The following is a 71,225-nucleotide window of genomic DNA, read 5'->3' as shown; positions in this document are numbered from 1 at the left end:
GAGGGGGATTAAATGGGAGTCTCTGGATCGCTTCTCTCCCTGGGAAGGGGCTTGGTTTGGGGATTGTCTTTGGCAGGGGTCCTCAAACTTTTTAAACAGGGGGCCAGTTCACTATCCCTCAGACCGTTGGAGGGCCGGACTATAGTTAAAAAAAACTATGAACAAATTCCTATGCACACTGCACATATCTTATTTTGAAGTAAAAAAACAAACAGGCAAAAACACCCGCATGTGGCCCGCTGGCCATAGTTTGAGGATGCCTGGTCTTTGGCCTCTAGTGAGGATATTCAGAGCTGTGGTGGAGAGCAGTTTGCAGCGCCTGGAGCTGGGTTCTCCAAGCCTGCCCCCACCCCCAGCCCATTCAACAGGTTGCATCAACTCTGATCCTGGGCTAGGGGGTGCCCCCCCAGGGCAGGACAGGGGTGGGGTGGGGTGGGTGAGGGGCATTAGAAGAGGTGGAGAAGCCGGGATCCACACGTGTCCTTGCCAGGAGTGAGCCACGCAGTGAGGGTGGAGGGAAAGCGGGGGTGCAGGCGACGGGGGAATGAAAGTGACAGCCGGCAAGAGAGATAGAGTGAGTGAGTCCGGAATTTGAGAGGCTATCCCAGCTCCAAATGGCCATTTCATCTGCCGTTGGTGTCTTTCTGTATCATCCTGTCTTTCTCTTCCTCTGTTTATCTGTCAGTACCATCTTTTCTCTGTGTCTTTCTGAGTAGCTTGGCAGCCTCTCTCCTCTGAGTCTTTTCTCTCTCCCCTCTCTTTATCTGTTGGCCTCTCTCCACTTATATCCTTGTCTCTTATCCCTCTCTGTTCCTGTTCTCCTCCTTCATCTTTTTCCCTGTCCCTGTGTGACCCCCTCCTCCTTCGGGAAGCTCTCCTCACTTTGTAGCACTCCCCACCTCTGACTCTCCCCTCCACAGTTCTCTGCCTACAGGATGGAACTGCAGGATCCAAAGATGAACGGAGTCCTTCCTGTGAATGCTGTGGGGTGAGTTGGGGGCCCAAGGAGGTGGGGTCCGGGGTCAGGGTTACCCTCTCATCAGTCCCCATGTCCCTGCCCTATCCAGCTACAGGCAGGAACGTGAGGGCTTCCTGCCCAGCCGTGGTCCTGCTCCTGGGAGGAAGCCGGTCCAGTTCATGGATGTGAGTGACCCCATAGGCTCTGTCCTAGAAGCACCTGCCCCAGCTAATCTCCTCCCCTACTGCTCTCTCTTCCCAGCTACTCCTCCTTCCCAGCTTTCCCCATACCTAGCTAGCTCCCCACTCCAGCTAGTTACTCCTCAGTTGCTTTCCCTTCCAGATAGTCCCCTTCCCTAGGTATGCCCTCCCCAGCTGCTCCCTTCCCTGCCTGCTTTGTTCCCCTACCTCTTTTCCCCTCGCCTCCGGTGCTCCCCATCCTCAGCTGATCCCCAGCCCCAGCTACTCCCTTCCCCAGCTGTTTTGCCTCTGGTAGCTGCTCCACCTTCCCCAGGTCCTCTCCACTTTTAGCTGCTCCCTCCAAAGTTTCTCCTAGTTTTCTTTTTCCCAGGTCTTCTTTCCCAGCTTCCTCCCATCTTCAACTCTTTTTCTCTTCTAGCCTCTTCCTTCCTCCGATGGCCCCCTCCTAGGCGTCTCCCCCACTCCACTCACTTCTTTCCCTGGCTCCGGCACTCCTCTCCTTACCTGGTCCTCCCTCCCCATGCATGCCTGGGCTTTACCCCTTGCCTGCAGTTCGAGGGGAAGATATCGTTCGGAATGTCAGTGTTCAACCTCAGCAACGCCATCATGGGCAGTGGCATCCTGGGGCTGGCTTATGCCATGGCCCACACAGGGGTCCTCTTCTTCCTGTGAGTCCATGGGTGGCATGGGAGGCCAGGGGTGTGGGGGGGGGCAGGCGGGAGGCCCGGGACGAAGTCTAAGCTGTGCCATACACCACAGAGCCCTGCTGCTGTGCATCGCACTTCTGTCTTCGTACTCCATCCACCTCCTGCTGACATGTGCTGGTGTCATAGGTGAGACCCACAGCCTGGATCCCAGCCCTAGACTCTTGATCCACATCTGGAGCTCACCCAAGACCTTGGACCCCAGACCCCGAACCCAACCCCCTGACCCCAGACCTCAACCCAATACCCAGACTCTGGACGTACTACCCTGACCCTAGATCTCAGGCCCAGCACCCCAGACCCCTCACTCAACTCCAGAACCCTGACCCTCAGACTTTATCTGGGCTCCCAAATCCCCATCTCCCAATTCCCAACTCCTACCCCTCAGTCCGGCCATCAGACTCCATTGCTCAGACCAGTGCACTCTACCTCTGACCCCACCCTCAGTGTCAGATTGCCCCCTTAACCTGGAAGCCAGCCCCATAACCCTGAGGCCCCCACTCATCAGCCTCTGGCTTCCCAGCTCCTGGGCTTCACTCCCACTGTGGTCTCAGTCCATATTCTGGCTCTAAGCCCCCCACTCCCTACCTCTAGTCCCCAGTCTTCTCCCTGGCCTCAGATCCCACCTTCCAGACTCTACCCCCAAACTCAGCCCTAACTGCTTAGCCCGAACCTCCAGCCTCCATCATTCAAACCCAGTTCCCCCAAGCCCCGACTCCCCAGCTCCCCAAACCTCTGGCCTGCACCTCTGGCCTGGCCTCCTGGACCTACAACCTGTTCCTGCCTATACCCTCCCCTCACTAGGCATCCGGGCCTATGAGCAGCTGGGACAGAAAGCATTCGGGCCTGTGGGGAAGGTAGCAGTGGTTGTGGTCATCTGTCTGCACAATGTTGGGGGTGAGGAGTCTGTGAGGTGGGGTTCAGCTTGGGGGGGAAGAGGGTGGGATGAGGTGGGCTGGGCTGGGGAAGACGAGGTGGGGGCATGAAGGGAATCCTTCTGCTTATACCTCCCCCTACCCGCACCAGCCATGTCCAGTTACCTGTTCATCATCAAATCTGAGCTCCCCCTGGTTATTCATGCCTTCCTGGACAGGGCCTCTGAGGGGTGAGTGAGCAATACCCTTCGGCTGGCCTGCAGTCGCTTGACTCTGCCTGTGAGGTCAGTCCAGCTGTTATCTTCCACTGTCTGTGTCCAGCTAACTCCCAGGTGTTATATTTTGTGACTGTTGGGCAGGCCATTTGGGTCCAACTGTGATTCCTCCTGTGTATTGTGATGCCAACAGTATGTGTGACTGTTCCTCTGACTATAGAAGTCCAGTAGACCATGTGCTGATTTTGTGACTGTTATTCTGGCTGCTTCTGGCTGGTGCCTAACTCTGTATGACCAGTGTCTTCTGACGCTAACCCTGTGTGTATGACTGTACATAGCCAGTAGACTTTGACTCTGTCTGTGGGTTTGATTCAGTGACTGTTGTGCTGGCCAATTCTTTCTGGCTGGCTGTATGCTTGACTCCAGCTATGTCCTGTATATTGTGATTCTGACTATATGTGTCTGACGCTTGGTTACTCTGACTTTCCCTGTCCAGCTGTTTCTTTGAGTTTGATTTTGGGTTCATCTGGCTGAATCTGTCTAGCTGTAAGTGTGTGACTGCTGATTCCAATGTTGTGTGTATGTGTGTGTGTGATACTGTGGTATCAGTTCTGTCTGTGTGACTTGCTCTGACTGTATGTATCCAGTCAACTCCATCTCTGGGTTTGATTTGGTGACTTCTGTTCTGGCAAATTCTCTCTGGCTGTGTGTGTGTGTGTGTGTGTGTGTATGTGGCCCCTGTTTGCAACCATGTATGTTTGACTGTTGTTCTGACTGTGCCTCCAGCTAACTGCGTGTTTGAATCCAGACCCAGCATGTGCTCAGTCTGTCTGTCTGTCTGTGACAGGGCCCCAGCAGTGTACATGTGTGTGCAGTGTGCGGTGATGCTTCTGCTCGAGCTGAATGTGTCTAGCTGCCTTAGTATGTTTAACGCACAGCTCTACATGACCAGTGGCTGACTTTAACTCTGGTCCCATGGACTTTGCATGGTGTGTGTGCACGTGTCTGGTTTTGTGAGTCTGACTGTGGGTTAGTTGGTCTGTGTGTCTGATAGTTTGAACTGAGTGCTTGCTTTTTATTGCCTGTGTATATATCCTGTTAGGTATTTGGTTTGATTCTGAAAACATCCAGTCAGCTTATAGTGTGACTAGGTATGTCTAATTATTATAATTAGCTGTCCTTGTATATATGGCCAATGGCACTTTGTTGGTTTATTTCCGGGTAACTTTGTGTATGAGATAGAGAACGTGTGAATGCCTAGAACATAGTAGACATTCAGTCAAGTTATTTGGACCACATGAGCATTGCTCAGCTGATTCTGAGTTAACCGATCTTGCCTGGGCCCCTCCCTCCAATATCTGTACAGGTCTTACTTTTTCTCGGAGCTTAGTTCCAACACTGGCCAGCTGGCTGATTCTGTTTCTATTTCAGTCTTTCTTTGGTTGTGTGGCCACATCATCCCACGGGCATACTTTCAGGCATCCAGCAAACCTTGAGCTGTTCAAACAAGCATGTAGTGTGTTTCTGACTTTTTGACGGACTCTGTGTCAGGGCTTGTATATCAGTTCATCAGACTGTTGTTCTACCTATCAGACATACCAGGACCGCGAGTCACTCTATCTTTGTGTTCTGGCACCTTGTGTTGGACTGATTTGCCCATTGAGCCTGACTGATTTGGCGTGTTTGACCATCTGATTGTATGTCCACTTCTGAATCTGACAGCAAGTTTTGTCCAACTGTGCATGTGTTGTCAGCTGTGTCTCACCAACGGTGTCTGACTGTCTTCATAATCCGTCTGTTTTTTGCAATCTTGTTGTGCCATTTGTCACTTTAACCACCTGAATGACTTATCACAGCTGAGGTGTCAGCTTATCTTTCCTGACTGCGGGCGGATATGTCTGTCTGGCTGTCTTCTGTGAGTGTCTACCTGATGGCCTCCTATGGCTGGCAGCGAGGCACTGTGTTTCCTTGTCTCCCTAGGAACTGGTTCTTGAAGGGAAACTTCCTTATCATCCTTGTCAGTTTGTTAATCATCCTGCCCCTGGCCCTTATGAAACACCTGGGTAAGAGGCTTACTGGGTTGGTCATTGGATAGTGGGTTTGAGAGGGGGAGCCATTGAGAAACTTCCCATTTTCAAGGGCTGCGGGACACCAGGAGAGAGCTTGTTTGATGTGGGTTTTAGCAGATTAGTAAGAGTTTATATGGAGGGGCGGCTGGTCTGGGTGGAAGTAAAACCTTTTGCAAAGGTAATTGGGGTGAGGGGACCTTGAAGGCCAGACTAGGGGTTTGCGGTTTGGCATGCGGGATGTCCCTTGATTTCTGAGGCTTTGCATATTGCCCTTTGTAGGCTACCTGGGGTATACCAGTGGTCTCTCTCTGACCTGCATGCTGTTTTTCCTCATTTCAGTGAGTCAGAGAGAAGAACATGAAAAGGTAGGGAGGGAGTTTGGGACTTTGGAACACAGCCGCCACCATGACCTCTCTTCCCTGCTCCCCCTACCCCTAGGTCATCTATAAGAAGTTCCAACTTGGCTGTGCTGTAGGCCGCAATGAGACAGCAATGGAGAGTGAAGGCCCCCTGGGGCTCAACAGCAGCTGTGAGGCCAAGATGTTCACAGTTGACTCACAGGTGGGTATGCAAGCATATAGAGCCTGCGCCACACTCAGACCCTCTGATCCCATCACCCAGAGTATCCTTCTCAGAGGGAAGCCAGGTATTGGGCATTGGGGGCTCCCACGTGTCTGATACCGAGGGCGATGGTAGGGCCAGGGGGAAGGGAGGGACCCCTGTGGACTCCAATCCTGTGTACTTGGGTCATTTCCCCAGATGTCCTACACAGTGCCCATCATGGCTTTCGCCTTTGTCTGCCACCCTGAGGTGCTGCCCATCTACACGGAGCTCTGCCGGTGAGTGGGCGGGCAGGTGGGCACGTGAGATGGGCCAGCAGTGGGGCGGTAGTCATATGCCTGACGATCCCTGCAGCGGTCCTGGAACTGTAGCTTGATAGTGGCTGGGTTGTGCCAAGGGAGGGGTTTGGGGTGGCCAGGATGCCTCAGGGGACTCAGGGCGGTGACTATTTACTGATTGGGGCTCAAGTATTCCCCTGTTTTAACATCCAGCACAAATGTGAATGGGCAGAGTTGGGAGGCTGAGATCAGATGATCACATGGAGGGTGGTATGCATGGACAGGGATGGGGAGGTAGGGGTGTTATGTTGGGGGATGTGTGGATGATCAGATGGAAGGGAGAGGCAGTGGTGGTAAAACGGAGGGGAGAGGCGGAGATGGGGTTTGCCATGGTGGGGGGGGTCCCTTGGTTTCTGAGGCTCTGTGTATTGCCCCTTGTAGGCTACCTGGGGTATCCCAGTGGTCTCATGGGGTGAGATATGGATGGACAGAGAGGGGAGGCTTGGCTAGTCACACAGGGGAGGTGGAGATGGGTTCAGTGTATACCAGCTGAACGTCAGTCTGGGAGAATGGGACGCTGGAGGGTAGGGACTTGCTTTGAGGGGACTGGGCCAAATCCAGAGTTCTGGGCATGACAGTTCTATGGCCTCTGCACCTCAGGCCCTCTCAGCGCAGGATGCAGGCCGTGGCCAACGTGTCCATTGGGGCCATGTTCTGCATGTACGGGCTCACAGCCACCTTCGGCTACCTCACCTTCTACAGTGAGTGGGGCTGGGGCCAGGCCTGGGGGACAGGTGTGGGGACTGGGCAGAGGGCTGGGGCAGGAGCCTCTGAGCTCTTTCCCTCTGTGACCTTGGACCTATCAGTTTCTAAAGGGAAGGGGTGTGCAATATGCATGTAGATTTTGTCACCATGTATGTGTGTGGGTTCCTGGTGCTCCTGCCACATCCTGCATCGTGTGTTCCCTGTCCTATGGTCTAGGCAGCGTGGAGGCAGAAATGCTGCACATGTACAGCAAAGAGGACATGCTCATCCTCTGCGTGCGCCTGGCCGTGCTGCTCGCGGTGACCCTCACTGTGCCAGTTGTGCTGTTCCCTGTGTGTTGGGGCGAGGGTGGACCCATGGGGAGGAGGGACGTGGATGGATGTGTAGAGGACGTAAGCATGGATGTTCAGGTGGAAGGTGGAGATGGGAGTGGATGGATGGATGGAGGAGGCAAGGATGGACAGACAGGGAAGACAGTTGGCAAATGGACAGAGAAGGCAAAAATAGATGGTCAGACAGAAGGGGAGGGGATGCAGATGGCAGGACAGAGAGGGTCAGGGATGGGGGAGGGGCAGGCGGGAATGATTGGATAGGGGAGGTAGAGGTAGTCAGTTAGAGAGAGGCAGGGATCTTAGGGTGGAAGGGCACGTATATGATCAGACGGGGGAGGCAGAGATGGTGAGATGGGGGGGCGAGGATTTCAGACAGTGGGTGGAGGCACAGATGGATGTTCAGACAGAAGGGGATGTGGATTGTCAGAGGGTAGAGGCAAGAAGCTCCCTGAGCAGGTGGAGGCACAGATGGAAGGTTCTGGCAGGGCAGAGCATAGAAGTAGGGGAAATCAGGGATCTGGGATGGGGGTGGAGCTAGAGCAGATTATCACATGGAAGGGGGCAGCACTTGGGTCCTGACTTCTGCCGCACCCTTCTCTGGCCACAGATACGCCGGGCTCTGCAGCAGCTGCTTTTCCCAGGCAAGGCCTTCAGCTGGCTGCGGCACGTGGCCATAGCCCTGATCCTGCTTGTTTTGGTCAATGTTCTCGTCATCTGTGTGCCGACCATACGGGATATCTTTGGGGTTATCGGTCAGTATCCCCAACGCCAGTCCCCATACCCTGCCTAATATGGGCCTTATACCCAAGCTTAGGTTGATTCCTGTCCCTCTTTCTTGTCCTCCAGGGTCCACGTCAGCCCCCAGCCTCATCTTCATCCTCCCCAGCATCTTCTACCTCCGCATTGTACCCTCTGAGGTGGAGCCCCTCTTTTCCTGGCCCAAGATCCAGGTGAGCACTCCAGGGGAGAGCTGGGGACAAGAAGCATTCTGAGGAGAGGGCTGGGGTAAGAAGGAGCATTCAGAAGGGGTGATGATCTGGGAGAATAGGGGTGACTGTCTCAGGAAGAGGTAGAGCAGACGGAGCACCAGCAGAGGCTGGGAAGACAGAGGGAGAAAAAGGGGCTGCCATGTGAGGAGCATTCTGCAGGCAGATGGAAGGAGCACTTTCCAGAAGGAGGCTGGAGGAGAGCACTCCCGGATGGGTCCTGGGAAGATGAGGGAGGATTCACAGGAAGGGGCTGGCTGTAGGGAGTACAGAGGAAGGTCAGCATGGATTGGGCTCTCTGGAAGGGGGTGGAAGGCTTGAGGAACATTCTCAGGTGGAGCGTAGGTGGAGAGTCTCAACTAGCCCTATCTTCTCTCCCTCTTGCCCTCAGGCTCTGTGTTTTGGCGCCCTGGGGGTCCTCTTCATGGCGATCAGTATAGGCTTTATGTTTGCCAACTGGGCCACAGGCCAGAGCAGTGTGTCTGGACACTGACCATGCCCTGCCTTGGTCCCCGTGTACACGCACACGTGCGTATGGAGGGAGTCGGGCTGCTTTCTCTGGTCTCTCGTGCCTGGGGTGTGGAGGGGTCTCATCAGCATGGCTGTTGGAGGTGGGGGCGGCAGAGGCTGCAGAGTGGTCCACTTTCTTCCTCCCCAGGGATGCTGAGCTTGGACCATGGCCCTAATTGCAAACCCAACCCTATGGAAGGAGGAGGTGGCCAGGCCCTGGGGGAGCCCTTGCCCAGTCCAGTCTTCTCTGTTTCCTCCTGGCCAAAGCTATTTGTCAGGATTATTGGGCTAAAGGGGAAGAATAAAGATATTGAATTAAAGCTCTGGCCTCCACCTTCGGCTCTTTTTCTTAGACTTTTTGGCGAAGCCTGCTAAAGTCCAGGCTGGGATAAACTGAGGACCTGAAAGTAGGAATGTGCCTGTTATCATGTGGTCACTCACTCAGGAAGCATCTGTTGAGAACTTACTGAGTGCCAAGCATTGTTCTAGTCACTGGGGATGTAGCAGTGAATGAAGAAAATGACAGTGCCCATCAGAGTTGATGGTCTAGCACAAGAGTTGAGAAACTATGGCCCACAGGCCAAATTCAGCCTGCCATTTATTATGATATGGCCCTTGAACTAAGATAAGAATGGCTTTCATATTTCTAAATGATTACAAAAAATCAAAAGAATAATATTTTGTGACACTTGCAAGTTATATGAAATTCAAATTTCAGTGCCTCTAAGTCAAGTTTTATTGGAGCACAGTCAGGCTTGTTCATTTACATATTTTTTCCTTCTCATTTACTTATTGTTTGTGGCTTTTTTTGTGCAGAGCTGAGGATTTGCAACAGAGACCATATGGCCCTGCAACGTCATTTACTCTCTGGCTCTTTTTGGAAAAAGCTAGCTAGCAGAGGAGAGGATAAGAGAGAAATCATTTGATAAAGATGAAAGCTATGAAGAAATGTAAAGTGATGTGGGGAAGTGGTGGGTGAGCAGACAGTCAGGGAGGTCTCACTGAGGAGGGGACAGTGGGCTGGGCTCTAGGTTGGCTGGAGGGAGCAAGCCCCATGGTTCTCATGGCAAAGAATGTCTCCAGGCAGAGGGCAGCAGCAAGTGCAAAGGCCCTGAGATAGGAACAAGCATGGCTGGTCCAAGCAAGAGTCAGGAGGACCTAACATGGGGATGCGAAGGCTGATTTCACTATGGCCTTGCCAACAGCCTGAGTTATGAAATATGGATCTTTGCCACCTAATAAGTGAAAATGGTATTATAGACACTGAAATTTGAATTTCATATAATTTCCAAGTGTCACAAATTATCTTTTGATCTTTTTCAATCATTTAGAAATAGGAAAGCCATTTTTATTGCAAGGGCCATACCAAAAACAATTCACGTGTGTTTATGAAAGAAATCTTCAGATGCTTAAGGACATCTGTCTTTAACCACTTCGGTACCAGTGTCGACTATAGTCGACAGCCACAGATAAATGCACACAGTGACTTTAGCCGACAGCCGTGATATGACTCTTCTAATTTTTCATTTATCAAAATAAAAGTGTGAACATTTAAAAATAACGTAATGAAAACATATATATATATATATGTTACCTATTCTGATTTACATTACAAGTAAAGCTGCCTGTAAAGTAAAACAAGCTTTCAGTGCTTTAAAGCTTTCCTCATCACACAAGAGCAAAACGGATTTGTTGTCAATGCACAGCACAAACTAACACGCGGACTATGAGTGCCAGCTGTGGGCAAGGTTTCGCGGCCGAAGTGGTTAAAGATTATTTTTATTCATATACAAGCCACTACAGCTATATAATCTTTTCCCCCTCCCTATTTACAAATAGGGCAATTGACTGTAATTGATTAATACTATATGGTTCTAGTTTCATTATTCTTTATCCCTTACCTGCCTCTAAACTTAAGCTGAACAAGCCTGTCTTTTAATAATAATGGTAACTTGAAATTCCAGTGCCTGGCTTTAAAAATGCAAGTCTTCATAGCTGACAAAAAGCACCACAAAAACAGACGAAGGTGATGCCCCTGCTCCTGGCATCAGCAGAGGGTGAGATCATCCTATTTCACAAAGCTTGACCCAAGGACCTGTTGCAGTATGATGCTCAAGTGAGCACATTTATAAGCATTTCACTCCTGTTTTCATGCATAGCATGGAGATGTGTGTGAATGGTCAAAACTTGTTCTAGTCTCTGTTAAACTCACTCTGCCTTAGGAAACTCTGGAGGTTTTAGGAATTAATGCCATGCAAAAAAAAAAAAAGTTGAACTCTGACATAAATCTGACATATTTAAATATGTAAAAGTTAAAGTATCATCTAAGTCAAAATATGCCATTATCAACCATTTTTAAAGAGGCAAATTTAGGGGAAAATGGTGAAACATGCAACAAATTAAAAGTAACTATCTCTAATAAATAACAAGCATTTTCATATTAATAAGAGAAACTGGAACAACTAAAAACAATGTGTTCAGGCATGGCACCACTTCACAGAGAGTAGCACAAGAGGATTGAGAAATAGAAAGTATGAGGCCAGGCATGCTGGCTCACGCCTGTAATCCTAGCACTCTGGGAGGCTGAGGCTGTAGAATCACTTGAGCTCAGGAGTTTGAGACCAGCCTGAGCAAGAGCAAGACCTCATCTCTACTAAAATTAGAAAAATTAGCCGGGCATGGTGGCGTGTGCCTATAGTCCCAGCTACTCGGAAGGCTGAGGCAAGAGGATTGCCTGAGCCCAGGAGTTTGAGGCTGCAGCGAGCTACGATGACCCCACTGCACTCTAGCCCTGGAAGACAGAGCAAGACTCTGCCCCCAAAATTAAAAGGAAGTATGAAAGGAAAAAATTAAAGGAAATGGAAGAATCCTGGAAAGGATCCTGGAATTTTCAACATTCATCTAATAGGAGTTCCAGATACAGGGAATAGAAAGACCAGAGAGAAGGCACTGTGTGAAGAAATAATGTTCTGAATAATTTTCTGAACTGAAGAAAGACATGAATTTTTAAAATGAAAAGCATGATTGACACACGTGCATGCACGTGCACACACACACACACACACACACACACACACACACACACATCCAGAAATAAAATTTCAGGATGAAGGTAAAATCCTGAAAGGTCCCAGAGAGAAAAGAGAGACTATACTGGAGAAGTTCTTCAAAGAGCTGATAAGAAATGACTGAATCTAGATTTCTATATCCAGCCAGGATAATCCAAATGAGGACCAAAATATTTTAGAAAGTTCATGACACACATACCGTTTCTGAAATAATTATTAGGGTATGCAGCCCTATAAGAAAAAAAGATTTAAGAGGAAGCAGGACATTCCTATAAGCAATGGTGAGGGCAAAATTGACGAAATTTATTGAAAAATTTAAATAAGTTTTGATTGTAAATTTTAAAAATTATAGTCTTGAACTAAAATTCCAGATAATATAAATATGGAAGATGGGAGGAGGGACAAGAAAGATAAGAGAAGTAAGCTCTTTTGTTGTTCAAGGGATGGATATAGATGCTAATTAATGGTAGAATGGTAGAATAGTTAAATGCGCCAGCATTTTGGAGTGCAAACTCTGGGGCTAGATGGCCCAAGTTCTGGCTTTTCATCTTACCAGCTGTGTGACCTTGTGTAAGTCACATAACCTTTCTGTGTCCCAGTCTACTCAAGAGTAAACTGGGGATCACTACAGTATCTAATTCCTTTGATTGCTATGATTAAATGAGTTAATACAGGTAAAGCACTTAGAATAGCACCTGTGACATGGTAAATGCCATATATATATATATATATATATGTGTATATATATATATACATAGTTATTGTTAGTAATGACTTGAAATGACTATTAAAATGTAAAGGCTTATCTGGTTCCAGATGAAGATGGTAAACTAGAAATAGCTGTTGGCTTCTCTCCCAAACCCACCCTGTCACAAAAGAGGTGAGGAGGTAGTTGGACTTCCGAATAGTTCCCAGCAACAAAACTCTTGATGGTTTGGTCCTCATTGGGAGATGAGATGGTCTAGAGTGGGAAAAGGTCAGACACCTCAGATGGAGGATCAGTTGAGTTGGAGCTTTCTAAATTGCATTCTTTCCTCTCCTCATGTTTTCTGGAAGGCTCATTACCTGTCTTGTAAACACTACAAGGCAGAAACTTGGCAGAACTGGCTCAGTGGCAGCCCAAGGTGACATGGTAACATTAAGGTGTGGTAGGGTTGGAAAGCTCATAGAAAAAGTGCAGTCCCATCAGAGCTGGCCAGTAACTGAGAATTCCTTTCCTACCCCTCCCTTTGCCCTCTGGGACAGGCAATTGCAACAGATATCACTCACTCCTAGACCTCTTCCATGCTCCGGCCTGGTGGCTAAGGCAGAAGTCCTGGAACCTTCCCTAGGGAGTTGTCATACGCTAGAGAAGGGGAAGGAGAATGGGTTCAGCTCAGCTCTAGAGGCTCTCTACCCCAAGACATACCAATCCCCAAACCCTTCAACTCACACAGAGCATCCAGGTTTATACATCTTCCCAAGAACAAACAGTTACATAGAAGAACTATTGCAGATATTGCATATTAAAAATATTAATGGCTTAAATAAATAATTCAATGGAATATGTTGGATATTAAAATGGATATAGCTGAAAAATCAATTTCTGGGCTGAAGAAAAGAGTCTAAAGAACTAATATAAAAGTGGCCGGGCATGGTGGCTTACACCTGTAATCCTAGCACTCTGGGAGGCTGAGGCGGGAGGATCGCTTGAGGTCAGGAGTTCGAGACCAGCCTGAGCAGGAGGAAGACCCCATCTCTACTAAAAACAGAAAAAAATTATCCAGGTGTGGTGGTGCACACCTGTAGTCCCAGCTACTCGGGAGGCTGAGGCAGGAGGATCACTTGAGCCCAGGAGTTTGAGGTTGCTGTGAGTTATGTTGATGCCAATGTACTCTAGGCAGGATGAGAGTAAGACTGTCTCAAAAAAAAAAAAAAAGTAATCAGGAATGGATAGCGATGGAATGAATGAAAGAAACATTCATTAATAGGGATGAGAGACATATAAATGTCAAAACTCATCTAATAGTAGCCTCATAAGAAGAGAATACAGTCATTAGGAGGGAATACTTAAATAATGAGTAAGAATTACTCAGATTTAGACAGATGACTTCGGATTTAAAGGGATCACAGTATGCTGAACAGGATAAGAGAAACATACACATACACACACTCTCCTAGACACAGTGAAATTTAAGATTATGAAAGACAAAGAAGAATTATTTTTAAAACTCCCCGAGAGATATAGGAGGTTACTTACAAAGGAAGAATGATTAAACTGACATTAGATCTCTCAAACATCAAATTGGAGGCAAGGAGACAATGGTGTGATAACTCCAAAGTTTTGAAAGAAACTTTTATATAGGGTGGAATTAAGACAGTTTCAGGCATACAAGACCTCAGAAGGTTTAAGACAGAGAAATGTTAAAGAAAACAATTATTCATGACACTTGTTAAAGACTGTAAGGAAGACTTTACTCAAAAGGAGTGCTATTGTGATAGGTATAGGGAACAAGGCAATGGGGTCTTGCAGTTGGAGAGTGACATAGGCAGGGGTGGGGAACCTGTGGCCTTCTATGTCCTTTAAGTGTGGCCTTTTGACTGAATCCAAATTTTACAGAAGAATGGCTTTTACTTTTATTAATACATTTTGTTCATCTTGTATATTTTAATTTTATTTTTAAAATGAACATATTTTAAATATGAAAGAATAAAATAAGTTTCAATGAAATAATGCTCCCAGTTTGACCGGCACAATTAGAACATTAGTAAGCCATAGGGCTAAATTGACAGCTGCTATGCTCGTTATTTAATTCTAACTTCCTCTACCTGACTGGCGCCACTATCACAAGAGGCTGCTTGGTAAGAATTTATGGTGAATACGCCAATCTGTTACCAGCTTTTGACAGTGGTGCATTGTGTTTCTGTTTGAAGAGGAATTTGTGAATAGTTGCACAGCTTGACAGTATTTTTTAATTCTGTCTGCTCAAAAAAGACCAAGAGAATGCTGAAGGAAGAAAACAGATTTTTACATGAGGATTGGGAATTGCAATATTATCTTGTTTCTGCTAAAGATAAGATGATTTGCTTGCTTTCTGATACTGTAAATACCAACATTAAAGAAATTCAATGCTCATGAGCACATAACACTCATAAGGACCACAACTATTTTAAATTAGAGGGAAAGGTGCAAAAGGTTGTATTACAGAAATTAAAAGATGAAAAGCAAAAGCAAAGACATTTCTTTTAAGCAGCAATAAGTCCTGGAAATAATGCCACTGAAGCAACTTATAAAATAGCTTATATACTTGGGAAAAAAGGGAAGGCAGTGATGTAGAAAATTGTGAAAGAAAATGCATTGTTGAAGTTGTAGGTTGCTTAGACCCCAATAACATTTCAAGGTACAAACAACTGTCTCTTTCAAGGAGTACCATAACTGATCAGCAGCATGAATTAGCCTTTAACTTAACAGAATAACTTCATGCGATACTTCAAAAGGAAAATATATATTACTCAATTGCTTTAGATGAATCAACTGCTACTACTGACTTGGTGCAGATTACATACTTCATTCGGGTCATAACAGAAGATTTTCTTTGCTATGAAGAGTTATTCGCTTTGGGCACTCTTGTGAACAGAACCCGGGGAATAGATATCTTCAACAACTTTCAAGATAAATGTCATGAAGTTGGACTGAATTTGGTAAATTTAGTGAGTGTATGTAGAGACAGTGCACCTTCCATGACAGGAAAACATGAGGGGTTTATTGCTCAGATAAAAAAGTATTAACAGGTCCAGATGATCTCATTTCTTTTCATTATATCTTGCATCAGCAAAATCTCTGTGCTAAAGCTACTATTTTAAGTTAACACTTTGCAACAACTTATAAGTATTGTTAACTATATTCATGCAAATACAACATGGCATCTTCAGTTTTGTAACATGCTAAAGTTGAATGATCAAGTATTCAGTGTGGATTTACCATGTCATTCTAAAGTAAGTTGGCTATCACAGGGACAGGTGTTAGCCAAAATTTTATCTCTGCGAGAACAGATAGTTAAATTTTATGAAGAACAAAATCAGCAATGTGAATTATTGAAAGAAGATTTCTAAAGGAATGCAGCCATTTCTGTGTGATATCATGTCAAATGAAAACAACTTGAATATTTCTTTGCAAGGTCAAACTAAATCTATATATGATATGTAGCAAAAAATCTAAGCATTTTGAAAAAAGCTATATTTTTTCAAAACATTTCTTCTTCCAAAGGAAATTTCAGATGAACATCTTCCCCAGTTAGCAAAGGTCATTGATAGGCAGGATGATATATACAAATCATTTGAAGACTATGCAGCTGTTACAGACCTATTAATTGGAGAATACAATGAAAGATTCACTGGTTTTGAGAATAATGACATCACACTTGAATTAGCATTTCAGCCTCACCTAGTTGATATCACCAAGGCACCTAAAGAACTACAGATGAAATTGATTGAGCTCTCACTAGATGACGTTTTAAAGTAATTGTGTGATGCTAAGAAAGATCCTATTGAAATATGGGAAAATGCAGTAGAATACTCACACCTCCATTAACATGCCCGAAAAATGCTTTCTTGCTTTTCAACCACTTATTGTTGTGAATCTACATTCTTCTACCAAACCCAAATCGAGATGCCCTTAAGGTCACAAATGACTAATACCCATCTAGAGGATCAACTGAAACTGTGGACTTCCATGGTGTAACCAAATATTCAAATGCTTTCCAACATAAAAGCAGACACAACAAGGTCATTAAAATTAACAAATAGTTTTCATTTTTTTTTTTTTTTTGAGACAGAGTCTTGCTTTGTTGCCCAGGCTAGAGTGAGTGCCGTGGCATCAGCCTAGCTCACAGCAACCTCAAACTCCTGGGCTCAGGCAATCCTGCTGCCTCAGCCTCCCAAGTAGCTGGGACTACAGGCATGCACCACCATGCCCGGCTAATTTTTTCTCTATATATTAGTTGGCCAATTAATTTCTTTCTATTTTTATATAGTAGAGACGGTGTCTCGCTCTTGCTCAGGCTGGTTTCGAACTCCTGACCTCGAGCAATCCGCCTGCCTCGGCCTCCCAGGGTGCTAGGATTACAGGCGTGAGCCACCACGCCCGGCCTAGTTTTCATTTTTTGATACTATCAAGTACATAGTAGTTAGATTTTTGCAAAATAGTTTACATTTTTAAGTATATCTAATTGAAGTTTCTTGAATGCAGCCTTATTTAATTACAGCTAAATTAATGTGGCCTTCTAACATGAAAAGGTTCCCCACCCCTGGACATAGGATTGACTCCAACTCCAACAAGGACAAGTGGGGATTTATAGCCAAGGAGCAGGGTGGAGGGTCAGTGGATGGGAAATGACTAAGAGAAAACATCAGAGGTAGGGGGAGTCTGGCTAAACTGACTTGACAGGATTTTTCCTAAAACTGACTAAACAGGCAGAGCCATGGGACTAAAGACAGAAGCCAAGTTCAGGGCCACTAGTTAGAAAGAAGACTCAGAGGAGCCTGACTCAAGTTTGGTCAAAGGAGAGAGTCTTTGTCAGAAAGCACAAGCAATAAAGACAACACAGTAGTAAAATTAATGTATGATGAAGGAGAATTTGTGTGCATTGCTTGGCAGGAATCTGTTTTAACCATGGTGAGTTTATTACATGAATTGGATCATTTTCGTCATGCCCAACTAAATCAGAGTTCAGGAGCCGTGAGGAAAAAGCACTTGGGGCACATAGCACTTGCTCCAAGAATTGAATTGTCGCAAGGCCAGTGGCTGAAATGGCCAGCTATAACTCTAAGACCAGTTTTACCTAGTAACTGCTGAAATAACCTACAATGACTTTGAGGCTAGTTTTACCTACTGCCAGAACTCACCAATCAGAGTTTGCTAGCTCCCCAAAGTTTCTCTAGTGCCAATGAGTATCCTTTCAAAACACATGTACGTAACATTTCTCTAATAAAGCTCCCAACGTAATCTTTGTTCTTTGGACATACTGAAGAACACACTGCTTTGTGTGTATGCCCTGAACTGCAATTCTGTGATTCCCAAATAAAACATTTAATTTAGATATTTGTCTCTATATTTTTTATTTTGACTTTGACACCATTCACCATTAGTATGATATGTTTAAAGGTTTCCCCCCAAGATGAGTATTATACTGAATTTTAAAATTCATTCTATGGTGGCTCACGCCTGTAATCCTAGCACTCTGGGAGGCCGAGGCGGGCGGATTGCTCTAGGTCAGAAGTTCGAAACCAGCCTGAGCAAGAGCAAGCAAAACCCCGTCTCTACTATAAATAGAAAGAAATTAATTGGCCAACTAATATATATATAGAAAAATTAGCCGGGCATGGTGGCACATGCCTGTAGTCCCAGCTACTCGGGAGGCTGAGGCAGGAGGATCGCTTGAGCCCAGGAGTTTGAGGTTGCTGTGAGCTAGGCTGACGCCATGGCACTCACTCTAGCCTGGGCAATAAAGCGAGACTCTGTCTCAAAGAAAAAAAAATTCATTCTATTGGAACTCTGATAATTGCTTTGCTTTGCATCTTACTATGGACTTGTTGGATATTTAGGCAGCTGTAAACTACCCAGAGAAATAGCGATGGAGATAACGAGGAAGTTGTAGTGTTACTGTAAAAGAGTAACAGAAGGTGAAAATTGTAAGGGTAAATAAACACAAAGTTGAATTTTTCCTGTTGCCAAAAGGGAAAGAGAATTTTCCCCACTTCGCTTTTCTTAGGGCATTTCCTTGAGAAAACTTGTATTTGTAAATCCTTCCTTTGATATGTAAGCTTCTTGGTAGCCTATAACCCAGGAATGTCTTTCATAAAGGCCTTGGAGCCAGCTCTTTGAAATGTGAACATCAAGGAAGCTAGTGCCCCTGTTTCCCTGTCACCATAGGAGTCTGGCCTAGGTGCCTTGCTCCAAGCTATAAGTACCCGCTTGTCACACAGATATGAGTTTTATTTTTTCCTTCAGATAAAGGCAATTAACTAGCACAGATGGCTACTTCAGTTACCAGGTGAATTTAGGACTTGCCTGGGAGTAGTTTTCACCTTTGGCTGCTGCTGTTCAGTCAGGCCAATGAGCTGCATACCTGGACTTTCTGGTTCCTTCCACCACTTTTGGAATGTATGAAACACTACACCTCAAAGTGTGCGATCTGGTTTCCCAGACAGCTGCCAGAGGGGCAGATGATGCAATCTAGAGTGTGGAAGAATTAATGCCTTTGGGGTAAACTTTGACCAAAAAGAAAAGGAACCAGGAGTGAGATACAGACACATAAATTCCCTCTCCTTCCTCCTTCCCATGCACTGTTCTAAGCAGTTTCTTGAGGATGTTTTTGCAGAAAAAGGCAGTTTGGGTGATTTTTGTAGCAAACTGCTCAGCTCAATATACCTCTATATACTTCCCTCCCCTCCATCAGTCTCCCCTGTGAAATTTTCCATAAATTATCCTTTTATAACTATTGCCTTGTGAAGTGAATTTTCTCTTAGAGAATAAAACAGATTGAGTCCTGCACCAAAATGCAGGGGAAGCTGCACACAGCCAGGTTACAAAATATTATATTAATCTATAATAATAATAGGTTTTCTATATGCCAACAGTAACCATTTATAAAACAAAATGGCAAAAAAATCACACTTACATAGTGACAAAAATAAGTAAAATAAAAATAGACAAATGGAGCAAGAGAGCAGATATAGCCCATGTCCCACCCAACAGCCCATTGAACTGGGAAGGAAAATGTTTTCAAGGATAAATTCTTAACAGCACAGGAAAACAAGAAAAGGTATTAGTAGGCCACCAGAAGTACTGAGGCACTCCCCGTAGATAGAAAGTAGGTGGGATCAGACTGATATAGAAATCCAAGGAAACAAGATCGCAGCTTAAATCACTGCAGGCAAGTGCTCCTTTGTGTAACAAAGCCTCTGAAACACTTCAAAGCCAGACTCAAAAAAATGCAGAGATAAGAGCAGGCATGGGTCTTAGGATAATCATCAGGAAAATTAATCGTTCATTTGTAGCACCTGAATCAGCCAGATTCCCCTCCAACACCACATACAGATTGGCTAGCAGCAGCCACTTTTGCCTCTAAGATGAAACTCCAAGAATTATTCATTAAGGAAACTGAACAATTTGGTTATACCTTCTCTATAATACACATGAATATTAAAAATATGACCATGTATTAGGCCATAAATCCAATCTTGATAAACTGCCCCTCTCCCTGGTAGTAAAATGACAAGTGAATACAATACAATAAAACTAAAACAACATTATCTACTAGGAACGTTTAAAAAACACCCTTAAAGACTACTCAAAAATGAATAGGCAAACAAGTTTGAGCAAACTTGTCTACCTTCCCACCAATCCACTGAAGTGACAGAAAACATTTCATAAAACACTCGAACAAGAAAGGCTGCCATCTGGGGACCAGAAATTTTAAAAATTCCTGAAAAATAGAAAACAGCTTAGATGACATTATAAGGGTGAAGGGAACCACAAGCCAAAAGAAGCAGGAGAAAACAATTAAGAAGGTAAGAGCGTATTCAGCGAAACTCCAAGCGTAGGCAAATGGATAGAAAGAGCAAGAACTGGCAGGGTGCAGTGGCTCATGCCTGTAATCCCAGCACTTTGGGAGGTTAGGGTGGAAGGATCTCTTGAGCTCAGGAGTTCAAGAACAGCCTGGGCAATAGCAAGACCCCATCTCTACAAAAATTTTTTTCAAAAAATTAGCCGGGCGTGATGGGCTTCCTTGGGGTCGCTCATCTCTTCATATGCTACTAGATTCTTTCTTTCTCACAGCCAATGGGTCCAGACATTTTTATCCCTCTGTAGTCGCAGCTACTGGAGAGGCTGAGGAAGGAGGATCACTTGAGCCCAGGAATTGGAGGCTGCAGTGAGCTCAGCCCACCCCAGCCCCCAAGGCCTCGGTTGGGAGGCCTTTGGCAGCCAGTCTCATGTCTCTGTGCAGTGGACTTTTCCATCTGTTGCTTCCCTACATCAAGACTAAGTGGATTCTTCTATTCCTGTCCACCACATGGCCTATAGTGGACCCTCCTTCCTGATTCCTCCACGTTTCCCAGCGGACACTTTCATCTGTCTCCTCTGACACACTCAAGTAGACTGTCCCAGCCCCTGAACCTGAAGATTGTTCAGAGAGCCAAAGGCCAGTACAACCAACCACCTGCTACAGAATCCCACTCCAGGACTGGGGTGGATGGTGTCTATCAAGATAAAAACTGAAAACATCCTCCGTTAGAATCCCAACTCCATGTGGGCAGGGGTATTGTCTGCCTTGCTCCCTGATGTCTCTCCAGCACCTAGAACAGCGCTTGGCACAGAAAACATATTCATTAGGTGTTTGTTGTATAGATGACTCCTTTGACACAGCAATTCCACCACTAGGAATCTGTCCTAAAGAAACACCCACATATGTGCACAGAGCTGTGTGTGCAAGCATGACAGAGAGTAAACAACTGGGAAGAGTTTGTAAATATTTATTGTCAGTGACTGATGTAGGGTAAACAATAGGGGCTATCAGCAAGGAGCACTCACTGAACAGGAAACAGTGTTTGTATGTGTGTGTAAATGCAAAGAAAAAAGTCTGGAATTAAACACAGACCTTTCCTCAGTAGTTCTATCTAGGGAGAGAGGAGGGTAGTGTTTTCTGCATGGAGAATTTTTGATACTGCTTGCTTTCTAAGATAGGTGCATGGATACACAGACAGAAAAATTCATTAGGTAAGTCTTGCTCATCAATGAAATACTAATATCTAACAGAATGCTTGGCATATAGTAAGAAAAACAATGCTAAACTTTTCACTGTTGTGAACTCTTCCTTTCACTTCCTATACTTCTGATGGCCAGGAGTTCACAGCCATGCCTGTGTTAGTGAAAGGTCACCAGGCTCTGCTTCTCATCACGGGCATGTGTCACATCCCTGAGGCTGAGGCAAGGAAAGAAGGAAAATAAGTAGCAGTGAGTTCCTACCGCCTGATAACTCAATCCCCAATTCCTCCTGACCTGCAGACCTCACACACTCTGATTCTGCCTTACCTCAGGACCTGCACACACCTCCCAGTGTTCCTCAAAGTGAACTTTCTGCTCATGCCACAGTGACTCCCCCACCTGGTTTATGAACTCCTAGGCTATAGAAAGGTGTGGCTGTACATCAGGGCTGACCTGGGGTTTGGAAACCCACAGCATCCTGTGTAGGGAAGATCCCTGGATATACAGGGCAGGGAATAGGAAGAGCACTGCGAATTTCATCATTTAGCCTCAATGTTGCACCCCAAGGGATTAGGAGAAGGGAATGATTTGGGGAACAAGTGACAAGATGGTATACCAGTACCAATAACAGAACAGCACATTTGCTGGGCTGTGGGGGCTGAGCTGAAGGGTCACTTACAGAGTCAGTCGTCGCAGTCGTCTTCTTCTTCTTCTTCTTCTTCTTCTTCTTCTTCTTCTTCTTCTTCTTCTTCTTCTTCTTCTTCTTCTTCTTCTTCTTCAGGGTCGCTGATCTCTTCATATGCTACTTGATTCTTTCTTTCCCGCAGCCGGTGGGTCCAGGCATTTTTACCCTTCTTCTTGTGTCCTATGATGGAGAAAAGTTGTAAAATGAGGTTTGGGTGGGTTGGGAAGTGTGAGGCCCTATTTTGTCAGAAAAAGAGACGCCTCCTCTCTCCCAAGTGCCCACAGGCCTTTTACATCCTCTGTTTTCACATCTTCTGGCTCAGAGAAGCTGAGGTATTAGACCTGCACCAATACAGACCAAATGCCAGTTAAAGTTTTAGCTTCTGGCTCTTTCCACTGTCAGGTTTAGATTCCTAATCTCTTCACTTACCAGAACATTTACTCATGCCTTATTTCATTCAGTGTATATTTATTAAGAGCATACGGGCATACCGTTTTATTGAACTTCTCTTTATTATGCTCCATAGATACTGTTTTTTTGTTTGTTTGGTTGTTTTTTTACAAATTGAAGGTTTGTGGCAACCCTACATCAAGTCTATCAGTGCCATTTTTCCAATAGCATGTGCTCACTTTATGTCTCTGTGTCATATTTTAGTAATTCTCACAATATTTCTGACTTTTTCATTATTATTATATTTGCTATGGTGATCTGTGATCTTTTAAGTTACTATTGTAATTGTTTTGAGGTACCAGGAACTGCACCCATAGAAGACAGCAAACTTAATTGATCAATGTTGTGTGTGTTCTGACTGCTCCAGTGATGGGCCGTTCCCCGTCTCTCTCACTCTCCTTGGGCCTCCCTATTCCCTGAGACACAACAATATTGAAATTAGGCCAATTAATAACCCTACAATGGCTTCTAAGTGTTCACGGAAAGGAAAGGTCACATGTCTCTCAAATTAAATTAAAAGCTGGAAATGATTAAGCTTACTGAGGAGGGCATGTAGGAAACTGAGATAGGCCAAAAGCTAGGTGACTTGCACCAGTTAGCCAAATTGTGAATGCAAAGGAAAAGTTTTTGAAGGAAGTTAAGTGCTGCTCCAGTAAACACATGCTTGATAAGAAAGCAAAACAGAATTATTGCTGATAGGGAGAAAGTTTGAGAGGTCTGGATAGAAGATTAAACCAGCCACACCAGTCCCTTAAGCCAAAGCCTAACCCAGAGCAAGGTCCTAACTCTCTTCAATTATATGAAGGCTGAGAGAGGTGAGGAAGTTGTAGAAGAAAAGTTGGAAGCTAGGAGAGATTTGTTCATGAGGTTTAAGGAAAGAAGCCATCACCATAAAAGAAAAGTGCAAGGTGAGACAGCAAGTGCTGATATAGAAGCTGTAGCAAGTTATCCAGAACCTCTAGCTAAGATAATTGAAGAAAACAACAGATTTTCAATGTAGACAAAAAGCCTTATATATTAGAAGAAGATGCCATTTAGGACTTTCATTGCTAGAAAGGAGGAATCAATGCCTGGCTTCAAAGCTTCAAAGGACAGGGTGACTCACTTGTTAGGGGCTAATGTAGCTGGTGACTAAGTTGAAGCCAATGCTCATATACCATTCTAAAAATCCTAGGGCCCTTAAGAATTATGCTAAATCTATACTGCCTGTGCTCTATAAATGAAATAACAAAGGCTGGGTGACAGCACATCTGTATACAGCATGGTTTACCGAATCTTTTAAGCCCACTGTTGAGAACTACTGCTCAGGAAAAAAGATTCTTTCAAAATACTACTGCTCATTGACAATGCATGTGGTCACCTAAGAGCTCTGATGGAGATGTACAAGCAGATTAATGTTGTCTTCATGCCTGCTAACACAATATCCATTCTTCAGTCCACGGATGATGGAGTAATTTCAAATTTCAAGTCTTATTATTTAAGAAATACATTTCAGAAGGCTATAGCGGCCACAGATATGATTCCTCTGATGGATCTGGGCAAAGTAAATTGAAAAACTCCTGGAAAGGATTCATCATTATAGATGCCATTAATAACATTCATGATTCATGGGAGGAGGTCAAAATATCAACATTAACAGGAGTTTAGAAGAAATTAATTCCAAATCTCATGGATGACTTCGAGGGATTCAAGACTGCAGTGGAGGAAGTCACTGCAGATGTGGTGGAAATATCAAGAGAACTAGAATTAAAAGCGGAACCTGAAAATATGACTGAATTGCTCATGATCAAACTTGAACAGATGAGGAGTTGCTTCTTATGGATGAACGAAGAAAGTGGTTTCTTCAGATGCAATCTACTCCTGAAGATGCTGTGAACATTGTTGAAATGACAACAAAGGAGTTAGAACATTACATAAACTTAGTTGATAAAGCAGTGGTAGGTTTTGAGACAACTAACTAATTTTGAAAGAAGTTCTGTGGATAAAATGCTATCAAACAGCATTGCATACTATACTACAGAGAAATCTTTCAAGAAAGGAAGAGTTAATCGATGCAGCAACATTGTTGCAATTTCATTCAAAGCAACTTCATTGTTGTCTTATTTTAAGAAATTGTCACAGCCATCCCAACCTTCAGCAACCACCAACCTGATTAGTCAGCAGCCATCAACATTGAGGCAAGACTCTCTATCGGCAAAAAGATCATGACTTGCTGAAGGCTCAGATGATTTTTAGTAAAGTATTTTTAAATTCAGATATGTACTTTTTTAGACATAATGCTATTGTGCACATAATAGACTACAGAATAGTGTAAACACAACTTTCATATGCACCGGGAAACCAAAAAATGTGTGTGACTTGCTTTAATGCAGTGGTCTGGAACTGAACCCACAATACTCTGAGGTATGCCTGTACTGAGTGTCAGGCATTGATTGAACTGAGTAAGGTATGTTCCCAGGTTATTACAGATGGAATTATTTGAATACCTTTCCCATCATCAGGCCTTCTAGATTTAATTTAATGTCTCCAGGCCAGGCATGATGGCTCAGACCTGTAATCCCAGCACTTTGGGAGGCCAAGGCGGGAGGATGACTTGAGGCCAGGAGTTTAAGACCAGCTTGAGGCCTGGCGTGGTGGCTCACGCCTGTAATCCTAGCACTCTGGGAGGCAGAGGTGGGCGGATTGTTTGAGCTCAGGAGTTTGAGACTAGCCTGAACAAAAGCAAGACCCCCGTCTCTACTAAAAAATAGAAAGAAATTAGCTGGACAGCTTAAAAATATAGAAAAAACTAGCCGAGCATGGTGGCACATGCCTGTAGTCCCAGCTACTTGGGAGGCTGAGGCTGGAGGATCGCCTGAGTCCAGGAGTTTGAGGTTGCTGTGAACCAGGCTGATGCCACGGCACTCTAGCCCAGGGAACAGAGTGAGACTCCGTCTCAAAAAAAAAAAACAAAAAAAACCCCAGCTTGAGCAACATTATGAGACTGCTGTCTCTACAAACAAACAAAAAACCTTTAATGCCTCCAAACAATTTATGAACTACGATTCTTTATTTTCATTTTATGGACTAGGAAACTGGAGCTCAGAGAATTTAGAAGACTTGCCCAAAGTCACATGGCTTTTATATGGATGACAATTCAAGTCTGTGGTTCTGGAAGTCACGTTTTAACATCTCAGCTGGTGCTGGGTGAGTTCTTCAGCCCAGCCTGCACCCAGGCCCATTCAAGGTCCATGCTACACACCTATACCACACACACAAACATAGGAAGGAAAGCCAGAGGGTTTGTTCCTTAGTTATCTCCTCTTACCTGTCTTCTTAGTCTGCTTCCTAGAGGTACTTGCTTTTCCAGTGGGGCACAGCTGTCTCTGAGCCCGTTCCGAGCCACGTGTTCTTGACACTCCCTTCAAATCATTTCCTTTCTTTGTTGGCTTCTTAGGCATCACTTTCTTAATGTGAAGGTCACATATAAACAATGTCAATGGCATTTCTCTGATGCTTTAGAGTTTACAAAGAGTATTTTCACATGCATTACCTTAACCAATATTCTCAACAACTTTGGGAGATCATTACATTATCTGTACCTAAATTATGAGGAACAGGGGGGTTAGAAGCGAAAGGAATGGCCTAAATGAGCAGTGAAGGACTAGTTTCCAGGATTAGAATGCTTGACTTCATGCTCTTTTCAGACTGTCATTTTTGCAAAAAGCAAAAATCTCCATGTAACTGAGAGTGTGGTATACAGAAGATCTGGGGGAAGAATAGCATTTTAATAATCCACAAGGTCTGCAAAAACGGCTTCTATAAAATATAGGGGATCATGTCTAAGCTTGTAGGCAGCGACTGGGATGGTAAATATAAAAACATACACAGGGACAAAGCACTGCTGGACAAAATGATGTGGGGGAGATGAATATAGGAAAAGAAGAGGAAAGAAATGGTTCACAGAAATTAATCAATTAATCTAGGCAGCAAAAAAAGCGGTGCCAGATGTGGCACACCAACCTACCCTGGCAATGAATGTGGAATTAGACAAGGTGGTACCTGTACCAATTCTGTTGTGTCAGGATGTGTCACTGGCCAGCAATCTTAAGGTATTTTTCACTGAGCTTCCTCATTTATGAAATGGTGAACAATACATGTAAAACAGGCTAAGGGAAAATACTTTCTGAGCTTATAAATACTGTTTAAATGTGACAATAATAAAAATTAACACTTTTTCCCATGATTCTTCTTTGGATTTGCTCTATAATGGTCTCCATGCTGACTATCCGACTGTCAGATCCCTTTACCCTCTGAACTGCAGTCGTGGAATCACTCATTCAGTAAATATGCAGGCACCTCTGAAGGCTCCCTTGGGCTGGGACTGGGGCTTCAGAGATGCCCCAGGTGCAGACGAGGCCCTCAAGGAGCTCACAATAGTGAGGGGATGACAGTCAGAGGTATTCTCACACCATAGGAGTGGCCCCGAAGTAGAGCAGAGGCCAGCTGTCCTTTAGTCAGCATCTAATGGAAGCATCAGCTAGCCCTATAGGGTAAAGCCCTAATGGACAACGCCTGAACTTCATAAACAAATGAAAACATGAATGAGCTTTGAAATGGTTTGGGGCACTGCCACTGCAATGTCTCTGTACCACAATAGCCTCAACTTTACTACTATTATTATTTTACTTATAAATAACAATAATATCCTCATTATTTGGAGATAATTGGAAACTACATCATGGAAGTTTTCATAAGGATTAAAGAAATTAATCTGTGCAAACTGCTTAAAATACTATCTGGCATCACTTTGAAAACAAAAGAATTATTAGCTATCACAATTGTGTTAAGTACTATCAAGCCATTGATGCTACATCAGGTGTTGTGATAAAGACATGAGCAAAGGGAGGCAGTGAGGGCTAGGACATTTCTATATTCTCCCACTCTTACCAATGTTCACATCCGTGGAGGGACAAAGGTTCTCTGGTCCTTTAGATATTTGGGAGATACTCACCTTTGGGCATTTTCTCTGTTGCCCACGAGAAGCCCCCTGAGGAGGTTCATCTAAGAGAGGGTGATAAATCAGAATTTTTCTTTGTTGGTAAATATTTCCAAACCCTAGAGAGACTCCTGTAGCATCATGGAATTCAGAAGTAGAGTTACTAGTTTAGTCATCGTTGAGGAGTTATTTGAGATTAGCTTTTGAATTATCTTTAGTAATGGTTTATGCACTTATTGGAAGCATTAATTCAGAATTTTCCTTCTGATGGCTTATAAAATGTGGTCTTAACCCTGTCACAGTCTCATCCTATTTCATTACATATCTCTCACTTATTTCCCAAAGAAGTAAATTGGTTGTTTGGGAATTTGAACTGTATCCACTTAAAGATGTCTGACAACTAAAAATCAATTTACATTTAAAATGGACGAGTCACTGGGTGCAGTAGCTCATGCCTGTAGTCCTAGCTACTCGGGAAGCTGAGACAGGAGGATCATTTGAGGCCAGGAGTTCGAGGCAGCAGTGAGCTCTGATTGTGCCACTACACTCTAACCTGGGCAACGGAGTAAGAAAAAAAAAATGGTGAATCTTACAGTATGACAATTATACCTCAAGCTGTTAAATGTGGGATGAACCATGGATGATTTTAGTCCAGTGGTTCTGAAACGTTTCCAGTATAAAGACACTCCTTTAATGTCAAACAATTTGTGGATACTCAAGCACTAAATTTTCAGACCTCTTACAGTGATCATAGGAGCTTGTAGAATCTGGCTGGTTTAGTTTCAGAGTCATAGGTGTATTGGATATTCTGACCCTGTCATCTTACAACTGTGCTGTCAGAGCAGAAAAGCAAGTAAACACATCCCAACCCCTTTATAAGGATTGTGTGTATTACTCAAATGTACAAAGAACTATACCCTAGAATCTGTCCCTTTTTCATCCTATGTTGTCTCTGCTCATTAGTAAGTGGGAGTGCTCAGCATGTGTGGTCGGGGGAGGCTGTTCTCTCAAACTCTCTTCCAATCTCAACAGATAGAATCACGTTTGATTGGGAGTAAAAAGATTATTTGGTTTTGATCAAATAGAGGGAAACAGGCCGGGCGCGGTGGCTCACGCCTGTAATCCTAGCACTCTGGGAGGCCGAGGCGGGAGGATTGCTCGAGGTCAGGAGTTTGAAACCAGCCTGAGCAAGAGTGAGACCCATCTCTACTATAAATAGAAAGAAATTAATTGGCCAACTAATATATATAGAAAAAATCAGCCAGGCATGGTGGTGTATGCCTGTAGTCCCAGCTACCTGGGAGGCTGAGGCAGCAGGATTGCTTGAGCCCAGGAGTTTGAGGTTGCTGTGAGCTAGGCTGACACCACGGCACTCACTCTAGTCTGGGCCACAAAGTGAGACTGTCCAAAAAAAAAAAAAAAAAAAGAGGGAAATAGCTATCTTCATTACATAAGGTGTTAATCACTTTCTCTCTTAAGATATTTATCCAATACCTATGCACTATCAGGAAATTGACTCTGCAAGTTTTGGGAAGATTTACACTTTAATTAGAATTTTCTCAATTACCCTTTGATTCATTAACAGTGTTTAGCAAGAACATATCCTTTAAAAAAAGGAAATATTCCAAACATACAGAAAATTATGGGGAATAACATTGAGTCCAGTCTCAATATTATCCAAAATGACTTCAGATCTCTTTGATTTCTTTATTCAAAATATTAGAAACACTATAAACAAGTCCCTGCTGAAGCTGTCTGTGCAGCCCTCACCAATCTCTGCTCTCCTTTCTTCTCCACTTATAGCCACTCTCCTGAATTTGATGGCTTTAATCCCATGCAGGTTTTTATACATTTACCATTTACTTACTATCCATAAGAATATATATTCTTATTTTGCATGTTTTGAAATTTTATATGAGTGGCCTCTGTAGTTAACCTTCTGCATCCAACTTTTTTACACTGAGCCTTGGCGTTTATGAGGGAGCAAACGCCTGAGAATCTTTCCCAGGCAGCTGGACTGAAAAGCAGCTGGGCTTGAGGTGACCCTTTCCTGCCCCTTCCCGTCCACTCACTCTGATTCCTGCGGCTCTGACGTTGACCTGCAGAACCCTGCGCCTGGGATTTTATGGCCCGTCTTTTAGAACTCATGAAAGCTGGGAGGTTGGTCTTGAGCCCTAGAAAGAAGTAAAATATTTGTTCTTTAAGAGATAAGCTGAGTGGAGGAATGGGGGGTGGGGTGCTGGGATGCCACACAGATGGCAGGGCTCATCAGAACACAGGCCCACAGGAGAGAAACATCCAGCATCCAGATCTGTGGCCTGTCGCTGTCCTCAGCCCTGCACTGGATATTGAAGAGCAGAATGCCCAGAAACTGCCTTGGGATTTTCCCCCTGCACAAAAGGAAAGTGCGAGGCATTTGCTGCAGCCTAAGAAGTAGTCAGAGCATTTAAAGGGACGCTCATATGTACCCAGGGCTTTCTGTTACCTAGACGAGTCATGGTGTCATAGTTTTTCTTCATATACACATAGCTTGTCTTCTGTGAGTATCCCAGCCTTGACCACTCTTCCTTAGAGAAGTATTTGGAAATATCCTTGAAGGTCTAGAAAAGAAAGAAAAATAAATTCTGGCAGTGACTCAGCTAGACGTGTCTGTTGGGGCTGCTTCCTCTGAGCTGGATCTGGGAACTGGGGACAATAATCCCACCTGGGTGATATCATGGCTGAGAGAACATGGGTGACATTCCCTAGCCTCTCCCCTGACATGCAGTAGGTGCTTAATCCTGCTAGTTTCCTCTCCTCCCACCTTCTAGAATGGAGGGAGAGTCACCAAAAGTAGTGCAAGGTCACAGATCTGTTGTCTTCAGGGATGCCAGGTGAAGACAGAGTGAGAATGTCAAGCTCCCAAGGCTTCAGATCTCCCCCGAGACCCTGCCCCTTGTCCCCAGTACCTAGTCCCCACATCCTCAGAAATCTGGACACTGCCCACTGTCCTCTGGGTCACTACTCTGTCCCCTCCAGATCAACTCACCTTGCATTTCTCTGATATCTGAGCATCCCCTCCGGAGCTCTTTGCAAAGGAACGGCCTCTATCCATGGCACTGGGAGCACTCCGATCTACAAGAGACACACCTTGAGTCTGCCCAGCTACAAGACCAAAGGTCCTATGGAGGGAGAAATGACTGAGGGATGCCCAGTCACCTGGAATTAGGTACTACATATCTCCATCCTGAACTTATCTATCTCTGAATAAGGACATGGGAGGGAGCCAGGGGTCTCTGGGAGAAGTATTATTGATTAGGGATGACAGATTTTCTATGGCATGAGCAAAGCATCCTTGAGTCTTTAAGAGGGGTTCAGTTACTGTTGTTATTAGTACCCCTGGAGCTTGGCTTATCCCGAAGGAAAGATATAAAGACCCTTGCTGGGGAAGCAGTGTGTAATTTTATTGAGTGGGGACTGTTCTGAGATAAAAGGGAAGAGGTGAATGCTAATGATCATATGGTCTCTCTAATTGATGAGTTTGTGTCATCAGGCAGAGGGATGCGGGACTCGGTTCTGCTAAGAGAAATGGGTATGGCTAATGAGTGGATTTAGAGGCTATTATGAGTTATCTGTAAATTACTAGAGTGAAGACAGCTTGAATCTCTGAGACTACAGGACCAGACATCACTCAGACAGAGAGAATGTGGCATTTTAAAAAACAGCAATCTGGTGCTCCCCAAACTGAAGGCATTGGAAATCTCTTTAGGAGAGGACATTTAGGAATCTCTGGGACCAAGAAGATTGCTGCTTTGCCCCAGAGGCAATATATAGTCCCTTAGGCAGAGGCTATTTGCCGTTATCTCTGGTTAAGGAAATTTAGGGGCATTTGGCTGACCTGAGGGTTTCTCAGGCTAAGGCAAATTTTGCTTCCCTCAGGAATAGCAGTTAGGGAGTCTCACAGACCAGTTTGTTTTATCTCCGCTCAACTGGTATCGCCCTGAAAGGCTTTAGTTGTTGCTCAGTCCTAAGGATCTTGAGGATCTAGGGAGGTACAGCAAAAGCCCAACTCAAATACTTGAGTGCTCTACAGAGGCCCCCAACTTTTCTATCTGCCGTCCTTAATACATTCAGGGTGTCCCTCAGAGATAACTTACCTCAGAGGTGAAGCGGCAGCGAAGAGTCCTTCCACAAGATGAAGTTTGCATTTCAACTGCCAAAGGAGGCTGGACCAATCAGGGAAGTTAGTGAACTTGATCTAGCCAATCCGAAGTCAGGAAAGTGGGCGGGACAAGTGAAGCAAATATGGGGTCTACTCAGTCCAGGCTCCAGGGACAGGACGTTCTCAAAGGGGGTGGAGACTGATTTTCTCACCAGAGGCAAGTTGCCCTCCTCTGGGATTGGCTACTCCTGGTTGAGCCTGTTTATGTGCCTGTCAGTACACATGCTCAGATTTTCCCTTTCCATTCATCCTACCCTCTGCTGCACATTTGTTGTTTAGTTTTTATAAATGGTGTCTGTGTGGCCGGTTGCCATCTCAAATCTTTCCCATCAGATATGGGCTCTTTCCTATGAACTCGGTAGTAACTTAAGAACTTTAAACTTTAAAAAAAACCACTTTATATCTGCTTTTTCAGGAAGACCCAAGAAGGAGAAACACATCTTATTCCTTGATACTAATAATATTTATAACAATAGTATTAAAAGGAGTATATAATTAGGGCTTCTGTGTCCCTCAGGAGGCTCACGAGTTGATTCCTCTAGAAAGTCTCCCCTATGCCCATCCCCAGTGCTTCCAATGGATCCCCATTCCCCCTTGGGCTTTCCATCTACAGCTCTGATCCTCCCAGAATGACAGAGAGCTCTCTTAGGGCAGGGACAGGGCAATGGCCCTTTCACCCAGCACAAAGCCCTTTATGTGCATATTCCCATTTAATTTTCACAACTTTCTCTTGAGTTAAGTACTATTATCATCCTCATTGTGCAGATGTTGAGACCAAGGCTCAGAGAATTAAGCAACCTGCTCAAGGTCACACTTAGTGGGTGACAGACCTGGGATTCACCTCCAAGATGAATTGAATCCAAAGTCTGTGCTTTTAATTACTCTTCTATACTGACTCAACTATTTGTTGGTTGGTTGAATGAATGAATGTGTCTTAAAACTATGAAGGATCTTTAACATAAATTTACATAACTCCCTACAATCACCCCCAATTTCCTCTGGCTACGGTGAAAAATTACCATAAACTTTGTGGCATAAACAACAGAAATTTATTCTCTCACAATTATGGAGGCTATAAATCTAAAATCAGTTTCACAGGGCTGAAATCAAGGTAATCAAGGTATAAGCAGGACTGTGTTCCTCTGGAGGCTCTAGGAGAGAATCTGTTCCTTGCCTCTTCTAGCTTCTGGTGACTGTCAGCATGCCTAGGCTTGTGGCTGCATCACTGCAGTCTCTGTCTCCATGGTTCCTGTCTTAGTCTGCTTTCTGCTACTATAACAGAATACCATAGTCTGGGTAATTTATAAAGAGCAGAAGTTTATTTGGCTCATGATTCTGGAGTTTTGGAGGCTGGGAAGTTCTGGGAGTTCTGGATGCCGGTGCCAAGAGCATGGCACCGGCATCTGGTGGGGGTCATCCCAGGGTGGAAGGGTGGAAAGCAGAGGTGAGCACACAAGAAGAGGAAATTGGGCCGAATTCCCCTTTATAACAAACCTAGTCTTATGATAACTAACCCACTCTCACAATAATGGCATTAATCACCTCCTAAAGGCCTCACCTCTCAACACTGTTACAATGGCAATTAAATTTCAACATGAATTTTGATGGGGAAATTTTGCCCCTGGCCCCCCAAACTCATGTCCTTGCACATACAAAATACATTAATTCCATGCCAAAAGCCGTAACTCATTCCAGCACCAACTCAAAAGTCCAAAGTCCATAGTCTCATCTAAATCAAGTACAGGTGAGACTCCAGATCTCATGGAGCATGATTTATCCCAAGGCAAATCCCTTTAGCTTCGAGCTTGTGAATGAAAACAAGTTATCTAATTTCAAAATACAATGATGGGACTGGCATAGGATAGACATTCCCTTTCCAAAAGGGAGAAATAAGCAAGAAAAAAAAAGAGTTACTGGTCCCAGGTAAGTCTAAAACCCAATAGGAGGAACATTAAATCTTAAGACTCCAGAATAATCTTTCACTGCATATGCTACCTCCTGAACACCCTGGGGGTGGGTACCCAAGGCCTTTGGTATCCTCACCTGCATGGCTTTGCTGGGCTCAGCCCATGCTTCAACAGCCTTCAGTGGAAGGCTGGCATTGCATGCTGTTACCTCTATAGTTCTGGGGTCTCAATGTCAGTCTTGCCTCCATAGCTCCACTAGGCATTGCCCTAGTGGGAACTCTCTATGGTGGCTCCTCCCTTGTGTCAAGTTTCTGTTTTGGCCTCCAGGAGTCCACAGAGTTCTTTGAAATCTAGGTGGAGGCTGCCATGGCCCCACAGCTCTTACATTCTGCAGGCCTGCAGACTTAACACCACATGGATGCTGCAGAGGCTTACCACTTATATCTTTTAGAGTGGCGGGTCAAGCTGCACATGGACCTGCTTGAGCCATGGGGTGGTTAGGAAGTGCTGTGCCAGAATGCAGGGAGCAGAGCCCTGAGGTGGCCCCAGGAAGTAAGCCCATAGACGGTGCCCTGGGCACATCCACCGAAAACATTCTGCCTTCCTAGAGAGCTCTAGGACTGTAATGGGAGAGGCAGCCTGGAAGATCTTTGAAATACCCATTGTTTTTATGAATAGCATGTGGCTCCCTCTATCCATGCTAATTTGTTTAGCAAATGGTCACTTGGCAACACCCTTAGTATTCTCTCCCAGACATGCTCTTTCACTCTTTACATGGACAGGCTGTGAATTTTCCAAATCCTTCTACTCTGCTTCCCTTTTCATAATAAATTCTGTCTTTAAGTATTTCTTTGCACTTGCATCTCACTTTATGCAGTTAAAAGTAACCATGCAGCAGCCTGAATGCTTTGCTGCTTAGATATTTATCCTACTAAACATTCTAGTCCACCACTCTTAAATTTTGCATCCCATAAAGCCCTCAGGCATGGACACAATTCAACCAGTCTTTGCTACTTTATATAAATAACAAGGATGGCCTTTACTTCAGTTTCCAATACCTTGTTCCTCATTTCCATCTGAAACCTCATCAGAATGGCCTTTACCATCCATATTTCTACTAACATTCCACTCGCAACTACTTAGGTAATGTCTGAGAAGATTTAGGCTCTCCTTAGTTCTGGGATCTTCTTCTAAGCTCTAACCAGAATCACCCTTAATGCAAAACAGCCTTTTTCTAGCCTGCTTCTCCAAATTCATCCAGTTTTTACCCATTACCCAGTTCTAAAGCTGCTTCCACATTTTGAAGTATTTGTTATAATGTTAGGGACCGGCTTCCTGCACCCCGCCAGGCAGACGAACAAAGACACCAAGGATGCAATCACTCAAGAGGAGCTTTATTTTCTGGCTAGCCAGGGTCCAGGCCCTAGAGTGCCAGCGCAGTGGTCACTCTTACAGGCAAGGACCCTGACCAAAGCTGGGGCTGCCCTTTTATCCCCCCTCCCTCTTGAACACCCGCACTGCACAAGCTGATTGTGCGTGTTAGTCTTTAAAATGATTGGTGGACTGGTAGCTGGCGGCAAAGGGGCCTTTCTCCCTTATCTGGCACCGTACCTATGCGTCTAGCTGCAAGCAAGCGATTCTCAGAAGCAGAAATATGCGTTTAGCCTATAGCTCTACCTTTGGGCCTCAAGCTAGCAGTTTCCAGAAGCCGATTACTCCTCCCTTGGGCCAATTTTCTGTTATCCGGGCTCGCACAAGTGAGCCAGCAGCTTTGGGCTGCAACCAGGCCCTTACATTAATAACAACTCCATTTCTCAGTACCAGTTTTTTGTATTAGTCTGAGGGCAGAACCCTCATGACCTAATCACCCCTCAAAGGCCCCATCTCTCAACACTGTTACAATGGCAAGTAAATTTTAGCATGAGTTTTGGTGAGACATTCAAACCATAGTAGTCACATTGCCTTCTTTTCTTCTGTCTATGTCAAATATCCCCTGCCTTAATCTGATAAGGACACTTATAATTACATTTTGGCCAGCCCAGATAATCCAGATAATCTTCCCATCTCAAGATCTTTAACATAATCACTTTTTTGTTGCAAGGTAATGAAGCTGAGGGTAAACCTGACTAGGCTTGTCAAACTTCAACCTGCTTCGCTTGCTTTCAGATTTTTTTTTTCTTAAAGGCTCCCTTCAGCTTCCCTATAGATGACATTTCTGACATACAAGTCACAATAGTAATGATTGCCTGCAACTGCAAGGGGGTTTCCGGCCTAGGCCAAATTGCTTGTCACACAAAGATCTGATTATTGATGAGGATTGCCAAGGAAGAAAGGAATTTTTAGTACAAAAGAAGTCTTGTCGGAAGAATGGGAGAAGCTGCCTCAAATCTGTCTCCCCATCTCTTCTACTAAAAGAGATCTTGGGCTTTTAAGGGAGGGGCCATGTGCTTTGGGCAGGTCAGGGTGTAAACTAACAAGGGGCTAAGGGCATTTGGGGCAGATTGTGGGGGAAGGTAAATCTTGGCAACAGAGAGTTTGCCCAGGGGCCTTCAGAATCTCAGTTCCTTTGTCTTGCAGAAAACCCACCATCTCTAGGAAACAATTTAAGAGGTCAAGTAGTTAGTTAAAGGAGAAGACTATTAAAAAACATACAGGGGTCATTGAATTTGTTCAGAAAGCTGGTTACAATTTGTCCCTTTCCTCTCACATATTACTATTAGCAGCCAGAAGAAATCAGACCACACCCTTAACACTTTGCTTGTAAATCTCTTTAGATAAATATCCAAGTTCATCATTTACAATCTCTTCTTTTCACACAACTGTAGGACACAATTTAGCTAAGTTTTCTGCGGGTGTGTAACAAGAATTGCTTTTCTTCCAGTTTCTGACTTTCTGGGTTATGATTATATATGTATTTCTAAGGTGATATAGGCTTTCTCTCCCATGCTCCTCACTTCCTTCTGAGCCTTCACCAGAATTATCTTCAGTGTTCACATTTCTACCAAGAATCAGTTCAAGTAAATCTAGGCTCTTTCTATTTAGCTGTTCAACATTCTTCTGGCTTCTACCCATTATCCAATCCAAAGCCACTTCCATACTTTTAGGTATTTGTTACAACACCACCACTTCTAGGTACCAAAATCTGTATTAGTTTCCTGCGACTTCTGTAACACATTACCACAAACTTGGTGGCATAAAACAACAGAGACTTGTTCTCTCACAGTTCTGGAAGTCAGCAGTCTGAAATCAGTATTACTGTGCTGAAATCAAGGTGTCAGAAGGGCTATATTCCCTCCTCACGCTCTAAGGAGAATCTTTTCTTTGCCTTTTTTAGATTTGGGTGACTATTGTCATTACTTGGCTTCTGGGGACATTTCTCTGATCTTGTTTGTTTGTTTGTTTGTTTGTTTGTTTGAGACAGGGTCTCACTCTGTCCCGTGGCTAGAGTGCAATGGCATCAACGTTAGCTCACAGCAACCTCAAACTCCTGGGCTCAAATGATCCTCCTGCTTCAGCCTCCCAAGTAGCTGGGACTACAGGCATGCCACCACCACACCTGGCTAATTTGTCAATTTTTTGTAGAGATGGGGTCTCGCTCTTGCTCAGGCTGGTCTCAAACTCCTGGCCTTAAGTGATTCTCCCACCTTGGCCTCCAAAGTGCTGGGATTACAGGCATGAGCCACCACATCTGGCCAGCTACTTCCATCTTGAAGGCCAGCATCCTCAAATCTCTCTCTTCTCCATCTTCACATTGTCTTCTCTGTGTGTCTCTTAAAATCTCCCTCTGCTTCTTTCTTATAAGGATACACATGGCCAGGCATGGTAGCTCACACCTGTAATCCCAGCACTTTGGGATCCCAGCACTTGAGACAGAATGGTTGCTTGAGGCCAGGAGTTCAAGACCAGCCTGAGCAACACAATGAGACCATGTTTCTATAGAAAAAAATAAAAGAAAGAAAAAAGTTAGCTGAGTGTGGTGGTGTGCACCTGCAGTCCCAGCTACTCAGGAGCCTAAGGCAGGAGGATCGCTTGAGCCCAGGAGTTTGAGGCTGTAACAAGCTATGATCGCATCTGTAAACAGCCACTGTGCTCCAGCCTGGGTAACATAGCAAGATTCCATCTCTTAAAAAAAAAAAAAAAAAGGAACATGTGATTGCATTTAGGGCCCACCTGGATAATTCAGGATAATCTTTCCATGTCAATATCCTTAACTTTAACCACATCTGCAAAGAAACATTTTCCAAATAAGGTAACATTTACAGGTTCCAAGAATTACACCTTAATATCTTTGGTGGCCATTATTTAGCCTTGTCTCATGCCACAGACGTAGACTCAGAGGCCAGGATTTGTCCAAAGTTAGTCAACAAATAGTAGAGGAAGGACTGAAGACTATGTTTGGCTGATCCTTCACCACAGTGCTAGTCTCCACCACAGGAGGAGATTCTAAACCAAAGTGCCTGCAGAGAGCATGTGTAAACGACAGAGACACATCTGCAAGCAGGATAGTCTGTGGCCAGTTGTGTGGAAGGACATGTTGACTGTCAGGGCTACAGACTGTGTGTGGGAAACCAGAATGGTAGAAGTCTCTGTGCACAGCACTTTTCCACAAAGAGAACAGGAGAGATCCTCTGCATTGGTCTTGGTGACAGATCTCTGTGTGAGGGCAGGGCCTGCCATAAGACCCAGGATGCTGTGGCCCTTCTGACACTAGGATGGATGGATGAAAAGGCCAGCATTATGTGTCTCTGGGAGTTCCCCGTGATTTCCCAAGAATTCTGTTCTTCGAGCCCAAGATTCTTCTGCTCCATAGTGTATGTATTTCCACTCTTTTTCTAAAAGAAGTAAACTGTATATTGAAGTATAACAGAAAGATAGAATTTTGCATAATCACAACTATATTACTTGAGAAGAGTGAGAAAATACAAGATGTGAGAGATGGTGTTATTTTCCTCCAGGTAAACCATTGCTATTGAGTATGATGTCAGAAAAATATATCTGCCAGTTTTAAGGTTCAATAACTTAGACTTTCTTGTATGTATTTCTGGTACAATAGACCATCACTTGAGAGACTTCTGTTATCTGTGACAGTTTTTTTAAAACAGCTTTATTGAGATATAATAGACATACAATAAATTTCACATATTAAGAACGTACAATTGACATAGATATATAGATAGTTCCCCACAATCAAGACTGTAAACATATCCATGCCTCCCTTCTTCCCACCCCTATGCCTGCTCCCCCAACTCCAAGCAACCACTAATTTGCTCTCTGCCACTAAAGATTAGTTTATATTTCATAAAGTTTTTTTCTTCTTTTTTTCATCCAAGCTCAAGGTCTAGAATATAACGTTTATATACATAGTATCATACAGTATGTACCCTTATTGTCTAACTTCCTTCACTCAGTATAATTATTTTGAGATTCATCTATGTGGTTGTGTTGTATGAATATGTCCCAATTTATTTATTAATTTACAATGTCCATCACACACTGATGGACATTTGAGTTGTTTCTAGCTTTTGGCTATTACAAATAAAGTTGCTATGCAAATTTTTGTACAAGTATTTGTATGGACATATATTTCCTTTCTTCTTGGGTAAAAATCTAGGAGTGGAATAGCTGGATCATATGGTAGGTGCATTCTTAGAATTTTTTTTTTTATTTTGGCATATTATGGGGGTACAAATTTTAAGGTTTCAATAAATGCCCTCTCCCCCCTACAAGTCTGAGTTTCCACCATGACCATTCCCCAGATGGTGTACATCTCACTCATTATGTATGTATATACCCGCCCCCCTCCCACCTGCCTAATACCCTATTACTGTAGTACCTATGTGTCCACTTAGGTGCATGCTTAGATTTTAAAGGAACTGCCAAAATGTTTTCCAAAGTGGTTGTACCATTTTACATTTTTAACAGCATTGTATGAGAGTTCCAGCTTCTCTATAACTATGTCAACACTTGCTGTGGTTATTCATTTTAATTTTTAGCCATTCCAATAAGTGCATAGTGGTATATCATTATGTTTTTTTTTTTTTTTTTTTTTTGAGACAGAGTCTCGCTTTGTTGCCCAGGCTAGAGTGAGTGCCGTGGCGTCAGCCTAGCTCACAGCAACCTCAAACTCCTGGGCTCAAGCGATCCTTCTGCCTCCGCCTCCCGAGTAGCTGGGACTACAGGCATGTGCCACCATGCCCGGCTCATTTTTTCTATATATATTAGTTGGCCAATTAGTTTCTTTCTATTTATAGTAGAGACGGGGTCTCGCTCTTGCTCAGGCTGGTTTTGAACTCCTGACCTCGAGCAATCCGCCCGCCTCGGCCTCCCAGAGAGCTAGGATTACAGGCGTGAGCCACCGCGCCCGGCCTATATCATTATGTTTTTAATTTATAGTTCCCTGATGACAATAACACTGAGCACCTTTTTATGTGCTTATTTGTATATCTTCTAATCAAATCTTTTACCCATTTTTAAAAAATTGAGTTACTTTCTCATTGTTGAGTTTTGAGAGTCCTTTCTATACCCCTGATACAAGTCCTTTAATAGATATATGTTTTACAAATATTTTTCCCCAATCTGTGGCTTTTTTTTTTTAAATTCTCTTTAGAGAGCAGATTTTTTAGTTTCAGTGAAATCCAATTTATCGATTTGTTCTTTGATGGATCATGCTTTTGGAGTCATATCTAAGAAATCTTTGCCTAATACAAAGTCAGAAAATGTATTTCATGTGTTTTTTTCTGGAAGTTTTATACTCTTAGGTCTTACATGTAGGTTTATAATCCATTTTGAGTTAATTTTTGTATATGGTGTGAAGTAGGAATCGAAGTGCATTCTTTTTCATTTGGATATCCAATTGTTCCAGTGCCATTTGTTGAAAGACTAAGCTTTCTAACATATATTGCCTTTGCACCTTAAAAATTGGCTATCTATTAATACATATGTGTGTGAGTTTATGTCCGGAGTGTCTATGTCTACTTTGCTCTATTTATCTGTTTGATCTTTATGCCAATATCACACAATATCAATTACTACAGATTTTTAATAATTTTTTGAGACATCTCAGAAATTATAATTATTATAATAATTCTTGAGTCACATAGTTTTAAGCCCTCTAGCTTCATTTTTCTTTTTTGAGTTTTGTCTTTTTTAGATCCTTTGCATTTTCATATGAATTTTAGAATCAGCTTGCCAGTTTCTACCAAAAATCTGTTAGAGTTCTTAGTGATATTGTGTTAAATCTATACATTAAATTTGGGGAGAATTGATGTCTTAACATTAGCTCTTCCAACCTATGGACAAGGTATATCTCTCAATTTACTTAGGTCTTATTTAGTTTCTCTCAGCAATGTTTTGTAATTTTCAATGTATAGGTCTTTCAAATCCTTTGTCAAATGTACCCTTCAGTATTTCATATCTTTGCTAGTATTGTAAATGGTATTGGTTTTTAAATTTCAATTTCTGATTGTTTGTTGCTAGTATATAGGAATACATTGGTTTTTGTATGATGATGTTGTATCCTGCAACCTTGCTAAGCTCACTTATTAGTTCTAGTAGCTAAGAGCTATTTATTTAAAAACAAATTCCATCAGATCTCTTAGATAGATGATCAAGTCATTTCTGACATTTAAAAATTTTTAACAATGAGCTTGCCTTTATCTACAGATCTGTCATTTTAATGTGCCCCTCATTTAATACTTTTTTTCTAAAATATAGTATAGAAGAGTGAAAACAGAAGCCATTCCACAAAGCCTTTTACTTAGTATTCACTACCACTATCAATAAAGCATTAGATTAGTGATTCTCAACCAGGAGTGATTTCACTTCCCAAGGGACATTTGGCAATGTCTTAGAAATTTTCATTTTTCACAACTGGGATGGGGGAAGCCATTGGCATCTAGTGGGTAGTGGTCAGGGCTGCTGCTAAACATCCAACAATGCACAAGGCAGCCCCCCACAACAAAGAACTATCCCGCATAAGATGTCAATAGTGCTGAGGTTGAGAAACTCTACATTAGAAGCACATACAAACAACACATACTTACCTGGCAGGGGAGATACCATGATCACAAAGGTGATTTTCCCAGGTTGAGGCTTATCCATTGCACTCCTGATGTGCCGATCCCTGCAATTTCCCCACATGTAGGAAACTCGACTGCATAATTTGTGGTAGTGGGGGACTGTGTTTGTGCTCTTCCCTGGTATTAATTTTAAAAAAAGAAGTAGATACATACACAGATGTGCTCCTCACAATAAACATGCAGACAACATTGTGTGGGCAGATGTGGCAGGGTTCATTTTTAAATTTTACATAAATCTCATCATTCCCACAAATCCTGGTATAACTCTACCTTTTCCTTTGTTTGGTGAGACATGTCATGGTCCTTCTGGTGTGTAACTTCCCTCATTGCAAAGGGTCAATAAACTTGACACTATCAGACTACAGGTTTGTTCCTGATGCTATTAGGCTGATCAAGTTAGAATAAATTCATAGTGTGAAATAAGATTCTCCATTTTGAGATGTTTCTGGGAAACTGGGCTAGTCCAGAAACTCTGGAGGAATGGGAGGTGAAGAGTGTCTAGGCTTAGCTTCTGAAGCATGGGCAGGGGGAACTGAGTGAAGGCTCTAACTTACGATCATCCATGGCTGAAACATTCTCTACTTGCAATGACCTTGCCTTTCCTTTCCTTGAAGCAGAACTTCCTCGGCACCTGGGCACTTAATGTTCAGATGATGGCCCAGCCCTGTGGTCTGAACCTTTTGCCAGAACCATGTGTTAATGAGGCTGTGTAACCTGGGTCCCTACGATAGTAGCCCAAGCCAGCTGGACCACCAAGCATAGTATCCTTGAAGGGTGGCACTGGTGCCCAGGCTTAGCACCCATTCCAGGCAGATATTGAGATCTGCACTGCCTCCCAGTAGCAAAATCCAGATACCACTGCTCATCAAATCCTGAAAAATTAATTAAGCATTCTTCCTCCTCTGGCCCAGAACTTCCCATAGCCCCATTGGCCCCTGGACCCTGGAGCTAATTCTTTCCAGTCTGCAGGGCAGCAAAGCAAAGTAGCTTAGACCATCTGTCAAGAAGCCTGGGACACAAAGTCCTCCCCTGAGGCCTTTGAACCTGCTAGTGCAGCTGGTGTGTCCTGGTACCTGGATACCCGGAGGCAGAGGGTTGGACAAGATGACCTGGTGGGGCACAGCCAACATAGGGAGGGGACACTTTTTGCAGCCCAGTCCCAAGGGTGTCAGATGTAGGCTTCTCACTCCTGCTCTGAGGATACCTGGGCTGCTCTTGGGCAGAGAGGGCAGTTTCTCTGCTTCCCTTAGCCCCTCCCCCCAGTCCTCCCCAGTCCTGTCCAGTGGGAGGAAAGCATAAGCTTGCATTTCCTGACCTTTTGTCTTGGGAGTGTGCTCCACAGATTGCACTAGATATGTGAATTTGTCCTGGATGAAGAACAGTGGGGACTCAGTGACACAGATGATAAGGCAAGAAATCCTCCAGAGAGAGGGTAGGGTAGCTAGATTCCTGAATTAGATTCTCATTGATTTTGCTCCAGTTTTGCCTGTGAGTTGGATGAGTGTTCCTCGAGCAGGAGACCCTCCATCCATGTGGCCCATGTGACCCTCACCAAGTGGCCCACTCTGTGTCTGCCTTTTACCTGCTGATCTCTTTCTGACTCGTTCTCTTCATCATCCTTCCATTCCCTCTTTCTCTTACAGCCTCTTAGACTCTCTTTTCCTTCCCACACTCTCTGCCTCTTCTGTCTCTCTCTGCTCTTCACCTCTTGATTAAAGATGTTGGCTGCTGCATCTCTAGCCAATGTACAAACCCAAATACAACCACAAACATGGCCAGTGACATCTTTCTTTAAACACTTGTCACTGTCACATCTTGAGGGACCCTAGCAGGGCCCCAACACTCTTCTGAGGTCATTTGTGAATGGTCCACTTCCAGCCTCCAATGAAACAATTCACAGCAAACCACCTCTGGAGATGTGGCATTAACCACCATGGAGGCAGTGAAAGGAAGATGAGGGGCTCCCAGCATCATCTTTCCACTTTAATCCAGGGCTCCTGAACTGGAAAGGGGCCATCTGCTCAGCCCGTCCTCCCCTTCTGCTACAGGTTTTCATAATGAGTTTTTTTTTCTCTACTGATACCTATAAGCTTCTTGCTTTTGCAAAACAAAGATTTTAAAGGTTTGTTTTTCACAATTAACTAAATTTTATTTAGAGGAAAAATTTAACTCATGTTTTTTAGTTAGAAAAACAACTCCCTGTATCCTTTTATTTCCTACTCTTGTAGCAATTACTCTAGAGATAATGACTACATATTGACCACATTGGCATATAGGACAATCTTTACTTAATAAAATCAAAATTAAATAAAATAGTGAAACCCCTCAATTTCTGGGTGATCCCACAACCAAGAGCTCAGGTAAATCCCCCCACTCTCTTCAACACATCATACCCAGGAAATCCAAAAGATGGGGTCACTTGCAGTCAGGACATTGGAGATAGCTAATGACAAGAACTAGAATGTGGAATGATGCGAACCCTCTCTCAGGGCTCTACACTTTCACCCTGAGCCTGCCCATGGGACAATAATGAATGAGATTTGTTACCTAAAGGGAATGGGTGGGAATGTGGTGGAAAGAAGGAGGGAATGGGAAGTAGGGATGAGCAAGGAGCAACACTTCTGAGTACAGCTTTTTGTAGAGTTTTGGCTCTTGGAACCAGAATAATGTTTCATATATTCAAGAAAGAAGAAGGATCGCTTGAGCCCAGGAGTTTGAGGTTGCTGTGAGCCAGGCTGACACCACGGCACTCTAGCCCAAGCAACAGAGTGAAACTTTGTCTCAAATAAATAAATAAATAAATAAATATTCTGCTGTAGCATATGGCCTAAAAAAAAAAAAAATAAATAAATAAAAAGAAATAAGAAGAAAGGAAGGAAAGAAGGAAGGAAGGAGGGAAGGAAGGAAGGAAGGAAGGAAGGAAGGAAGGAAGGAAGGAAGGAGAAAGAAAAAGAAAGGAAGGAAGAGAGAGGAAGGAAAGAAGGAAGAAAGAGGAAGGAAGGAAGGAAGGAAGGAAGGAAGGAAGGAAGGAAGGAAGGAAGGAAGGAAGGAAGGAAGGAAGGAAGGGAGGGGAGAGTCTCACACTGTTGCCCAGGCTGGAGTACCGTGGCATCAGCCTAGCTCACAGCAACCTCAAACTCCTGGGCTCACGTGATCCTCCTGCCTCAGCCTCCTAAGTAGCTGGGACTACAGGCGCCCACCACCATGCCCAGCTAATTTTTCCTATTTTTAGTAGAGACAGGGTCTCATTCTTGCTCAGGCTGGTCTCAAGCTCAAGCAATCCTGCTGCCTCGACCTCCCAGAGTGCTAGGATTACAGGCGTGAGCCACCATGTCTGGCCATGAGTGAGTGTTTGAATGAATTATGTTTGTCTTGGCTGAGGGGAAGAGCAGCCCTATTTGAAGGGAGATAAAATGAGATAAATTTTTGGTGGCAGACTCTCCAGGAAGAATAATCTCTATTTTGGTCACCCTCAAGAAAGTCCAACCATAGTTCTTGCCTTGAAGAGGCTTTGCTCATGCCTGCTTCTTGAAAGCATATATGAAATGAGTTCCTGTCCTCCTAGGACATGTTCCAGAAAGTAGAGAAACTAATGGGTTCACCACTTTTCGGTTCAAGAAGAAGAAAAAAACACTTTATACACACATGCCTAGGAGAGACCTCAGAGCCTGGGGAAGCTGTTCAGTTGGCAAGTTGGGCTTTGCAGACTAACAGTCATTCACCTGAGGGTCTGAGGCAGGGGTCCTCAAACTTTTTAAACAGGGGGCCAGTTCACTGTCCCTCAGACCATTGGAGGGCCGGACTACAGTTTTTAAAAAAACTATGAACAAATTCCTATGCACACTGCACATATCTTATTTTTTTTCTTTTCTTTTCTTTTTTTTTTTATTTCGGCATATTATGGGGGTACAGATTTTAAGGTTTCAATAAATGCCCATTTCCCCCCCTCCCCCACATATCTTATTTTGAAGCAAAAAACAAACAGGCAAAAACACCCACATGTGGTCCACGGGCCATAGTTTGAGGACGCCTGGTCTGAGGGAACAGGACTCTCCCTGCCACAAAGACATGGGTAACAGGCAGGACCTGGGAGGGGAGGAGCTGGGGAAGATCAGAGGAGGGAGTTTGGCACATTCCAATTTAGGCAGCACATCGTCCTGAACAAACAGTCTGCATCACCATGTGCTTATTCATTTAAAAAATGTTTCTGAATCAACATATTCCTTCCTGTCCGGGGCTGGGCTTTTTGCAGCCATGCAGCACACTGGCCAAGAAAGTGTGGGATCTTGAAAGAGAAAGTGCATTAGAGAAATCACCCATGCCACCAGGCCCTGGTTTCCAATGCTTGGAAGACAAGCAGAGGGTCCTGAAACCCAGGCTGCCCTACTTTTGTTCCCTTGGAAGAAAGTCAACAAGCAGATGCCTCCTCTTCTGCCTCCCCCAACACTATCTTCCCCACCAGACACACTCTTCCGCTCACACAGAGAGTTCCCAGTGGCACACTCCGGAGAAGCAGTGGAAAGGACAAAGGTTCCCAGTTACCCAGGCATGAGGGTGAATCCTGGCTCCTTTACTTGTTACTTGTGTAATCTCTTTCTTTTTAGAGATGGGGTTTTGCTGTGTTGCCCAGACTAGACTGTGGTGGCTAGTCACAGGCACGATCATAGTGCACTATGGCCTTGAAGTCCTGGGCTCAAGCGATCCTCCCTTAGTCTTCTAAGTAGCTGAGACTACAGGCATGCCACCATGTCCAGCTGTAATCTTGACCAAGTCATGTAAAATCCCTGAACTGCAAGCTTTCTCAACTTTTTCTGCAACACTTTGTGGAGTTATTTAAATTAAGATAAGATTATATGTGCAAAATACAAAGATTATGGTAGATGCCTGATACAGAGGACTTGGGGAGAGAGGAAGGCAGTGTACTTGCTTACCAGTGGCTAGCTAGAACTGAGTCCATCTTGGACTAGAAGCTTGCAGCTGAGCCCATAACATCTCACCTGGTATCCCCACACAGTAGAGAATGCCCTTTTGCCTTTCTTGACTAGCTTGGCAATGTTGAGTGCTCTGGTACTCAGGCATATGACCTGGCTGCTTCTCCTGAGGCTTTGAGAGAGCTCTGAGAGGTCACTGGATCCTTTCTCCTTCCTTTATGTACAGAACCTCTCACTCAGACAAGACTGAGATCTCTGCCATCAGCTGAGCCTGAGGGGGCACGACCACAGCCTGCGGGCTATAGCCCACTCTTCCTCTACCCCCGCCCAGGACTTGTGTCTCTGGGTGTGTGGCTGGAGCCGGGGGTGGGGGCATTGGGGGGATAAAAATAAAAAAAGAAAGAAAGAAAGGGGGGAGAGAGGGAGGGAGGGAGGGAGGGAGGAAGGAAGGATTAAAAATAAATACATTAAAATAAACTAGGATTATTTTAACTAGGATTACTCTAATCCTAGTTTAGGGGGACAAAATTGAATATAAAGAGAAACAAAAGAACCTGTGTTACAAACAAATAATAGCAGCCACACAGAAAATAATTAACCTAAATAACTTTGAGAAACAATTAGTTTGAATGGAGACTGTCAGGCTAAAAGTAAACAGAACTGTATACAAATATCGTACTTTGGTTAGTACACTTTTTACAGAGGAGTAGTATGGTTAGAAATTCTGAGACTACTGTATATATATTGAGAATTGAGGAAATGAGTAAATATATTAAAGGCATTACAAATCTGGAAAAAAGGTAGGGTTTGAATAACCCTGAGGTCTTGAATTTGAATTAGAGATGACAGTATAAACCCAAGGGACATTCTATAAAACAACCTGCCTAGGTCCTGCAAACAATGTCAATGTCATTAAAGATGAAGAAAGGTTAAAGGAGACAGAAGATATATGACAGGTAAATACAAAGCATAAGGTGGGGCTGGATCTAGGAACAGAAAGAAAATTTTTCTTTTGCTGTAAAGGGCATTATTGGGACTACTGGTAGATTTTGGAAAAGGTTTGAAGATTAGATAATTGTGTTGTAGTGGTGTTAATTTCCTGACTTTGATTATTATATTGTGGTTATAAAAGACTTGTTTTTTAGGAAAAACACACTAGTATTTAGAGGCATTTACTTTCAAATGATTCAGAAAAATTATATATATATGTATGTATGTCTTTTATATATGTAAAGAAAATAAAGCAAAATAATAACACTTCGGGAATCTTGATGAATGGTATATGAGAGTTTTTTGAACTACTTCTGCAACCTTTTTTGTAAGTTTGAAATTATTTCCAAATAAAAAGTTAAAATAAATGGAGATTATTAGACCTCGTCCATAACCTATTGGATTAGAAGCTCTGGGTTTGAGGTCCAGGAATATACATGAAAAATTCTTGAGATGGGCTTTGATCTTGACTTCATGGAAATTCTTCATTTCCAAGAGTTTCTCATATATTTAAGAAAACTCGTAAAGATGTACATAGCTACTGTATTAGTCTGCTCAGGTCACCATAAAAAAATACCATAGATGGGGTGGGTGACTTAAACAACAGAAATTAAATCTCTCTGTTCTGGAGACTGGAAAGTCAAAGATCAAGGCGCCAGCAGAGTTTGGTTTCTGGTGAAGTTTCTGTTCCTGGCTTGCTGATTGCCACTTTCTTGCTGTGTTCTCACATGGCAGAGAGAGAATCTCTGGTATCTCCTCCTCTTTATAAGGAAACCAATTCTATAGGATCAGGTCTCCACCCTTATAAACTAATTTAACCTTAATCATCTCCTTAAAGGTCCTATCTCCCATACAGTCACATATGGTATTAGGGCTTCAACATATAAATTTTGGAGGGGACACAATTCAGTCCATAGCAGCTACTGTATAACACAAATGAAGTCTAGACATGATGTGTTTTTAATTAGGATCACACAGAAGATTATGTGTCCTCTCTTCTCCACATTGAATCTGGACTTTGGGTCATATTTCTATCATCTGGGTGCTTTAGATTTGAGCCTTGATCCTGATCCTATGTTAACTCTTCTACCCTCACTGACACTCAGGTCTGAACTTGAACCTGGTTCTCTGTTCATTTTTTGTCTCTACATAGGCTTCTTTTAATGCTTCTGCCACTAATGCCCTACTTGTTGGGGAATCTAACTTAGGTCTCTGTTAACTATTTCATCACCAACTTATTTCTGGCATGAAACCCCAACCTGAACTGCTTTTTTCCCCCCAGGTGGACAGGAAGTAGGATTTATTGGTGGGTGTGAATAACTAGAGGGCAGCACAGTGGAAGCCCTTATGAGTGCAGTGCCCACCACTTATCCAGGGGGTCATGACTGAGGATGTATTCGACGCCACAGCCATCTGGAATGAGTCGCTTCTCAGCTACCATGTCTTTAAATTCATCTGCATTAAACTTAGTAAAGCCCTGCTTTTTTGAGATGTGGATCTTCTGGTGGCCAGGGAACTTGAACTTGTCCCTGTGTAGGGCCTCAATCACACGCTCCTTGTTTGCAGTTTGGGGTGCCATGATGATTTGGCCAATGTGAACCCCAGCCACAGTACCCTGGGGCTTTCCAAAGGCACTGTGCTTACCTGTCTGGAGCCTAGCTTGGGGACAGCACAAGATCTGACACATGAACACATATTGCAAAGGACTGTCTCCAAGGTCCCATCAATGCCCATTTGGTTTGAATTAAAATCTGGTCTACCATCAGTAGTTTTCTCCTGTTAATACCCTGTGCTTCAATCAAAATTTCCACCACCATTGAGGTTTGACCTCACAACTGTGGTAGACAAAATAATGCCTCCTACAAAGATGTCCATGTCCCAACCCCTAGAACCTGTGAATACATTACCTTACATGGCAAAAGGGATTTTGCAGATGTGATTAAGAGTCTTGAGAAAGGAAGATTTTTCTGGATTATCCAGATGGGCCCAATGTAATCAAGGGTCGTGTAGGAAAACAGCCTGCTGGCATGGCAAGAGTAATGCCATCTTTTGTTTGTTTGTTTGCTTTTTATTTCAGCATATTATGGGGGTACAAACGTTAAGGTTACATACATTGCCCTTGTCTCCCCTCCCCCCTCAAGTCAGAGCTTCAAGCATGTCCATCCTCCAGACAGTGTGCATCACACTCACTATGTATGTATATACCCATCCCTTCCTCCTCCCTCCCACCGGGCAGACACCCGACAAATGTTTGTTTTTCTTTTTTTCTTAACATTTTGGTTACATTTTATATCTTTGCCTCTCCCTAGCAAGGGTTAGAGGTATGCCCTTCCCCTCCACAATGATTACCACATCCCTCAGATGTGGGACTACCCCCCACCCCCGAATCCCTGATGAACACCACCACCCTTTGAGCACCATAGTGTTAATCAGTCAGTACCAATTTGATGGCGAGTACATGTGGAGTCCATCATTCTGATCTTTAGTTATCTCACTTTGGATAATGAGCTTAAGCTCAGTCCAGGACAGTTTAAGCAGTGCTAACTTACTGTCGTTTCTTAGAATTGAATAATATTCCATTGTGAACATATACCAAATTTTAATAATCCACTCATGAATTGACAGACACTTGGGTTGTTTCCATGTCCTTGCAATAGTGAATCGTGCTGCCATAAACATTCAAGTGCAGATGTCTTTATAATAGAATGTCTTACGCTCTTTTGGGTAGATGCCTAATAATGCTATTGCTGGATAGAACGGTATTTCTATATTTAGCTCTTTGAGATATTTCCAAATTCTTTTCCACAAAGGTTGCACTAATTTGCAGTCCCACAAGCAGTGTAAGAGTGTCCCTGTCTGTCCATATCCTCATCACCATTTGTTGTTTTGGGATTTCTTGATACAGGCCAATCTCACTGGGGTTAGATGATTTGCATCTAACCCCAGTGAGATTGCATTGTGGTTTTGATTTGCAATTCTCTAATGATTAGCGATGTTGCGCATTTTTAAATATGTTTGCTGAGTAATGCCATCTTGAAATGAAACCACCATAATGACTGATGTTTAGCTCCTACATACCAAAGCATTCACACAGCAAGGTAAAGAAACAATGCCTGAAGCATAGATAAGCCCCCATAAAGATGCTTACCTAACTTCCCCAGTGGTCATGAGTTTTGCAAGAGGGTGTAAAACATGACCAGCTACACGTTTTACCAAAAAAGCTTGCTATATAAAGGATACCTTCTGGAGGGCGGATGAGAGGGTCCACCATCTTGCAGCCTCCTGAGACATGGCTTCTCTTCCTAAGTCCCTATTTTTTTTGTTTTTGTTTTTGAGACAGAGTCTCGCTTTGTTGCCCAGGCTAGAGTGAGTGCCATGGCGTCAGCCTGGCTCACAGCAACCTCAAATCCTGGGCTCAAGCAATCCTGCTGCCTCAGCCTCCCAAGTAGCTGGGACTACAGGCATGTGCCACCATGCCCGGCTAATTTTTTCTCTATATATTAGTTGGCCAATTAATTTCTTTCTATTTATAGTAGAGATGGGGTCTCGCTCTTGCTCAGGCTAGTTTCGAACTCCTGACCTCGAGCAATCTGCCTGCCTCGACCTCCCAGAGTGCTAGGATTACAGGCGTGAGCCACTGCGCCCGGCCCCTAAGTCCCTATTAAATGTTTCTTTCTGAGAAACTGCATTTGTCAGCCTCTTTCTTCAGCCTCTCAGCTCCCTCAGCCTTTGTTCACTAAGGAACAGGCTATTATAAGAGGGAGGGAGAAGAGTCAGAGTCAGAGAAGGAGATGTGATGATGGAAGCAGAAGGTTGCAGTCAGAGAGAGATTTGAAGATGCTACCCTGCTGGCTTTGAAAATGGAGGAAGGGACCATAAGCCAAGGAATACAGGTGGTCTCTAGAAGCCAGAAAAAGCAAAGAAATGGACTTTCCCCTGGAGCCTCGGAAGAGGGTACAGCCCTGCCAACACCTCGATTTTGGCCCACTGAAACCCGTTTTGGACTTCTGACCTCCAGGACTGTAAGATAATAACTGTATTATTTTGAGCTAGTAAATTTGTGGTAATTTGTTAGAGCAGCAATAGGAAATGAATATAGGAATCTTTGAAATATTCCACCATTGATGTCCATCTGGTCTATACTCAAACTATTTTATTGTTAATTGTTCCACCACCCATATCCTTCTTACCTGATCTCGGACCCCAGCCATTGATAATGATTTCACCATCAAAATTCCTTATCTGTGCTGTCCAACCTGGGCTACTAATAACTTTTCCAATGTAAATCAACCTCTGATTTTATCTTGAACTCAGGCATCTGTTATTTATGCTACCATTAATGGGTTCTGATCCAGAGACAGAATTCAGGGTTTTGAGAGTAGAAAATTAAAAAATCCCTTGGGGTCTGTGTATTAAACACAACGCTGTGTCTGTTCACTTTTCCACTGTCAGGGGAATTTATGTGTGAAACTTTTTTTCATGTCTGTTAACTCTTTCCCCATTGTTGCCCCTCAGGTCTGCACATTGACTGCAGGCCTCAGTTATATCCTCCCCATCTATGCTCCTTTGGTGTGTGCAGAAAGTCAAACCTGTGCTAAGCTTTCTCCTGTGTGTGTCAGCCCTAGCCCTCAGTTAACACTTTTATTACAAATGCTTATTTGGTTTGACCTTGACGTCAGGCCTTGGTTAACTCTTTCAGAGTTATTGCCCTTTTGGTGAATTGTGGGCCTTTCTTAACTACACCACCATTAATGCTTCTCTGGTCTGTAGCTCAGTTTTGGGCCTAAGTTAGCATTCTGAATGAAGCCTTTCTGAAATGACTTTGGAATCGGGTAATTATTTCACCATCAGTGGCCCTCTGGTTTGACCTTCAAGTGGCATTTTTGTTAATGTTTTCTCCATCCACACACCCTGGTAGAGGTTTTGAATCCTAGGACTTTCTCAACTACTGTACCATCAGAGCTCCTGTTTTGTGGATATATTAATAGGACCTGAGCCTTTGTTAACTATGCTAATATCCCGGGCTGACTTCCAATCCAGCCCCTTGTTAAGTTTTCTAAAATCAATGCCCCTGGGTTTTACCTCAAACTTCTATTAACTTTTTCAGGACTTTTGTTTTTAAAGACGGGGTCTAGCTATGTTGCCCAGGCTGGCCTCCAGCTATTCTCCCACCTTGGCTTCCCTAAGTGCTAGCATTACCAGGATAAGCCACCGCGCCAGCCAACTCTTTGTTTTGATATGGGCTGTAAAAGGCCACATCTGTTCACGTGAAGGCAGGCAGAAAGTCCAGGCTGTGAGTGACAGGTGAAGACGGGCCCCTTTGTGTCCAAAGGAGCCAATGGAAGATCAGGTGGGTAGTGAGTGACAGGCGGGGGCGGGCCTTGACGCCTTGAAGGATCAGTATGAGGGTGGGAGGTCGCTGATGACAGGTTGTGAGAGGCAAGCTGAGTGTGTGTATGAGCCCCCTATGTGTCAAAGGCCTCTTCATTTTCTCCAGACGTTTTAGAAACGAGGCTTCCGCAGAGGAATCTCTCATGCGGTTCACCCACCATCCGGCTTTACCACTTTCCCCGGATCCCACCCCGCTGTGTCGCCACGACTTTGCTCCGGCAGGGCCTCTCCTGGTAGCTGGGAACGCCCACTCGCCGGCCCAGGACAGTTGTGGCACTTCTAAGCCTCACACTGCTTTCACAGGACCCATTCCGAATACCCTGTCGCGGAGATATCACAGGCGCTCCCCCGGCCCCCAAACACACATCTCCTCGATGGGAATGGGAGCCTCAGGAAGCAGTGTGAGGCCCCGGCCGGCGACAGAAGTCCTGGCGCGACGGGACGACGCCATTTTTGTTACTGGTAGAGCTCAGCTTCGCGGTTGTTTCTGAGCTTGCGAAAGATTAAGTTCCCGCGTCATCCAGACCTACCCAGGAGGGCTGCCAGGGAAAGGTCCTTTCGGGGAATCGTAAACCCATTTGGGCCAGCGAGGAGCCACGTCCGCCCGGAGAAGGAGTTTTGGGTCCTGAGAGCAGAGCTGGGGTGAGGGGCCCAGTGTGTGGTCAGTGATGGATGGGGACACATGAAGGGACCAAGGAGGGGTCCTTTGGACTGAGTGGAGAACAGTGATAGGGGAGTCTGGTACCAGGAGTAACAGTGTGTGAGCTATGTGATGGGGAGTTTGTGGGGTGAGTGATGGGGCTTCTGTGGAATGGGTGAAGGGGGTCTGGGTGAGTGATGGAGGGTCTGCCAACTGAATGATGGCGGTTGTGGGGTGAGTAATGGGCGGTCTACAGGGTGAGGGATGCTCATCCATGGGGTGAATGATAGAGGGATCTGTGGGGTGAGGGATGATGAGGGATGAGCGTCCTTGGGGATAGGAATGGGAAGGTGTGAGATCAGTGTTGGGCTTTTGTGGGGTCCATGATGAAATCCCTGCCCATGTGGTGTCAGCATTCCCATGGAGAAGTCAGACATTGTGGTTTTGATTTGTATTTCCCTGATGACTAATGAGATTGAGCACTTTTTCATAAATGTATTGCTCACTTGGAGAGCCTCTTGTGAGGTGCCTGTTCAGATCTTTTGCTCATTTTTTCTGTCAGGCTCTCTGCCTTTTCCTTATTGATTTGTAGGAATTGTTTTTATATATTCTGATACCACTACTTTATCGGTGATATGTGTTTTGCAAATATCTCCTTCCAGTTTTGGGCTTCACTTTTCTTTATTGTGGTTTTGAATATGAAGATTTTGAGTTAATTTTAAAACATAAGGCACAAATGTAAACATAACATTTTGTTATTCTCGAGTTTAAAAACAGACAATGTCCTCTGTAATTGAGGAGAATTAAGATTTTAGTGCATCCAGAAGCAAGCAGAGTTGCATCTCTGAAAATCTTGGTGCCAAGTCAGCTGGGGAGGAATTCTCTGCTTTTCATGCTTCCACCACCTCACTTTCTAATCACTGGCTGTGTGATCTTGGATAAGTTGTTTAATCTCTCTAGGCTTCAGTTTCCTCACTGTGAAATATGGATAATAGTAGGGCCTACCCTGTGAGGCTTGGGATGAGAACTGAGTCAATACCTGATTATTATCTATTTATAGTAGTTTTTTTTTTTTTTTTTTTTTTTTTTTTGAGATGGAGTCTCACTCTGTTGCCCGGGTGAGAGTGCTGTGGTGTCAGCCTAGCTCACAACAACCTCAAACTCCTGGGCTCAAGCAATCCTGCTGCCTCAGCCTCCTAAGTAGCTGGGACTACAGGCATGTGCCACCATGCCTGGCTAGTTTTTTCTATATATTTTTAGTTGGCCAATTAATTTCTTTCTATTTTTAGGAGAGACGAGGTCTCGCTCTTGCTTGGGCTGGTTTTGAACTCCTGACCTTGAGCCATCTGCTCACTTAGGCCTCCCAGAGTGCTAGGATTACAGGCGTGAGCCACCAAGCCCGGTGGCCACCATGCCCGGCCTATTTGTGGTAGTTTAGTAGCACTGATTCTCCATGAACTCAAGGCTACTGCTGCTCAAGTGATACCCAAGAAAATCCAGTGAAAGAAATTAAATACCAAGGAATAAGATTTTGTCAGGTAGGGTTGGTTCTGGAGGACCACAAGCCATTGTGATATCTAAGATTTTTTTCCTCCAGGAACCAATTTTCATCCCCTTGGGGATGATATCACCTCTGTGGAAAACGCATGGTCTACATGTTATCTGTTATTAAACAACTGGGAGCATGTTCTTGTGATCTGCCTCTTCTTCATTTCGCAGCTATATTTCCATGCCATTAACTTTATTTCCATAGTATTACTTAGTTTATTTCTATGATAATGCTTAAATAAAAACCTTATTCTTATGGAAAATTTCAAACATTCATAAAAATAGAGGGAATTGTATAGTGGATCCCCATTAGGCTCATCACTCAGTCTCATCAATCATCAACTTGGGGCCAATCTTGTTTCATTTAGACCAGGAGTTGGAAAACTATGGGCAGTGGACCAAATCTGGCCTGCTGCTTTTTAAATATGGCTATGAGCTAAGAATGGTTTTCACATTTTCTAATTGTTGGAAAACACCAAAAGAAAATTAATATTTTGCGACACATGAAATGATATAAAATTCAAATTTCAGCATTCAAAAATGACATTTTATTGGAACACAGCCAATGAGTGCCATTAGTTTATATATTGTCTATGGCTACTTTCAACCTGCAATGGCAGAGCTGAGTAGTTGCAGCAGAGACCATAGATCCCACAAAGTCTAAAACATTTACTATATGGCCCTTTACAGTAAAAGTTTGCCAATTCCTCACCTAGACCACCGACAGACTTCTTCCTCCCAGATTATTTTTTCTTTCTTTTTTCTTGAGGTAAATGTGCACAAATATTAAGTGTATAGCTCAATGAATTTTTACATACATAGTCCTTATTTTGAAAAAAATTTCAGAAATAACATTTCATGCATAAATATTTCATTATGTAAAAGATAAGGACTTCAAGGTCAATACCATTACCCAAGGTAAAATAATTAACAATAATATCTTCAGATCATCAGTGGTTAAATTCCTTAATGTCATTAAATATCTAGGCAGGGCTCAAACTTTCATGATTATCTCACAAATAGTTTTTTGTCTGTTCAAATTAAGACCCAAAGTCTATACTTCACATTTGGTTGCTGTGCCTCCCGAGCCTCTTTTAATCATCTAGAGTGTTACTTTTAGTGGTTGTCTGTCTTTCCACCCTTTGGAGTTTCCATAATTTATTTTCCCAGTCTTCAGTGCTGGGTATTTACGTTATTTTCAGTATTATGGTATTAAAGAAAAAGCTGTGTTGAAGGTACCTGCAGTTAAATATCTGCACACATCCATGATTATTACCTCAGGACGAAGTTCCAGAAATGGAATTACTTTGTCAGATGAAAAATATAAGTCATCGATGAATTAACAAGCAACACATTTTCACATGCAGCCATTGAAGAATGGTTAACCTAGCTTGATCTCCGGAAGACTCTTCTGCACCCCAACTTGTCCCCAGTTGCTTTCAAAAGAGAAATAGAAAATGACGCTCAGGTAAGTTGTTTGTTTCCCACTTGATTTTCCCACAACAAAATGGGAAAGGGCAATTAGTTGAAAATAAGAATTAGAGGAATGTAGAGAGAATAGAAGATCAACACACAGGCAAAATTGCTATGAAGATAAACGTATCTGTATCTGGCCTTACTTCACATAAACAGAGATAAACATTTTGACTATGAGTTTCCTGGCAGCCACAGTGAACTGGGCAATATGATAAGTTAAATGATTTGCATTTTCCATAAAGAGAAATCAGTCCAGCTTCTTAGCAAGTCAAGATTTCTGGGGCTTTAGCCTAAGAAATTTTATTATGAGTTTTCCTAAAGGTCAGTAGTTTCTTTTTCATTTCTTTCTTTCTTTTTTTTTTTCTTTTTTCTTTTTTGAGACAGACTTTATTGCCTGGGCTAGAGAGCCACGGCATCAGCCTAGCTCATAGCAACCTCGAACTCCTGGGCTCAAGAAATCCTTTTGCCTCAGCCTCCTGAGTAGCTGGGACTACAGGCATGTGCCACCATGCCCGGCTAATTTTTTTCTATATATTTTTAGTTGTCTGGCTAATTTCTTTCTATTTTTAGTAGAGATGGGGTCTCGCTCTTGCTCAGGCTGGTCTCAAACTCCTAACCTCAAGCGATCCTCCTGCCTCGGCCTCCCAGAGTGCTAGGATTACAGGTGTGAGCCACTACGCCTGGCCAAGGCCAGTAGTTTCACCAATAGTTGTTCTAAACAGGCTGTTTTTAGCTAAAACTCGCTGGCAGAGGCTTAGAGAATGGGATGGTTTCCTGGTTTTTATGGCTGTTTTGCTGTCATCTTAGAGTTTTTGGGGTCATGACTCAATTCGAAGTCAGATCCTTCTCCCCTGCTATTCCATTTTTAGTCTATTTTTTCCTCCCTGCCAAGTTAATCTATATATGGTGTAAAGAATGTAAACAATATAGCAAAGTAGGCCGGGCTCGGTGGCTCACGCCTGTAATCCTAGCACTCTGGGGGGCCAAGGTGGGTGGATTGCTCGAGGTCAGGAGTTTGAAACCAGCCTGAGCAAGAGCAAGACCCCGTCTCTACTATAAATAGAAAGAAATTAATTGGCCAACTAATATATATATATAGAAAAAAAAATTAGCCGGGCATGGTGGCACATGCCTGTAGTCCCAGCTACTCAGGAGGCTGAGGCAGGAGGATCACTTGAGCCCAGGAGTTTGAGGTTGCTGTGAGCCAGGCTGACGCCACAGCACTCACTCTAGTCTGGGCAACAAAACGAGACTCTGTCTCAAAAAAAAAAAAAAAAAATATATATATATATATATATAGCAAAGACAACATTAGAAAGTGAAATATTTCTGTAATCTAGCTTCTGCCCCCTTCCCTGATATAACTAGGATTATCTGGTTTGGGGATGATCCTTCCAGATTATATATCTATATCTATATCTTCATCTATGTGTGTAGATTCATGTGTGTAAATGTGTTTAAGTGATCTTACTATTGACATGTATTTTTTACCACACACATAAAATACACACACTATCTTCTGTTCTGCAACTTTCTTAGCTAAGATAAAATATACCCAATAAATGTAGTTTGTATATATTTTGTGATGGAAAGTTGGTTTTTTTTGCCAAAATGTTTCACTTTAATTGTAGACACAGCTCCTATATTGAGTTTTACAAAAAAGCATGTTTTTCAACATGCATCCAAACAATGTTCAATATCATGTGGTATAATAGCAACATTTAACGTAATTCAACTGCTTTAACCTAAATACACTTACTGCTTAAGTACATCCTACGATATATAACTAACTTGAGAAAAGCTGGAACTTGTTTAACAGTTACACTTTACTCAACTTTGCTGTTACATCCTAGATGAGTGTTCAAAAATACCCAACCTTAAATCTTTAAAACAATCCTGATTTCCACTTATAGAGTAAACATAAATCACAAGCTTGTATTGCAAAAAACTGTTAAACTGGTTTTGCTTTTCTTAAAAAAAGTTGACCAAGAGTCAGTGATCAGGATCAATTACATTCCCCATCCACCACTCATACTGGACATGCTAGACATCCCTCCCATTCCATTTACGCCCATAGATGCTCGGCTTCCACTACTGTAGTAGCTGCTGTTCATTGCTCCTTGGCTACCTATGGAATGTTTGATTGAAAATCACTGGAGTTTTCCTGTAAAACTTGGTCATATCCACTCATGCTGCTCTGGCCACCATAGCCACCTCCATAACCACCACTCAGCTGCTGGCTGGCTGGGCCACCATAACTGGACTGGTTTGACAAGCCCATGCCTCCCATCATTTGGCTACCATAAGCACCACCGCTTGCTCCTGCTGTAGAATTCAAGATGAGTTCTACATATCTGTGTTCACCGCTTGCTCCTGCTGTAGAATTCAAGAAGAGTTCTACATATCTGTGTTGCATATTTGCTTTGTCTTTTGACATAGCTGCCACAGCGTCTTCATGAGTTGCAAACTCAACATCTGCTTCACCAGTTACTCTGCCATCAGGGCCAATTTCAATGTGTACTCGCACAGGGTTGAGTGGTGAGAAAAAATTATAAATGTCATTGTCAGTAGCTCTGTAAGGTAATCCACATGTGTACACAGTGCCCCGTTGTGCTCTGGAAAGCCACCATCCCCGTATCTGTGATCAGACTTTCCTGAAAAACAATAATTGAGGTCTCTTCCAAATCTATCTGACCCAAATCCATAGCCATCATTATAGCCATTATAATCATCATAGCCTCCATAGCCTCCACCATAAGCACCACACCTCATCCTCTCAAAGCCAGCTCCTCTGCCAATGCTGTTATACCCTCTGCCAGCCCCAGGTCTGTCATAGGGACCTGGCCGCTGCATGGCCATAAGCTTTCGTGGTGGATCATAATGAGTTCTAACTTCGGCCCGACTGCTCTTAAAGATTTCGATATACCTGTGCCCAATTCTTTCCTTGTGTTTCTTTAGAGCCTTTTCAGCTATTTCCTGTGAAGCAAACTGCATGAAGGCCTCCCCCGTACTCCTCCCCTGGAAGTCCACCGGCAGTGTTATCCCATTTGGCATAATTTCCAACCCTGAGAAGAACTGAACAATTTCTTCCTTGGTACATCCAAAGGGGAGTCCTCTAAGCCATACAAAGCCATCATTGGCCATGTCTATTAGGACTATTTGGACCAGTATGCTTCAACATCCAATCCATTTCAACGTTGTTTGACTTGAATACTTCAACATATCTGTGTCCCATAGTTTCTCTGTCTTTTTTCAGGGCCAATTTGACTTCATCTTCTGATTCAAGTTCAACAGAAGCCTCGCCACTTGGTCTGCCTTCTCTTGTGTATATGAAACGAATACCTTGAGACCCATTGTGAATTTTGCAGTCAGAAAAAAGCCGCTGCACTTCATCCGCCGAGCAAGACCAGGGCAAGCCCCGGACCTTCACCACGAATCCCTCTCCGCCTTCGGTGCCCAACATCATCATCTCTTAAAGGGTACTGTCGGCGAAACAGACTAGACACACAGCTCCGGCGTGGCTAAGAAGAAATGCAATGGAAAGTTTTAATTCTGAACATGTACAAAAGTAGAGATTTTAGTGAAAACTCTTTTGTACTTACCCACCTGCAAATATTATCAACTGGTGGCCAATGTTGTTTTATCTATTTTTTGTCCCCACCCACTCCTATCATCATCATCATCATCTAGCCAGTCTTTTGTTAATAGGACTGTTTAGGATTTATACTACCATATTCATGAGACATATTGGCCATAATTTTAGTTTCTTGTTACATTTTGCCATGATGTTATGCTGGCCTCATATAACAAGTTGGGAAATACTCTGTGGGAGAGTTTGAGTAAGATTGGGATTATTTCCCTCTTAAATATCTGGAAGAATTCCCCAGTGAAGCTACCATGGTATGTGGTTTTCTTTATGGGAAAGTTTTAAATTATGAATTCAATCTATTTAAAAGATATAGTACCATTCAGATTTTCTATTTCTTTTTATGTCGGGTTTGGTAAATTGTCCAGTTCATCTTAATCAGAGGTCAGCAAACTTTTTCTGTAGAGGGCCAGAGAGAAGTATTTTAGGCTTTGCAGGCCATATGGTCTCTGTTGCAACTACTCAAATCTGCTGTTTTATGTTGAAAGCAGCTGTAGACATTATGTAAACCAATGAGCATGGCTGTGATCCAATAACACTTTATGGATGCTGAAAGTGGGATTTCACAAAATATCCTTTTCTTTTGACTTTTTTGCCAACTGTTGAAAATGTAAAAACCATTCTTAGCTCGTGGGCCAGTGAAAAGTACACAGCAGGCTAAATTTGGCCTGCAAGCCAAAGGTTGCTGTCCCCTGATCTATACTGCAAATTTCTTGGCATGAAATTGTTCATATTAATAGTATTGTCTTATTATTAATATCTATTTAATGTCTGTAGGATACCAGCACTTTGATGGGCTTTTCAAAATTTTTTCTAGTTTTTTTTCTTTTATATACAATAGTAATAATAATAATCCCAGCTACTACTTACTGAGTGCTTACTGTGTTCCAGAGACCATTATAATAAATTATAATGGAATTAACTCATTTAATTTACCCAGGCCACTTTTGTGCTAGGTAAGATTTTTTTCTCTTTTTTTAAATTTTATTTTCCCCACTTGCAATTTTTCCAATAGGTAAGATTTTTATCCCTATTTTTCAGATGAAGAAACTAAGGCACAGTATCACACAGCTAGTACTCTAGCCAGGACTCTAAAGCAGTGAAGTCACAAATAAGGAAACAACCTCATAAAGACTTATATTTGTCAAGTATTTGTATAGGCCAAATTCTTAGATATGAGTGTGCTAGGTCAAAGGCATGCATGCTTATAAGTTGAAGGGTTACTTTCCAAATTGTGTATATATATATATATATATATATATATATATTTTGAGACAGGGTCTTGCTCTGTTGTCTGGGCTAGAGTACAGTGGCATCATCACAGCTCACAGCAACCTCAAATTCTGGGGTTCAAGTGATCCTCCTGCCGCAGCCTCATGAGTAGCTAGGACTATAGCCTTGTGCCACCATGTCTAGCTAATTTTTCTATTTTTTGTAGAAACAAGGTCTCACTATGTTGCTCAAGCTGGTCTTGAACTACTGGCCTCAAACAATCCTCCTTCCTGCCTTGGCCTCCCAAAGTGCTAGGATTACTTACAGGCGTGAACCACTGTGCCCAGCCTCCAAATTATGTTTTGATATTCTGTAATCAGTTTATACTTGTGGCTACAAATCATTTACAAGAAGGCCTTATTTCCCAAATATTCCTCCATCTACACACATACCAGACATCACTGGTATTTTTAATTCTTGCTGTTTTTATGATTAAGCATTATATTTCATTTTCATTTGCTTCTTTTTATTTATTTATTTATTTTTTTTTGAGACAGAGTCTCGCTTTGTTGCCCAGGCTAGAGTGAGTGCCGTGGCGTCAGCCTAGCTCACAGCAACCTCAATCTCCTGGGCTCAAGCAATCCTGCTGCCTCAGCCTCCCAAGTAGCTGGGACTACAGGCATGTGCCACCATGCCCGGCTAATTTTTTTTCTATGTATATTAGTTGGTCAATTAATTTCTTTCTATTTATAGTAGAGACGGGGTCTCGCTCTTGCTTAGGCTGGTTTCGAACTCCTGATCTCAAGCAATCCGCCCGCCTTGGCCTCCCAGAGTGCTAGGATTATAGGCGTGAGCCACTACGCCTGGCCCATTTGCTTCTTTTTAAAGATTAAATGAGCGTCATCATCTTTTCACATATTTATTTTCCATTTAGTATTTCTGTACAAATCCCCCTTTTCTTCTTTGTCTTTTGCTTATTACTTTCTAGGAGCTTTTTGTATATGAATGATATGAATTTTGAAGTACACGTTGCAAACTTTCTTTTTTGGCCAGGTGGTGATTTATTTCTCATCCTTGTTGCCTGTCTCTTCTCACTAGAATATAAGCTGCTCGAGGGAAGGTATTTTAGCCAGGTGTTTTTCCTGCTGTATCTCCAGTCCCTAGAACAGTGCTTTGTATTCAGTAGGTGCTCAATAACTGCTTGCTGAACGAATTACTGATTTTTTCCACTTACTTAACAGTATATCTTAGAGATTGATGCATATCAATCCATGTTGCTTTATTTTTATTTTTATTTTTTTTTTTTATTGCCTTATGGGCAGTGGGGAGCCTGAGGACAGAGCCTCTGGGTTTCAGGACCAGTCTATATTATTTCATCTCACTATTACTTAAGAGTTTATGGGTAAACAGGCTGGAGTCTAACTTCCCAGAATCCTTGCCCTTCTTTTTTTCTTTTAGGGGGGGCACAGTCTCACTCTGTTGCCTGAGCTACAGTGCCGTGGCGTCAGCCCAGCTCACAGCAACCCCAACTCCTGGGCTTAAGCGATCCTCCTGCCTCAGCCTACCAAATAGCTGGGACTACAGGCCTGCATCACCATGCCTGACTAATTTTTTCTGTTTTTAGTTGCCCAGCTAATTTTTCTCTATTTTTAGTAGAGACGGGGTCTCCCTTTTGCTCAGGCTGGTCTCGAACTCCTGAGCTCAAGCAATCCTCCTGCCTCAGCCTCTCAGAGTGCTAGGATTACAGGCGTGAGCCACCATGACCAGCCTTCTTTTTCTTTTAATGAAAAAATAGGATCTAGGAAGAAAAGAGAATTTATTTCCGTCTCTACTCTCTCCATTCCCTGGAGAAAGGAAAACTTCAGAAAAGATCATAAATATCTCTCATCCACATGGTGCCTTCCTCTTCCTCAGTTTTTCTCCCTGAATCCCTCAGTTTTTCTAAATGTCCACAGTGGGCACCCTATTGGTTTCGCTGGCTGGGGTGTGGGTGGGCACACCAGGAGGGGGTTTTTGTTTGGCCTGTGATCCCATCCACTGATCCCCACCCTAGCCCTTCCCAGATGCAGTCCCCACTCAGCATTTATTCTCCTGTCTCTTCCATCAAAAGCCAGGCAGGTTTTATCTTGTAGGAGGCACCTCTCTTCTCTCCTGCCCCCATCCTCTTCTTAAGCATTTAGCCCAGATTCCGAATTTCTTCCTTGTGGGCATTTCATCTGTGTATGCCTTCTATGTTTTCTCTTCCACTTCTTGTAGCCTTTTCACCTATTACTGATTGAGCCAAGGGGACAAGGAGAGTGGACGGATGACATAATTTCCTTTCTAAAAATGAAAATATTGGTCTTTTATAATAAAGTATAAGATATTTATAAAACAAGGACATCATAGTTATTGAACTACTGTTGGGAGAAAGTCCTGGCTGGTGTTTCTGGCTCTGACCGTGACCTTACAGAAGCTCCTGAGCAGGAGGGGCCAAAGCACAGGACTGCAGGTCTCAGCAGGGTCGAGGAAGGGGAGGCGGAGCTTGCATTGCTCCTGAAATGGCTCATTTCTGGGTTTAGATAAGAGCCAGCCTCAGTTCATGCTAGGTTTATTTGCATGATGACAAAATGAGGAGAAAATTCATCGGTTAATAAGCAAGTTTTAAGCACCCATTATATACTCTATTGATGATAGAAAGAAGTATAAGCTTTTAGTCCTAACTTGGGACACAAATACAGGAAAATTAAAATTAAATAATTCAACAAGAGTTGTTAGCAGGCCGGGCATGGTGGCTCACGCCTGTAATCCAAGCAATCTGGGAGGCCAAGGCGGGTGGATTGCTCAAGGTCAGGAGTTCGAATCCAGCCTGAGTGAGACCCCCGTCTCTACTAAAAATAGAAAGAAATTAATTGGCCAACTAAAAACATATAGAAAAAATTAGCTGGGCATGGTGGCTCATGCCTGTAGTCCCAGCTACTGGGGAGGCTGAGGCAGCAGGATCGCTTGAGCCCAGGAGTTTGAGGTTGCTGAGCTAGGCTGACGCCACGGCACTCACCCTAGCCTGGACAACAAAGTGAGACTCTGTCTCAAAAAAAAAAAAAAAAAAAGAGTTGTTAGCAGGTAGTGCTATACAGAACAAAAGAATGCCTTAATTAAACCCAACTTTATGGCATCTACCACACCCTATATTTATGTTAGCCCTGCTAACAGGACACCAGGCCTGCTCCCAAACCATTCTGTGCCCAAGTGTCAGTCCCAACCCTCTCATCACCCATGGCCTTGGCTCAGACTCTTACTGGAGGAGGACGACATACTGGCTGACTGGAAAGGCACCCCGGCTGGTTACTGGCCTTTTACCCTTAACTCCATCCAGAATCAGACAGCGGGGCCGCGGGTCACCATTTGCTGCTTTGGGCGTCCACATTTGCTGAGAGCCTATCCTGGTCAGTAGTCCAACCCTGACACCGACGTCACTGAACTGTCTGGCCCTTACGGGCCTGAAGGTCTCTCTGAACCTTCCACCGGAGACCCTGTTTGCTAAGGGAAGGATTGCAGCTTGGGCCCCAGAAAGGAGGCATGCCAGGTGCCAGAGGGACTCAGCTCCTTGAAGAAGGCCTGAGGCCCAGAGGGACACCTGGGTTCTAGAAGAGGGTTGAGAAAAGGAGAAAGATGCCTGATTTGTAGTTGTCTGGGCAGACAGTGACGCAGCGTGTGGCAGCTGCCAGCATAGGAGAGTCTCTCTGCCCTGGGAGAAATGCAGAGACGCCTAACCCCAGCCTCTAACTGTTGAATTTCCCCAGCCTGGACCCTAATTAAAAAACAAAATTAGGCCGGGCACGGTGGCTCATGCCCATAATCCTAGCTCTCTGGGAGGCCGAGGCGGGCGGATTGCTCGAGGTCAGGAGTTTGAAACCAGCCTGAGCAAGAGCGAGACCCCGTCTCTACTATAAACAGAAAGAAATTAATTGGCCAACTAATATATATATAGAAAAAATGAGCCGGGCATGGTGGCACATGCCTGTAGTCCCAGCTACTCGGGAGGCTGAGGCAGGAGGATCGCTTGAGCGCAGGAGTTGGAGGTTGCTGTGAGCTAGGCTGACGCCACGGCACTCACTCTAGCCTGGGCAACAAAGCGAGACTCTGTCTCCAAAAAAAAAAAAAAAAACAAAAACAAAAAAACAAAATTAAATAAAAACACTTGTGCCCTAAGAGTCTTAAACACTCTACCCGACTGACCCCTCCCCTGCCAAGGCAGGAAAGCGCGGGGCGAAAGGGTCGGTCCGGCCCGGCTCTGCGCGGGGCAGTCGCTCCCTCCCGCTGCTCTGCCCGCCAATCACCACTTTGAAATCTAGGGGCGCTCCCCTAACAGGGCCTGGGCTCCCTCCTCACGTGCAAGTCCAAGTGCCGCCCGGGAAGCCCCGGAGACGGGGTGCCGTCCTGGTGGGGAGGGGCGGGAGCAGGGATCAGGGTCTTCCCTGAGTCCACGCCGCCCGCCCGCGCCGCCGCCGAGGGCAGCACCGGCGACATCGCGTCCCATGTTGCTTTTTATGATTGCATATAGTATTCCTTTATGGGGATTGTAGCATAATTTATTTATCCAATCTTCCATTACGTTTCCATTCTATTTTTAAATTTTTTTTTTTGAGACAGAGTCTAACTCTGTTGCCTGGGCTAGAGTGCCATGGCAGCCTGGCTCACAGCAACCTCAAACTCCTGAGCTCAAGCGATCATTCTGCCTCAGCCTCCCGAGTAGCTAGGGCTACAGGCATGTGCTACCATGCCCGGCTACATTTTTATATATATTTTTAGTTGTCCAGCTAATTTCTTTCTATTTTTAGGAGAGACGGGGTCTCGTTCTTGCTTAGGCTGGTCTCAAACTCCTGAGCTCAAATGATACGCGCGCCTTGGCCTCCCAGAGTGCTAGGATTACAGGCGTGAGCCACCATACCCGGCCTAGGTTTCCATTCTTTTGCTATTATAAACAGTACTGTTGAGCAGTATCTTCACATATGCTATTTTGTTCACATATGTGAGTATTTCTGTAGAATAATTTCTAGACATGGAATTGCTAGCTAGGGAATGTATACATTTAAAATTTTGATGGATATTGCCAAATTAATTGCCCTGAAAATATATCGTTCCAGCGTACACCCACAGATAATTTAGATGTGCCTATTTCTTGATATCTTCACCAACTTATAAAAGGCTGATTTCTGATAATATATAAGGGAAAATAGTGTCTTGTTTTAGTTTGCACTTAACTTCATGTCAGTGAAGTTGAGCATGTTTTACACATTTAAAAAAGTCATTTGCATTTCTTTCTCTGTGAAAGGACATTGATGGCAATGTCCTTTGACCATTTTTTTAGGATCAATAATATGAGAATTTCTTGTTTTTTTTATTTCAACATATTATGGGTGTACAAATTTTAAGGTTTCAATAAAGGCCCTTTCTCCCCCTCCCCCAACAAGTCTGAGTTTCCAGCATGACCATCCCCCAGATGGTGCACATCTCACTCATTATGTATGTATATACCTGCCCCCCTCCCCCCTCCCACCTGCCCAATACCCTATTACTGTATACTAGTTATTATTACTAGTTATTATTACTAGTACCTATGTGTCCACTTAGGTGATGCTCAGTTAATACCAGTTTGCTGGTGAGTATATGTGGTGCTTGTTTTTCCATTCTTGGGATACTTCACTTAGTAGTATGGGTTCCAGCTCTAACCAGGAAAATATAAGATGTGCTATATCACCATTGTTTCTTAGAGCTGAATAGTACTCCATGGTATACATATACCACATTTTATTAATCCATTCTTGGATTGATGGGCACTTGGGCTGTTTCCACAGCCTTGCAATTATGAATTGTGCTGCTATAAACATTCGGGTGCAGGTGTCTTTTTTGTAGAGTGTCATTAGATCTTTTGGGTAGATGCCCAGTAATGGGATTGCTGGATCAAATGGTAGATCCACTTGTATCGCTTTAAGGTATCTCCATATTGCTTTCCATAGAGGTTGAACTAGTTTGCAGTCCCACCAGCAGTGTAGGAGTGTTCCTCTCTCTCCACATCCACGCCAGCATTTGTTGTTTGGGGACTTTTTGGTAAAGGCCATTCTCACTGGAGTTAAGTGATATCTGATTGTGGTTTTGATTTGCATTTCCCTGATGATTAGAGATGTTGAATATTTTTTCATATGTTTGTTGGCCATTATTCTGTCTTCTTTTGAGAAGTTTCTATTCATGTCCTTTGCCCATTTTTTGATAGGGTTATTTGATTTTTTCTTGTTGATTTTCCTGAGTTCTAAATAGATTCTAGTTATCAGCCCTTTATGAGATGTGTAGCTTGCAAAAATTTTCTCCCATTCTGTGGGTTGTCTATTTACTTTCATGACTATTTCTTTGGCTGTTCAGAAGCTTTTTAGTTTGATAATGTCCCATTTATTTATTTTTGTTGCTGCTGTGATTGCCTTTGGGGACTTCTTCATAAACTCTTTGCCTAGGCCGATGTATAGGAGAGTGTTTCCAACTTTTTACTCTAGAATTATAAGAGTTTCATACCTTAGGTTTAAGTCTGTTATCCAGCGTGAGTTGATTTTTGTGAGAGGTGAAAGGTGTGGGTCCTGTTTTAGCCTTCTACAGGTGGCTATCCAGTTTTCCCAGCACCATTTATTGAAGAGGGATTCTTTTCCCCAGCATATGTTTTTGTCTGCTTTGTCAAAGATTAGATGGCTATATGAGGATGGTTTTATATCAGGATTCTCACATCCGTTGCACTGGTCAATATTCCTATTTTTGTGCCAGTACTATATTGATTTAATTACTACAGCTTTGTGGTATAGTTTGATATCTGGCATATTAATGCTTCCCATTTTGTTTTTGTTGCCTAGAATTGCTTTTGATATTCGGGGTCTTCTTTGGTTCCATACGAAGTGTAAAATTATTTTTTCTATATCTGTGAAGAATGCTGATGGGATTTTAATAGGTATTGCATTGAATCTGTAGATCAGTTTGGGTAGTATAGACATTTTAATGATGTTGAGTCTGCCGATCCACGAGCATGGTATGGATTTCCATCTGTTTACATCCTCTGCTATTTCTTACCTCAGTGTTTCATAGTTCTCCCTGTAGAGGTTTTTTACCTCCTTGGTTAAGTATATTCCTAGGTACTTTAATTTCTTTGTTGCTATTGTGAAGGGAATTGAGTCTTTGATTTGGTTCTCAATTAGATTGTTGTTGGCGTATATGAATGCCTCTGATTTCTGCGTATTGATTTTGTATCCTGAGACTTTACTAAATTCATTGATCAGTTCCAGGAGTTTCTTGGTTAAATCTTTGGAGTTTTCTAGATATAATATCATATCATCAGCAAACAGTGAAAGTTTGATCTCTTCTGCCCCTATTTGGATACCTTTAATTCCATTTTCCTGTCTGATTGCTGTAAGCCAGGACTTCCAGCACTATGTTGAATAGAAGTGGAGATAGTGGGCAGCCTTGTCTGGTTCCAGTTCTAAGTGGGAATGATTTCAATTTTTCCCCATTCAGTATGATGTTGGCTATGAGTCTGTCATATATGGCTTGTATCAATTTTAGGTATGTTCCTTCTATGCCTATTTTATTAAGTGTTCGTATCATGAAAGGGTGTTGAATTTTGTCAAAAGCTTTTCCTGCATCTATTGAAAGAATCATGTGGTGTTTGTTTTTGCTTCTGTTTATGTGGTGAATTGCATTTATAGATTTAGGTATGTTGAACCATCCCTGCATCCCTGGGATGAAGCCCACTTGGTCGTGATGGATTATTATTATTATTTTTTTTTTTTTGAGACAGAGTCTCGCTTTGTTGCCCAGGCTAGAGTGAGTGCCGTGGCGTCAGCCTAGCTCACAGCAACCTCAAACTCCTGGGCTCAAGCAATCCTCCTGCCTCAGCCTCCCAAGTAGCTGGGACTACAGGCATTCGCCACCATGCCCGGCTAATTTTTTGTATATATATTAGTTGGCCAATTAATTTATTTCTATTTATAGTAGAGACGGGGTCTCGCTCTTGCTCAGGCTGGTTTCGAACTCCTGACCTTGAGCAATCCTCCCGCCTCGGCCTCCCAGAGAGCTAGGATTACAGGCGTGAGCCACCTCGCCCGGCTGGATTATTTTTTTGATAAGTGTCTGGATTCGGTTAGCTAGGATTTTGTTGAAAATTTTTGCATCTATATTCATTAGGGATATTGGTCTGTAGTTTTCTTTTTTTGTTGCATCCTTTCCTGGTTTTGGTATCAGAGTAATATTCGCTTCATAAAAGGTGTCGGGGAGGTTTCTGTTCTTCTCGATGTTGTGGAATAGTTTCTGCAAGATAGGTACTAGTTCTTCCTTGTAAGTGTGGTAAAATTTGGGTGTGAAACCATCTGGACCGGGACTTTTCTTTTTAGGGAGATTTTTAATTGCTGTTTCTATTTCAGCTCTTGAGATTGGTCTGTTCAGGGAATCTATTTCTTCCTGGTTGAGCCTAGGGAGGCTGTGCGTTTCTAGAAATTTGTACATTTCCTCCACATTTTCCAGTTTGTGTGCATAAAGATTTTTGTAGTATTCATAAATTATATCTTGTATCTCTTTGGGATCAGTTGTGATATCTCCTTTTTTGTTCCTGATGGAGCTTATTAGAGACTTCTCTTTTCTGCTTTTTGTTAGCTTAGCCAATGGTGTGTCAATTTTGTTTATTTTTTCAAAGAACCAACTTTTTGTTTTATTAATCTCCTGAATAGCTTCCCTGTTTTCAATTTCATTTAGTTCTGATTTGATCTTGTTGATTTCACTTCTTCTGCTGGGTTTGAGGTTGATCTGTTCTTCTTTTTCCAGCTCTTTGAGTTGTTTCGTTAAATTGCCTATTTGTGATCTGTTTGTCTTTTGGTTATAGGCATTCATGGAGATAAACTTTCCTCTCAGAACTGCTTTAGCTGTGTCCCAGAGGATTTGACAACTTGTCTCTCCATAGTCATTTTCTTCATAGAATTTTTTTATTTCCATCTTGATTTCTTCATTTATGAAGTAATCATTTAGTAGGAGGTTGTTTAATTTCCATGTTTTTGTGTAGAAATGTGAGTTTCTGTTAGGGTTTATTTCTAGTTTTATTCCACTGTGATCCGAGAAGGTACATGGTATGATTTCTATTTTTTAAAATTTCTTGAGATTTATTTTGTGTCCTAGGATATGGTCAATCTTATAGAATGTCCCGTGAGCTGATGAGAAGAACGTATATTCAATGGATTTGTGGTAGAATGTCCTGTAGATGTCAGTCAGACCCAGTTGTTCCAGGGTTTTGTTTAAGTCCATTATTTCTTTATTAATTTTCTGTTTGGAGGATCTGTCTTGTGCCGTCAGTGGGGTGTTGAAATCTCCGGTGATTATGGAGTTGCTATTAATCCCATTTGCTTAGATCCAGTAAGGTTTGCTTTATGAAACTGGGTACACCTAAGTTGGGTGCATATATATTTAAAATTGTTATCTCTTCTTGTTGAAGTGTGCCCTTCACCATTATATAATGACCCTCTTTGTCTTTTACTACTTTTGTTGGTTTAAAAACTAAATCATCTGCAATTAGATCTGCCACGCCAGCCTTCTTTTGGCTTCCACTTGCCTGGAATACTGATCTCCACCCTTTTACTTTTAGTCTATATGCATCCTTGCAGGTTAGATGTGTTTCCTGAAGACAACATATACTTGGCCTGTATTTTCTTATCCATTCAGCCAGCCTATGTCTCTTGAGTGGAGAGTTTAAGCCATTCACATTTATTGAGAGAACTGATAGGTAAGGTAGATTGCTGTTCATTCTGTTGGGTTGGATGTTGTTGCT

At 43.3% G+C, this 71,225-nt stretch overlaps 2 protein-coding genes, 1 non-coding gene and 1 pseudogene across 3 annotated transcripts in view; 2 read left to right on the top strand and 2 right to left on the bottom strand.

The window, feature by feature from the left end:
* SLC38A5 (solute carrier family 38 member 5) overlaps positions 1–8,744 on the top strand; it is a 9,468-nt gene extending 724 nt beyond the window's left edge. Inside the window, exons 2-16 of the mRNA XM_012738063.2 lie at positions 921–988; positions 1,068–1,143; positions 1,711–1,826; positions 1,918–1,991; positions 2,667–2,759; positions 2,889–2,967; positions 4,933–5,015; positions 5,301–5,359; positions 5,460–5,582; positions 5,781–5,860; positions 6,521–6,621; positions 6,842–6,957; positions 7,565–7,709; positions 7,804–7,907; positions 8,335–8,744. Coding sequence (XP_012593517.1) covers positions 936–988; positions 1,068–1,143; positions 1,711–1,826; positions 1,918–1,991; positions 2,667–2,759; positions 2,889–2,967; positions 4,933–5,015; positions 5,301–5,359; positions 5,460–5,582; positions 5,781–5,860; positions 6,521–6,621; positions 6,842–6,957; positions 7,565–7,709; positions 7,804–7,907; positions 8,335–8,436 — 1,404 coding nt within the window. The 5' untranslated portion in view covers positions 921–935 and the 3' untranslated portion in view covers positions 8,437–8,744. The remainder of the gene's footprint in view (positions 1–920; positions 989–1,067; positions 1,144–1,710; positions 1,827–1,917; positions 1,992–2,666; positions 2,760–2,888; positions 2,968–4,932; positions 5,016–5,300; positions 5,360–5,459; positions 5,583–5,780; positions 5,861–6,520; positions 6,622–6,841; positions 6,958–7,564; positions 7,710–7,803; positions 7,908–8,334) is intronic.
* Positions 8,745–21,018: 12,274 nt separating this feature from the next.
* Positions 21,019–49,065, bottom strand: LOC105856393 (protein SSX1-like). The gene is made up of 9 exons (XM_075999184.1): positions 48,851–49,065; positions 30,408–30,540; positions 29,865–29,979; positions 29,452–29,553; positions 27,331–27,444; positions 26,816–26,891; positions 24,161–24,270; positions 21,946–22,131; positions 21,019–21,483 (listed from the first exon to the last, which is right to left on the bottom strand). The coding sequence occupies exons 1-8, from the start codon at positions 49,063–49,065 to the stop codon at positions 21,950–21,952; spliced, it is 1,047 nt and encodes a 348-aa protein (XP_075855299.1). The 3' UTR covers positions 21,019–21,483; positions 21,946–21,949.
* On the top strand, positions 41,522–41,685 carry LOC142865969 (U1 spliceosomal RNA). The gene has a single exon (XR_012916063.1). It is a non-coding gene; the product is annotated as a U1 spliceosomal RNA (small nuclear RNA).
* Positions 49,066–58,342: 9,277 nt separating the features above from the next.
* Positions 58,343–60,050, bottom strand: LOC105856401 (heterogeneous nuclear ribonucleoprotein H2-like; annotated as a pseudogene).
* Between the last annotated feature and the right edge of the window lie 11,175 nt (positions 60,051–71,225).

Source organism: Microcebus murinus, chromosome X (genome assembly GCF_040939455.1).
Source record: "Microcebus murinus isolate Inina chromosome X, M.murinus_Inina_mat1.0, whole genome shotgun sequence".
Taxonomy (NCBI): Eukaryota; Metazoa; Chordata; class Mammalia; order Primates; family Cheirogaleidae; genus Microcebus; species Microcebus murinus.
Note: the sequence above shows the minus strand (reverse complement) of the source record. Positions and strands in the feature narration are given on the sequence as shown.

Excerpts from the sequence above, each read along its gene's own strand:
- LOC105856393 (XM_075999184.1), bottom strand. The coding sequence starts at position 49,065 with ATGGCACCCCAAACTGCAAACAAGGAGCGTGTGATTGAGGCCCTACAC. Across the intron at positions 27,445-29,451 it reads TCAGAGCCGCAGGAATCAGA|ATGAACCTCCTCAGGGGGCT; the intron begins GTGAGTGGACGG and ends ACCCTCTCTTAG. Across the intron at positions 26,892-27,330 it reads CTCCACGGATGTGAACATTG|GACAGCTGGCCTCTGCTCTA; the intron begins GTAAGAGTGGGA and ends TGCTGACTAAAG.